Source organism: Spermophilus citellus (assembly GCF_964194105.1).
Source record: "Spermophilus citellus genome assembly, chromosome: 1".
Lineage (NCBI taxonomy): Eukaryota > Metazoa > Chordata > Mammalia > Rodentia > Sciuridae > Spermophilus > Spermophilus citellus.
The window spans coordinates 188,940,538-189,011,103 of record NC_138182.1 but is presented as its reverse complement, the minus strand read 5'-3'; the positions used below and the strand labels follow the sequence as shown (position 1 = coordinate 189,011,103).

At 51.9% G+C, this 70,566-nt stretch overlaps 1 protein-coding gene across 2 annotated transcripts; it reads right to left on the bottom strand.

Moving 5' to 3' along the window:
- Positions 1-44,108: 44,108 nt before the first annotated feature.
- Positions 44,109-69,510, bottom strand: PCDH1 (protocadherin 1). 2 transcript variants are annotated; one of them, XM_081296790.1, is made up of 6 exons: positions 69,271-69,456; positions 60,277-61,139; positions 55,146-57,341; positions 49,741-49,960; positions 48,731-48,769; positions 47,380-47,515 (listed from the first exon to the last, which is right to left on the bottom strand). In XM_081296790.1, exons 1-5 carry the CDS (start codon positions 69,308-69,310, stop codon positions 48,744-48,746), a joined length of 3,345 nt encoding a protein of 1,114 aa, XP_081152916.1. In that variant the 5' UTR covers positions 69,311-69,456; the 3' UTR covers positions 47,380-47,515; positions 48,731-48,743. The 2 variants fall into 2 exon arrangements, with proteins under 2 accessions (XP_081152917.1, XP_081152916.1); XM_081296791.1 differs by lacking the exon at positions 48,731-48,769 and having other exon boundaries at positions 44,109-47,515; positions 69,271-69,510.
- Between the last annotated feature and the right edge of the window lie 1,056 nt (positions 69,511-70,566).

Sequence of the window (70,566 nt, the reverse complement as noted above, 5' to 3'; positions counted from 1 at the left end):
CCGTGGCTGAGGGAGACGCAGCCCTCATGCTGGGAGTCAATGCAGATGAAGGGCACCTCCGGTAAGTCCTGCAGCTGGAGGGGTTCAGTGCACACCAGCAGCACACAGCTTCCCGCTCTGCTCTTCCCACCCGGAGTCTAGTGAAGGGAAGCTGGCCCTGAGCCCAGGGACCCAGGAAGGGTTAGGGAAGAGTGGGGAAGAGTGGATAGGGAGACAGCATGGGAGGGAAGGAGGCCCGGAGAGGGGGAGAGCCTCAGACAGAGAAGGATGGAGACCAAGAAGGAAGTTCATCTGATCTAGAGGAACTGATTAAAATCCTGGAAGAAAATGTGATGGAAAGACTTTCTATCTTTCTATTGAGACATTTAACCTAAAAGAAATGAGTTAAATAATTTATACAGAGAACGAGTGAAATTTGCTTTGATCAAATTAAAAAATATGACTGTGGAAATAAAGTGTCCGCCGCGTCCTTTCCAGGCGGCAGAAGGAGCTGCCGAGAAACAAAATGACAAAGACATAAAAATAACTAACCCTAACCCGGCGAATATTAGTACCATATTTTTTGGGAGATTACAGAGCATCACTGTAGGCCACGCAGAGAAATCCTCTCTAAGCACCAACAGGAGAGGGCTTGCTCATTGCGGAAGCCCCATAAAAGCCAGAAAATGGATAAAATTTTCCTTTGCAAAAGTGATCTGACTTCACTCAGGGGTTGGCCCAGAAGCCACAACGGATCAACTTAATTTCCCACTTGTGCATTCAAAAAGAGAAGAAAACCATCGGCTCCCCACCCCAACTCTGTGTTTCTTGATGATGACTGTTCTTCTCCCAAACATCTCTCTCACACACACACAGGTGTGAACTCATCTGCCCTTAAGTGTCATCACAGATCAGCTCCGAGAGCAAAGGGTAAGCATGAATACCCAGGACTGAACTTCTCTGGGCTTCAGTGTCACTCTCTAAAATGGACTCAGCTGTACTGTGCAGGAGCCTGGCAGGCAGACCTGACTCAGAATTTGGGACCATCTCTTCCTCTTCCACCTGAAGAAATGCCGCAAATGCCCCAGATGCTGGAAATTCCTGCCTCACCTGCACCTCCTCCGGGAAAGTCCAGTCCCTGAGAGAAAGTTGATCTTGAGGGGCACCAGGCCTTCCAACTTTGAGGGTTCAATTAACCAAAACCACACTTAGTTCTGGGAGAACATCCAAGATTAAAAGCATGGGCTCGAGCATCAGTACCAGGCTCAAATTCTGGCTTCCCCATTTTACGTAGCTGTGTGACCATGGCCAAGTTAACTCACTTCCTCTATCTCCTCATCTGCACAATGATAGTAAAACAGATTTGCTGGGATTCAGTGAGATAAGGGATGTAAACGGGGTACCTAGAATGTTGTAAAAAATTCATAAATGACAACAGATTTCACAAAGACCTTGGGAGAGACATTCAAGGTCACAGTAAATTTTCTTTCCAGATCATTAGTTATGGTTTCTTTTCTTTTTTTTTTCTTCTTACTTTTCTTTTTCTTTCTTTCTTTCTTTTTTTTTTTAGTTGTAGATGAACACAATACCTTTATTTTATTTATTTATTTTTATGTGGTGCTGAGGATCGAACCCAGGGCCTCATACATGTTAGGCAAGTGCTCTACCGCTGAGCCACAACCCCAGCCCCATTAGTTGTGGTTTCTGATCCCCAGATGAAGAGGGTCCAGCTGACCTCTGTCCTGGCTGCACTGGAGCCACCTCTAATGGTTCTCCAACACACCCTGGTGGCACAGAGGAACCAGGATGAAGGGGGACACATTGGCATGAGGCCTGGAGAAAGGAGGAATCACAGCTCAGCAAGGGAGACTGGAGGAGTCAGAGAGAAGACCAGCAGCCTCCCCGTTCCTAGGGGACTGTCATTGGCCAGAGGGGGTCTGAAAGTGGAGATGGGCTCCTAGGAGCCTTGGAATACTAGGAGTTTTGCAGCAATGCAGAGGCTGCTTCAGCGAAAGTGAGTTCCTGCCTCTGGGGGGTGCTGTGTGTAATCAGAGCCTTGGGGTAAGTAAGAGGGGCTTGGAGCATCCCCTGAGGGCTCGAGCTCAGAACCTACTCTGCCTGCTTGGTCCTAGGGTCTCTGGCCCCTTCTTTTCTGTGCTCCTTGCTCCTTCTTTTCCTTCTCTATGGGATTCTCTTCCCTTCTCCCCACCCCATTCTTCTGAGGACCCCTGAGAAAAAGCAAAGACCATATGGGGATAGAGTGTGCGCATATCGTGGGTTTGTTTGGCTGAATGGTGTGAAGATAGGAAGGAGCCGCAGGTGATGGAAAAGCAGGTGTGTATGTGTGAGAGAGAGGGAGGGAGGGAGGAAGAGAGGGAGGGAGATGGAAGAAGAGAAAAAAGAAACAGGAAATAGAGGGAGACACACAGAGAGAGAGGGGGAGCAAGAAAGACCACAAAGACCAAATGAGCAAAAAAAGAGGGGAAAAGAAATATCAGAGAAAAATGCTGAGAGGGGAAAAAATCAAAATGGGAGGAAGCTCAGAGAAAAGAAGAGAGAGAGAGAGAGAGAGAGGGAGGGAGGGAGGGGAGGGGCGCCACAGCCTGCACTGTCTAGGGGGCCAGCTGTGGGTGGGCCCAGGGCACACGCGTGTGCTCACAGGCACGGCCACTGAGCCACTGTGTCAGTGAGAGTGTGTCAGCCCCGGGATGGAGATGAGCTGGCTTTTATCTCCTCTGGCTGTGCAGGATTTACAAGCTTTTGAAATGCAGGATTAATAAGAAGAGGCCGGTGTTTTAATCTATAATGGAACAGAAAGTATCATTATTGTTAAATAATGCACAGCCTGTCGTTTATTAAGAATTAATGGTTTATCGAGTACTCAGGTTGCTGCAGCCGCCTGTGCCCTCCCAGGCCTGGGCTCCTAGCTACTGGCCTGGCGGTCCAGCCGTGGCCCCCAGAGCCAGCCTGGCCACAGGCAGGCTGGAAGGGCAGCAGGCAGTCAGCGAGGCTCTGTGCGCCTGCTCAGAGGCTCGGGATTTCTGTGGGCTTCCCTGGCAGGGGCTGGGAGAGGTGATGGGGGTGAGTTCCCTTCATCCCTTCATCCTGGACCTACCTACCCATTCTGGGGGTATTTTTAAAAATGTATCTTCCCCCATGAGGCTTCCCCACAAAACTTCCACCTCTAGCCACCGAGACCTCTGGAAGGAGTGACAATACAGAAGGTCCCCTTCTCCCACCTGGGGCCTAGAGTAAGGGATCCCACTTCCCATGAGAACAACACCTGTGGAGGCCGGCCACCCGACCCTGGAAGAGGGAACCCCTGTCTGAGAGAACTTTCTCTGGGCGGGGTTTCACATGGTCTCCATCACCACCCGACATCGCCTCTGTTTTATAGATGGGGAAACTGAGACCTGGGGAAGTTGTGACATCTGCCGGAGGCCACACCACAGATGGCAGGAACAAGTTATTCTATTTTATTCCAAAGCCCTTCCCACTCCAGGCCTTGTCTCAAAATGAGTGACTTCAAGGACAGCATCTGAGAACTGCTAAAGGGTCTCTGTGTTTGTCACATGGAGCTGTGACTGCCAAGTACCAAGTCACAGCAAGCCAGCATCTTCCCCAGCAGGGGAAACTGCAGCCAGTGGGTGACTTTCCAGGAAGGCAACCGGGGAGTCTGACACCCAGCTCAGCATCCCAGCCAGACTCCATCCTGAGCCCTTATGACACCAATCTACATGGTTTGAGTCTTTGGCCAGAAATACCCAGGTCCAGACACAGAAGCTCACCATATATGCACCATCTGAGGCAGGAATTAGAGCTGAGTGGCCCCTGGGCAGATTACTCAGCCTCTCTGAACTTCCATCATAGTAATAATGCTTGCCTCAAAGGGTTGTTGAAAATACTGAATGAGGTCCTCCATGTCAGAGTGTGGCGTGGACCCCACAGGAAGCACTCATGTTGATCTGGGGGAGAGCAAGTGGCACTGGGGATGGCTGGGGTTACTGATTCCAGCATAAGCACGCTTCCAGCACCACAGCTCACCTTATTCATTTATTCCACAAGGACATGTGAGCACCAGCTTTGTAATAAGCACACATCTCCTGAGCACCTACACTGGCCAGGGTCTGAGTGCTGAGCAAGGCAGAGGCCGTCCCTAGCCCAGAGGCTCCTCTGTCACACTTGTCTTCACTGTTCTTCCCATAGCCTTCTCACCCAGTCCCAGATCCCAGTCCCAATTTCTCACCCCTATCTTCCACCTGCTCTGTCTCTATTCCCTTCCTGGCCGCCTCTCGGTTTTATCTGTTTATTTGCAGTACTGGGGATTGAACCCAGGAGTGCTTTACTACGGAGCAGCATCCCTGGCCTTTTTTTTTTTTTTTTTTTTTTTTGTGGTGGTGCTGGGAATTGAACCCATGGTCTTGTGCATGCAAGGCAAGCACTCTACCAACTGAGCTACATCCCAGTACCTAATCTCCAGCCTTTTTCATTTTTTAATTTAAGGCAAGGTCTTGCTAAATTGCTGAGATTGGCCTGGAATTTATGGTCCTCCTGCTTCAGCCTCCCTAGTCTCTGGGATTACAGTTGTGCGCCACTGTACTCCTGTCCCCCGCCTCATCTCTGTGCCCAAGTCCCCATTACACTCCACCCTCCACTCCCTCCAGCACATTCTCCCTCCTTGGCTTCTGTTTCCGCATTCCCCTCTTTATCCTTTCTCCATCCAAACTCCCCTCATCTCATTCCCATCTCACCTGATCCCCTTCCCAGTTCCAATCTTTCACTACCCTTTCTCCTCAGTTTCTGCCATCTCCATCTCGGTCCTTCCTCATCCCCATCCCCAACTGCAGGGATCCAAGGGAACTGACAGAGAAGGGGACACTGCCCCAGAGGCCACACTGCCCCCAGAGGCCACTGTGGGAAGGCACATTCCAGGGGATGAGCCCCAGATCCCCCAGGGCTAGTGCAGCCACAGCACCTGCAGTAGGTAGAGTCCCCTCCGCTGGCTGGAGCGGGGAGGGCACTGACTGAGCTGCAGACTTGCTTCTCTCTCCCCACCTCCATCGTCCCTCTCTCCTCTGGGCGGGCCACCACGCTGGGACCACGGCCCACAGCCTGGCTCCTCACGCAGCTCCTGTTTTATTAACCTGCCTGTCGCTGCTCTCGCCACTGAATAGGGCCTGTGGGGGGGGGCCGGGAGGGGGGGCCCAGGGCTTTGCCAGGGATCACCATGGAAACAGCAGCCTCGGCCAATCAGTGGGCAGGCAGCTCCGAGTGCAGCGGGCAGCTTGGTCTCCGAAGCCTCGTGCAGCCCGCAGGCTGACTCCTGCCTGACAGGCCCTCCCCAGCCCCTGCCAAGGGAGAGGATAAAAGCGGGGACAAGACCCTAGGGGAGGGGGCAGAGGCAACCGAGCAGCGGGAGTGCAAGGCCAGGGGCGCTAAGCACTGAATTAGGAGATGAGGAGAAATTGGAGGAAGGGGATCAGAGACCCCTGGCATGGAGATCTGGAGGTAGAATATTAGGAGCCCTGGGGTAGGGGGCTGAATTTCTCCCCAGCTGCAGTTCTCTGCCTAACCCAGGGTTCCTTGACCTCGGCACTACTGACATTGGGGACCAGGTAATGCTTTGTCATGGGAGGCTGTAGATTAACTGTATCCCTGGTCTTTGCTCACTAGAAGCTAGTAACACCACCACCCCCATCCCCTAGCTGTGACAACCAAAAATGTCCAGATACTGCCAAATGTCCCCTGGGGTCGAAATCACAGGTTTGAGAGCCACTCTCCCAAGCACTCACAGGCAGTGGTCACTGTTGGTGAAACTTGCTCTCTCTGAGCTGGCTTCTCTGAAGCGAAGGACGAAGAGGGGGAAGGGAAGGGGGAGGAGGGAGCCCAGGGCAGGGTTCCAGGTTGGGGGGATGAGCCTCTGGAAATAGACAGGACCAGGAGCTGCCAATTTGTGCTGCAGAGATTAAATAAAATAAGGTCTCTAAATGCCTTTCTTTGCTGGGTGTGGTGGCACATGCCTGAGGCTGAGGCAGGAGGATCACAAGTTCAAGGCCAGCCTCAGCAATTTAGTGAGGCCCCCAAGCAATTTAGCAAGACCCTGTCTTAAAATTAAAAAATAAGACAGACATGGTGGTACATGCCTGTAATCCCAGTAGCCTAGGAGGCTGAGGCAGGAGGATCAGGAGTTCAAGATCAGCCTCAAAGCAACTCAGCAAGACCCTGTCTCTAAATAAAATACAAAAAAGGGTAGGGGATGTGGCTCGGTGGTTGAGTGCCCCTGGGTTCAACCCCTAATACCAATAAATAGATAAATAAGGCTGAAGTTGTAGTTTACTGGTAAAGCACCCTTGTGTTCAATCCCCAGTATATCTCCCCCCTCCAGAAAGAAAGAAAGAAAGAAAGAAAGAAAGAAAGAAAGAAAGAAAGAAAGAAAGAAAAGGAAGAAAAAGAAAAAACAACAACAAAAAATAACCTTTTCCTCACTGAGGTTTCTGGTTCCTTCTCAGCCTTGCCCAGCTGCCTTCCGTCGAGCTCACATCAGGCACCACATCTAGGAAGCCCTCTCAGATTCTCTCAATCAGGCTAGTTTTTCTTTCTTCAAGACTCCTCATTATGTGGCTTCTACCTCTGTGCCAGAAGTTGGACACTGGTTCACCTCCAACACAGACACCTTTACTGAGGGTTTCTGTGTGCTGGATCCGGACTAAAGGCTCTAAGCATATTTTTTCAATCTTCCTTATGACTCCATGAACTAGGTTCCATTAACATCCCCGTTATACAGATGAGGAAACTGAGGCTCTAGTTAGAAAGTTTGCCCAAATGACTCAAGTTAGGTCCTTCAAACAGTTAGAAATAGCAAAGTGAGGACTCAAACTCAGGAAGTCAGTACACCCGTTTCTAACCTCTGATGTGCACAGAGTGTGCATCCCCACTCCCCGCCCCCCTCCCCCACCGTTGAATTCGCAGCTCCTTGATGTGCTCAGCGTGTCTGGTGAGGGGCAGGTGCTTGAGGGCTGTTCTGAATCTACTGGTGGTTTCTGGAAAGTTCTGAGTGGGCAGCAGGGCATCTAGCCCAGAAGGCGAGGGCCAACCGGCAACTCCAGGGTGCTGTTCCTACTAAGGCCCCAGCTTTGGCTGGGATGTGCTTTAGTTGGGCCAGCCCATGAAAGACAAGTACCATGTAGGCTACACCTCAGTCACACTGCTTCACTGGGTCACCTCTGGTTTCTAGGACAGACTGTCCCTCAATCCCATGGAAGCTGGGCCATGGCCCCCCCTAGTGGCCAGAGGGCCCTGCTGATAGAGGTGACAGTGCCATCCACACCTCACCCACAGCCCCCATGGCTTCTCTCTGAGTCCTATTCCCAGACTCTAAGGAAACCCCAGGGCAGGGGGTTAGAGCCAGAGGGCTCAAGTATATGTCATTGAGGAGCCTGGCCTCAAGCCTATGCCTAGAGGACAAAGCAAACCCCTCTATCTCCCATCACTGCCCCCACCAGGAAGAGCCCATCTTGCTTCTGCCCCATTTGAAATAGTGGGGGCGGTGTTGGCAGAGAACTTCCACCACACCCCCCCACACACCGCCAGGGTAGATTCCACCCCCATCCCTTCCTTACATTCAGCAAGAGAGGGCTTGAGGCTAAGGGGCGTCTGCCAGGAAGCATCGTGTGATGCCACTTCCCGCTCAGGTTAGGGTTTTGATCTGGAATCCAGGAGCTGGAGTCCCAGGGGGCTCACATCAGAACTGCTCCCTGCATATACCACCACCTCCCCCAGGAACCTGCAGCATACCACCTCGGCTTTGAAGGCAGGGCTCCTGACAAGCTGCTGTTCCCATGGCAACCCCATCCCAGGCTGCCCTACCCCGTGCTTTCCTCCACCCCCTTCCTCCACCCTGAACCCTCAGCACCTTCATTCACAGAACAAGAACTGCTTCATGTGGACAGAGTGGACTCCCCTTCCCCCTGCTCTCTCCATCCCCTTCTTTTTCCTTCTTCTCATTCAATGGAGAATGATAAACCAGAGAAATGGATGGAGAGAGTGGGGGTGAGAACAAGGCTGAGCTAGGATGGGTGGAAGGATAGGCTAGAAATGGAAAGGAGCCCACGGCTCAGCACCCCCACCCCCATCATGGCACCCCAAGGTTCAGGTCTCTGTTCATCTTCTTCCCAGCTCTGTGGGTCTGTACCTCTCCTGCTCTCTGTGAAGATCCAAGGCTCAGACAGCCTTCCTTGTTATCCCCAGGCCCCAAGCCCAACAGGGCCAGGTCTGAGTCTCCAGCACCAGCCAAACTGTAACTCAGAGGACAGATGCAAAGGATCAGCCCTGGAGACCCAAGGCTGCTCTGACCCTGGTACCCCTCTTGCATAAGACACAACCTTGCAGAGGTAACTGGGGAGCAAGGGGACTCAGCTTTAGGATGAGATGGTGGGAAAGACTAGAAGGGAGCCTCAGACCCCAACCCTGTTTAAACAGTGCAACTCCCCAGGCTAAAGAAGAAAACTTGATTTGGGGGCTTTGGCAGGTGCTCTTGGAAAGTCAGGAGAGGCCTACTGAGAACAGACACCAGTCCCATCTCTGCAGGAGGGCCCTAAGCAATGGTTAGAAACTCAGCTTCAGAATCCACTAGACTGATATTGAGTTATAATGCCCTCATTTATTTATTGATGCTTATCTACTCTGAGCCTTGATTTTCATACCTGAAAAATGGAGAAACAATTACATACAAGTATGTGACTGACACTCATGAGCCCTCCATCCCTTCCAGACAGGTCTTGAGATACATTATTTCACTTAATCTTTCTGGTAAACCCAGTGAGGTAGATGTTATTTATATGTCTATTACACAGAGAGGAAACTGAGACCCACTGATATTAAAGTTGGAGAGTACAGCTTTCAATTCAGGCAGTATAAGATAAGGTATGCATAGGGTTTTGCAGCTGCTAAATCTCCAAAAACTGGGGATGGTTATTTTTTTTGGGGGGCGTGTACTTGGGATTGAATCCAGGGATGCTTAACCACTGAGCCATATTCTCAGCCCTATTTATTTATTTACTTACTTATTGGTACCGGGAATTAAACTCAGGGGCACAGGACCACAGAGCCATATCCCAGTCCTATTTTGTATTTTATTTAGAGACAGGGTCTCACTGCGCTGCTTAGCACCTAGCTGTTGCTGAGGCTGGCTTTGAACTCACCATCTTCCTGCCTCAGCCTCCCAAGCTGCTGGGATAACAGGCAGGTGCCAGGGCACCAGGTAAATGGGGATCTTCTGATGAGTGGGTTTTATGTCCTAAGCTGGGGCTTTATATCTCACTTCCTTGCTCCACAGATGCGCAGCCTCCACTGGCAGCTTGGATTGTGTTATCACCAGGCAAGGTCAAGGAAGGGGCTCAGACTTGGTGAGACTGGGGATGTAGTACAGGAGGGGAAACTAGATTTGGTCCAAGGAGCACCTGAGCCCACGGGGTTGTGTCTATGCCTAGCCACCTCTTTGACCCTGGACACAGAGCAAGGTGAGCCCCCAAGGAGGAAGTGACTTATCCAACCTTAATCTACAGCTCTACTTGGCCCCCCACCCCATAGTAGGCAGTCTTTGGAAAACAAGTCAAGGTCAAAAGCTTGAGGGGTACAGGCAGAGGTGAAGGGTGCTTAGAATCCCTGAGGAAGGGTGGGGAAAAGCTGGAGGGGGAGTGATGTTTCTATTAGGGGGAGACACCCAGCCTGGAAGTGAAACTTACTGGACCAGACTCCCCTGGGTCCCGCCCAGGCCTCGCTAGGGCGTCCCGCATCCCTGCGCAGCCCCGCCCTCCCAGAGCCTCCACTCGGGCCCCACCGTCTCCCCCACCCCCCACCTCCAGTGAATAAGCCCAACAAACAGCATTGTTCCCCCACACAATGGACACAAAGAACTTGGGAATTCACAGAATGGTCCTGAATTTCAGCTTCCTTCCCCTCCAAGCCCTAGAGAGATCCATTGTCTGTAAACTCCACTTAAAATACGCTCCACTGCTCCAGCTGGGGAGCCACTTAAGACCCGCGGAAGAGCCTCCCCCGCCCTCCCCCGCTCTTCCCCGGGCTCCCTACCCTCAAGGAGCTGGGCCGCGGGGGAGGAGCAGCCTCCGGAGTCCTGGGTCCCGCGGGAGGCCGACCCCCGCCCGCTGCCCCCACCCAGCCAGTAGCCCCCGGCGGCCGCTAACATGGACTAACTGTGGGGTGGAGGGACCCGATCGCTGGCGAAATCCTACTCTGGGGACAGTGGCGTTGAAATGGAGACTGCCAGGGACCCCTCCCTCTATCCTGACGTCTGTGTTCCGACCTCCAAGGACAGGGAACTCACCCCCTCTGCAGACACCAGTGCCACTCCTGAAACTTCTCCCTATTACTAGACCTTCTTTGGGGAGCTCCACCCACTTCATCGGAGGCCCGGTGCTTCTCCTGGGCCCCTAGCGCCACTGCCTTCCTCCAGGATGGGACAGGCTCCTGGAATTTGAAGGCGTTCATGGTACCCCCCTGAAGCTCTCTTTCATCCCAGGCTGAACGACTCTGACGTCTTCCCCTACACCCCATTCATCAGTAGTTTTGAGTTCCTTCCCTATATTATTTCCCCATCTTGGGGACTCAATGGTGCCCAAAGCTGACCCGAGCACCATAATCTTTATTCAACAGATATTTATCAAGTGCCTTCCAGGTACCAGGCACTGTATTTGGAATTAGGGGTCAGACAAGATTCCACTTCGACTGAGGTGGGGAAGTCAGATATTGATATCAGATAAGAGAGAAATTAATGCATAATTACTAAATAAGATAAGGGGTGTGTCTGTAGGAGCTTTGTAACAGGAAAACATCCAACAAAGCAATCTGATTAGTGTGGAAGGGAGAGGGATAGCCTATCTCAGACTAACAGGTCTAAAGAAGGGAAGAACTAACTGCAGAAAGGGGTTGTTACAGCATTCAAGATGGTAGGAATTGACTGCAAAGGCCCTGTGGCAGGAGGAAGCTTGCCTTATTAAAGGAACTGAAGAGGCCAATGGAATTGGAGGGCTAGTGGGCTTGGAGTGGAGTTGTAGCCCTCAATGAGAAGTTTGACATGATTCTTAAAAGCAATGAAAAGATGTATGTATGCAATAAAAGTTGGTTCACTTTTACCTCAAAATGACACAGGTACCTAGAGTCATAGTTTCAAAATATTCCTCCAAGCCTTTGTTCTTGCTGTTTCCTCTGCCTGGGATGCTGTTTCCAGAAAATTTGTTTGTTTTGTACTGTAGATTTAACCCAGGGGTGCTTTAACACTGTGTTACATCCCCAGTCCTTTTTAATTTTTATTTTGAGACAGGGTCTGGCTAAGTTGTTGAGGCTGTCTTGAAACTTGCAATCCTCCTGTCTCAGCCTCCCAAATTGCTGGGATTACAGGCATGTGCCACCATGCAGGGGTGCTGTTTCCAGAATTTTCTGAGGCTGATTTATTCTTATCATTAAGTTCTTTGCTCAAACCACCCAGCTTAAAGGAGCTCCCTCAACACACATTGCCATTCTCTATCCCTTTAGCTAGTTTTATTATTTTTATAGCATTTTACAAGCTGAAATTAAATTATTTATTTCTCTCTCTGTTTACTGTTACTTCCTCTTTTTGCTAGAAAATAAGCTCTGTATGGGTAGGAATTTTGCCTACTTATTAAATTTGTATGTTTCCGAACTGTTGGTTGGGATGAAATGAGTCAGGAGGTAGGGATGCGGATGAGCAAGGAAGCAGATTATCCCAGAGAGTGTTCCGAGTGTGGCCCCATCACCCCTCCTTCATAAAATTCTGTGTGGGAACTAGAGAAAGACATACCCAGGGCAGGAGATCCACCCTTTAGTGACTATTGCATCATAGCCTATGGCATAGTGCTGGCACATAGTAGGGCCTCAATAAATAATCAATGAACAGGGCTGGGGATGTGGCTCAAGCGGTAGCGCGTTTGACTGGCATGCGTGCGGCCCGGGTTCGATCCTCAGCACCACATACAAACAAAGATGTTGTGTCCGCTGAGAACTAAAAAAAAAATAAATATTAAAAATTCTTTCTCTCTCCTCCCTCTCTCTCTCTCTCTCTTTAAAAAAAAATAATCAATGAACAAATTAATATTGCCTGCATTCCAAGATAAAAGGGCCAGTGCTTATCATATAAGTGTATATGCACTTATGGGCAAGTGCATAGTGCCCAGTCACTCAGAGACCTGCCTCACCAACATGAGCCTCTCAAGGAATTTCTTAGACAACATAGAGTCAAGGCCTGTGAAGTTGATCCCCTAGCTAATCAATACTCATCCTGTCTGGCTGGACAAGGAGGAACTAGACAAGCAGACTTGTCTCAGGTCAGCTAGTGATTAATCAAAAATGAAGGTGAATGTTTCTCTATTTTATTTGCAACAGTGAGTATTGAACCCAGAGGTACTCTACCACTGAGCTACCTCCCAGAACTTTTTTTGGTGGGGGGAGGTCTTTCTTTTCTTTCTTTCTTTTTTTTTTTTTTTTTTTCTGTGAAACAGGGTCTCACTAAGTTGCCCAGGCTAGTCTCAAACTTGTGATCCTTCTACCTCAGCTTCCAGAATAGCTGAGATTACAGGCGTGCACCAACATGCCTACGAGAAGATGGAATTGTCGGTGCCCTCAGAGGGGCAGTAGAAAGAGATTGCATAGCCTGGGAGCTGTGAAGCCCTTCCCTGCCCCCTCTGTTTCCCACCTCCCTTCTCCTACCTCCCTCTAGTCCCCAGCCCACCTCTCATTGTTCCCTGTGGCCTACTCTCCTGGGAGTGGTTGAACCAGGCATTGTATGGGAGCTAGAACAGAGAGAATAGAATTTAATGGGATTGTCTAGGATATGGAAATTTGACTAGTTAGGCAACATTTTACTTATTTATTGTTGGTGATAGGGATTGAGCTCAGGGCCTTGAGCTTGCTTAACATGTACTCTACCACTCAGCTACACCTCCAGCCTGGGACAACATTTTTTTTTTTTTTTTGGTACTGGGGTTTGAACCCAAGGGTGCTTTATCACTGAGCCACATCCTCAGCCCTTTTTGATTTTTTAATTTTGAGACAGGTCTTGATAAATTGCTTAGAGCTTCGCTAAATTGTTCAGACTGGCCTCAAACTTGAGATCCTCCTGCCTCATCAGAGTTGTTGGAATGACTATGCCACCAGGCCTGGCCTGGGACAATTTTTTAAGTAAGCATTTGTTGATTGAGTGCCTAATTAGTGCAAAGCATGAGTAGGGACTGCCAGATTCATACACAATAGCTGGTTCAGGACAGACTGTGAAAAATTATTTAGGTGGAAACCTTAGTGGTATGATCTCTTTTTGTACATAGAATAACGGAGTGAACTCAGGGACATTTTACCACTGAGCCAAATCTCCAGCCCTTTTATTTTATTTTATTTTATTTTGAGACAGGGACTCACTAAGTTTCTAAGGTTGTCTCCAATTTACAATCCTTCTGCTTCAGCCTCCTGAGTCACTGGGATTACTGGTGTGTGCAGTCACACCCAGCTTTAAGGTAAAATTTTTATGCACTTATAGTATGTGTTGGGGCAGAGTAAGGTCAATTCCCAGCTCAGAAGCTCTGGGATAGCTTACTGAAGTATTTAAAATAACTAATGACCAAACAGATAAGCACTTACTGCGTGTTAGGCATTTTTTACATGGATTTCTCATTTAATCCTTACTCTAAATGTGTGCGCGCGTGCACGAGCTGTTATGAAATTTACAGATTGGGACTGGCACACCAAAGCTCAGGGAGAGTTAAGTAACTTGCTCAGATTTTCCACAGCTATGACACGCCAGAGTAGATTTTCAAGCTCAAGAGGAGGCCCCAAAACCCAAGCTCTTAACCATGATGGTAGTTTGAAGCAGAGGTGGAACTTGGATGGGCAGATGGGGGTCCATTCTAGGAAGAGGACATAATTTAAATTCGAACACATTAAGCAATGCTGCCTGCTCTGTTTTTAAAAATCTCTGGTAGCCTAAGGTTCTAAGAGATTAAAAAACAACAACAAAACACCAGCTATTGATGACTTTCCCTCTCTCTAGCCTTTAGCATATTAGCTCTCAGGATGGATTCCTTGCCCTGGGTGGATCTTATTCTGGTCCCCAAACAGAATTTTATGAAAGGATGGATGAGGTAGAGAGGTGGAGGAGAGGGGTGAGGAATTGAGGAGGGGCAAAGAGGGTACAGTATTCTTAATGAGTTGGTCTTCTCCCTACCCTGACTGGGGATGGGAGCCACTTGGGGACACTCTCTGGGCCAAGCTAGTCCTCTGCCCATCTGTATCCCTCCCTCTTGACTTATTTCATTCCAACCAATAGATTTGAAGCATGCAAATTTAATGAATAGGCAAAGCAATGATTGGCTCATTTTCCCCTGATGTAATAATGCCACTATTCAAGTAAGTTCTATGTACCCCACCCCCACTGAATTCAAAGCATTTGATCATGTTTCTGGCAAGGATCCCCAACTCTGTTTCCCCGTTCTTTCCCCATTCTGAGTTAGTAAATCACTTCAAAATGCCCAACTCATCTCCCAAGGGATGGGATGTGTGGAGGACCCAGAGCCCATACCCTTAGGCCTAAACCACCATAGCCTTCCTGGGAGGCCTCATGTGCCTCTGCTGGCTTAGAGTAGCATCAAATCCAGGATAACAGAGCCCATTTACTAAGACATTTTGTGAGAATCCATGTCCAAAGGCTTCCTGAAACCAAACCCCAGCATATCGGCTGTTCTTTTCAGCCCCTAATTTAGTAATTCTATTGAGAAAAAGAGATTGTGGGTTTTTTTATTTGGTGTGATTTATTCTTTATCATATAAATAATAATAATTTACACAAAGCTCTTCCCCAAACAGAAGAGAATCTGTACATAAAAATAAACAAAAATTAAACTGAGCTGGGCCTGGTGCCCAGAAAATCAGCCAATTCCAAACACAACCAAGGGAAAAAAAAAAATCCTCCAGGTCCTGGGAGCTCTGGGGCCTTGGCTGGAACTCTGGGTGGAGGCTCTGATCCGGGAAGCCAATGCCCTCTCTTCCTAGTTCCTGTGCAGGATGATGGCACCTCTGGCAGCCAACACACACAAAGAGCCAAGGAGCAAGCTCACTGGGTTGGGAGGTGGGGAGGGTTTGGACTCAAAGGAATAATCAATTCTAAAACTCCTGGGCGGTGTTGCTTGCTGCCGCTGGCTTCCAGAGCCTGCAAGAGCTACTGCGGCTGGGGAAGATGGGGTGTTGGCCAACACCCAGAGTGGGAGGAAGCTGTCTATGGTTCTGTCCTTCCCCTATAGCTCATTAGAGGCCGCATTGGGTAGAGTATCCTCTGGTCTTCTATTCCCTTGGCGCTCTAGCCCCCTCTCTGGAGACTTGTTATTTCTATAGATATTGAAAGATGACAAGCAATCTCCTTGACCATTGATTCATTTCCCTCAGCACACACTCTTTGGCTGTTTGAAACTTCCCCTTTCACCCTTACCCCCACTTTTATTTCCAGAAAATCTCCAAGAGGGAGAATGCCTGTTTTAGTCAGCTTTTTCGCTGCTGTGACTAAATGACTTGACCAGAACAACTGGAGAAGAGAAAAAGTTCATTTGAGGGCTCATGGTTTCAAAGGTCTTAGTCCATAGACAGCCAGCTGCATTCCTTGGGGCTTGAGGTGAGGCAGAACATCATGGCGGAAGAGTGTGGCAGGGAGAAGCAGCTCACATGATGATCAGGAAGCAGAGAGAGATCTCCACTCTCCAGATACAAAATATATACCTCAAAGTGACACCCCAATTCCCACCTCCTCCAACCACACCCTACCACTTCAGTTACCACTCAGTAATTAATCCATATCAGGGAATTAATTCACTGATTGGGTTGAGACTCTCACAACCCAATCATTCTCCTCTGAACCTTCTTGCATTGTCTCACACGTGAGCTTTTGGGTAACACCTCACATCCAAACCATAATAATGCCTTTCCACATTCTGGCTTTGTGCCTTTACAGAGCTTTTTGTACTTATCTGGATTCCACTGTAAGCCCCGCCTCCCATCCCATGGGTGGAGTCAGGTCTGGGTCGTCTATAAGGACAGCCCTTGCAATTAGGGATGTCATATAAGGTGAAGTTGGTGATGATAGTGAACACAATGAGGCTGAAGATGACTGTGAGGAAGAGGAATGGGAAGGCAAGCTGGATGGCCGTGCTGAAGCTGGGATGAGGGTGAATTTGAGGCTTAGTCTGAAGTAAGAATAAGCTGCATTGTGAAGATGGTGGTGATAGCAAGGACAAATGGGAAAGTGAAGGCTAGGGGAAGGGGAAGGGAGGGGACGTGTGTGCAGGTGCAGGTGAAGCTTTTGGAGAAGAAATGAATAGCAGAGTTGTGAAGAGCTCAGAGTCTGAAGCCAGACATTCTGGTTCTAAATTCCAGCTCCAGGATGTGGCTTAGTGGGAAAGTGCCTGTATGGCATGTGGGAGGCTCTGGGTTCAGTTTTCAGCACTGGAAACTAAGGGGAAAAAATCCCCAATTCTAGCTCTACCACTTCCTAGGGAAATTACTTAACCTCTCTGAACCTCAGTCTCCCCACCTATACAATGGGAATCCCAATAGTGCTTGCCCCATATGGTCTCTGGGCATACACAGAAAGTGCCTGGCTTGTGGTAAATGTGGTGGAAGGGTGTGCCACTGAGGTGGGGTTATAGCTGTATCAGAAGCAGGAGCCACAAAGCACAGCAAGCAGTGTGGGAAAGAGTCAGGGGGCCTTGGCCAGGCTCTGTCACGTGGTCTGTGATTCCCACCTCACCCCTGTCTGGGCCTAAGTTGCTTTGTGAATGAGATGAGAGTTGGAGATAATGTTCAAACATCAAAAGTCCCCGTGGGCACTAAAACTCTCTGTGTGTGCCTGATACATGGCCCTGTGGGAACATCCAGGCTCAGACAAGCCCCTGCAGATGTGTAGGTCCAGGTGTAGACTCAGCAGGTATGCCTGTGCCAGGGGTCAAACACAGGGGGATGCTGAGCCGGTTGGACTGGCCTCCTTTTAAGGGGAGTGGAAAGGGGGGAGGTGAGCTCCTGCCTAGGGGAGGAGGCTCCAGCCACCCCTGGCAGCTGTGAAGCCCCAAAGTACAGTCCTGATGGGGTGAGCTGCTGCAGCCCCTGGTTGCACTGTGATCCCGGCCATGTTGGCTTCTATTCCCAAGCTCCAGGAAACGTGGAGTTTTACTAATAAACTCAGCCTTTTCCAGTTCTGCCCCTTGTTTGCATTCTTCACAAGTCTCTTCCTTCTCCCTAGGGTTGGAGGACAGGCATGGGAGGCAAAGGTCACCCATTCACAGTGCCTAATTAAATCTTTATAGACTCCCCTTGTCTAAGAATGTCAGAGCCCTGTAAAGTCTCCAAAACCAACAGGTGCTAGCCCAGGCTGCAAAGTTGCAGGGGAGGAATAGACCACAGAACATTCTCCCTTTATCTTGCCCCAGAGGGAATCCACCTTCCAGCTCACCGGTCCCCCCTGGAAGTCCAAGGTGAGGGAATGGGTTCGGTATCCAGGTGTCTTCATTAGTCTTCCACCTGTCTTCCCAACAGACATTAACCACTCCTTCCCTTGAAGGTTGATCAAAGCCCTGTCATGTCCTGGGTTCCAATCCTGGGAATTGTCCTCACATCATGTTCTCTGGTCTCAGCCTGAATTTCATTCAGAAGCCCAGCCTCCCGCCTGGAGAAGTCTGCCCCCTCTACCACGTGGCTCAGGTCCCAACCCCTGTAGGCAAGGCAGCTTGTGGGCTATGTGGATGTATTTGGTTGGTGCTTAAAAGACATGCAGTCTTCTAAGACTGGGTTGTCGCTCGGTGACAGAGCACTTGCCTAGCGTGCAGGAGAGCAGGAAGCCCTGAGTTCCATTCCCAGCACCAAAAAAGAAAAAAAAAAAGAGAGAAGACCTGCAGTCCCCTTGTTGAGCTCCGACTGTGCCAGGCTCCACGCCATATGTTCCACGTGCATTATTCTGTGGAATCCTCCTTTCCAGGTGAAGAAACAGGGTCAGAGATATTAGGTCACTTGTTCAAGGTCACACAGTTAGAAAGCATCGGAATGTAGAGTCACAGAACTCCCTGAAGCCTGAGCCTGCGCTCTTACCCACCCCACTATCTGTCCAACTGCAGACACAGGAGGCTCCCTCTGTCACTCAGTAACCAGGTGCTCTGAGACAGTGTGGGAAGACAAGATGGCCACCCTCAGGCCCCAGAGCCACCTGTCCACCCAGGATCTTCTGTCTACCTGACACTGCCAGGGAGCCTCCCAGAAAAGCTGGAGCAGAGTCCAGAACTGTCCAGACAGCTCAAGAATGTGTCTAAGTCTCTCTGCTGAATCAGCAAACCCTTATCTACAGATTCCATGAGGGCACTGCTCACCCGACAGCACTCTTCAGCCATGTCCCCTCCACCAAAGTGACCCCCTCCAACCTCTGCCCTCCCGGTTCCCTCTCCTACCTCCAGAACAACGTTGCCTGCAGTACCCCCAAGCCTCCTTCCTCCTGTGGCCCAGACAGTAGGGTTGGGCAGGTCCAGAACTGCAAATCTCTCAGTTGGGCTTCTCTTTGAGGGGGTGGGGGGCACAGCTTCAGATGCTTATCTGCGTCCTGCCTGGATGCCTGGACTTCTAAAAATACAATGAAGACCCGGGTCTCCCAGTTGTTCCTCGATACTCCCCTCCCCCCCCCACAGCCCCTCCCTGCTCCAGCTGCACAATGCAGTGGGAAGGAGGTGGACCAGCTTGTTTCTGAGGCTGGAAAACAGAACTGTAGGAAATTAACAGGCTGAGAAATGTCTGCTCAGCTCCGGGTTTCGTGGGCGCCCTCGGCGTCCCTCTGCAGCTCCCTCCTCCTGCCCCCCCCCCCCCCCCCGCCACCTCCATCCTGGCTCCCTGGCCCCCACCACCACTCCGTGTGGGCGCCTGGGGCTTGGTGATTGTGTGTCTGGGGCTCCGCGACAAGGTGCACTTGGGTGTGTGTGTGTTTAGGGATGGCACAGCTGCCCCTCCTCGGGAAGCAGCTTAGCCAGAAATGCCAGCGGCAGAGACAATTGTACGGGTGGGTGCTGAGCCCAGAGCTGGCGGAGCCCGCAGGCAGGCAGAGAAGCACCACACAAGAAATTGATTCCATTAAAAAGTAATCTTAAATTTAATAAAAGTTATGATTTGATTATAGCCACAGAACCTACAGGCAAGAGGGAAGGGGGTGGTGGATTCTAGTGATGGATAAACAGAAAGAAAAAAAAAGTTGAGAGCAGGGAGGGGGAAGAGAGAGAAAGATGCTTAGGTTTGGATGGATGAGAGGATGGGAAGACCTGGGGGTGGGGAACGAGACCATTTTTTTTCTCCCTCACATGGAAGAAAAAAGCCTGTGGCTGGTTTCCAAAGAGGAAGCCAAGTGAGGAGCGAGTGGGGAGGCTGGAGCAGTTCTCAGGAGATGGAGAAGCTGGAGGAGGCTGGGTGTGGGGCAAGGCCGAGGCTAGGTAGATGCGCAATAGGATGGTCTTGAGCCCCGCGGAGGAACACGCAGCCTCAATTTAGCGGTCAGAAAGGCAGTGCCGGGGGCTGGGATGTGGCTCAATCGGTAGTGCGCTCGCCTTGCATGCGTGCAGCCCGGTTCGATCCTCAGCACCACATACAAACAAAGATGTTGTGTCCGCAGAAAACTAAAATAAATAAATAAATACTTAAAAAAAAAAAAAAAAGAAAGAAAAGAAAGGCAGTGCCGGGCTTCCATTCCAGGGCAACCTCTCTCTAGCAGTGTGACTGAGAACCTCTTAGAACCTCGGTTTCTTCATCTGCTAACTGGAGCGCTGAGGATAGCCCGTACCCGTGAAGGTGGTCACCAGGAAGAAAGGAATTATGCAGGTGCAGTATCTGGCATCTTCTAAGTGTCCCATAAATGGTAACTCCCTTCCTGATTCTCCCCATTGGAAGTCATTACCCCAAGCACTGCTTTCTTCCATTTCTTTGCACATATTGGTTTATTCTACTTTTTCCTTTTATTCTTTTAGCAACGGAGGGGGCACTGAGTGCCTTTCATCCCCAATCTCAACCTGAAGGCTGGTTCTACTAGGTATTCTTGCTCCTTTGTCCATCCCCTGGGGCCATTGGCAAGGCACCGTAGGGCCCACTTCCATTGTGGGTTAAGGGACCATAAAGGGGACACATTCACTGCTCAACTCCTCACTCTCTGACCTGCCTTTTCTCTCTCCGGCTCAGCCCAGGATCATGCTCAGGCACAGAACTGAAGCTGTCCTGACCCTGGAGAGGAAGGCATGGGTGAGATGGCCCAGGTATAGCCTCTCAGCCACTGAAGTCAAGTGGAGCTGGACAGAGCACTGGGCTTTCAGGCACGTCTCCTGTCTGTCCCTTCCCTCCAGCTCAGGCCTTGCTGTGAGGCTGATGGGGAGGGCACTGGGGCCTGCAGGGTGAGCACTACACCCTGTGAGTGGGCCTGGGCAGGAAGCCAGGATGTCACTGTGAGATGCTAAGTGAGGTGATGGCCAGATCTCAGCTTCCCCAGCGCCCAGGAATCGGGAACCAGGAAATACAGTCAAGGGAACACGGGGAATCACTTTAGGGATAACTCAACCAGTCTGGCTCAGTCCTTCCTTCCCCATCTGGACTGTTTTCAGAAAAGTATTTCTACCTGGATTCACTCTTGCCCTTTGGCCTGTGGAGACATCTACTGTCAGAGACACTGAGGAAGGTAGGACTGGGGGTATTGGCTTCTTCCTTTTACTGAGGAAGAAACTGAGCTCAGAAAGGGTGAGCTATGGGCTGGGATGCAGCTCAGCAGTAGAGTGCTTGCTTAGCATGTCTGAGATCCTGAGTTCGGTCCCTAGCACCACAAATACATAAACAAATAGGGCAAGCTACTTCCCTCAGGCCCACAACCTCCCCGAACCATCATAACTACATCTACCAGCTTAGGTATATTTTAGGTATATTTTATATGTACAAATACATTACAAGGCTTATTATTATTATTATTACCTCATCACCTGCTGCTCAGCTCCACTCTTGCCAGGTTGAACAACATCCAGACACCTCACTGCTCTTTCAAGGATCCCCTTTTTTCTCCTGGGCAAGAGTATGAAAGGCAATGGCTGGGGTGGAGAGACCATCTAGAGAAAGGTCCCAGGGGAGGCCTGTCTTCTGCATGTCATTCACTGATAAATCAGTCTCCCAGGACTCTCCTCAGACCTGCTCTTCCATGATGAATGCAGAAGGGGATTCAAGAGGGAAAGAAAGCTAGCATTGGTCAAGAGCCTACTGTGTGCCAGGCCCATCCATGCTGAAGGCTTGGCCCAAAACACCATTAGATCCTTATGATAGCTTTGTGAGGCAGCCGTTATGTGTTCCTTGGCAGTTAAGGAAACAAGCTCAGAGAGGTTAAGAGACTTAACCAAGTTCACACAGAAAGAAAGTGGCAGAGCCAGGATTTGAACCTGAATATGTCTGAATGGACAACCCATGCTCTTTCCACCCTGATTGTCTTTTGTCTCTGGTTCAGCCCGCGGGAGAGAGGGCTCCTTCACAGGGAAAAGTCTTCACTCCAAGTTGGCAATATCTTTCAAAATGAAAAATTCATACACATTTTAAGCCAGGAATCTCTCTTCTAGGAATGAATCCTCAAGAAACACTCATACATGTGCACAGAGTATATTCAGTGCTCTTGTTTACAATGGCGAAAACTCAGAAACAAATTACACGTCCATCAGTAAAAGAATGGATAAATAAACCAAATTAACATATAACTATAAGAAAAGAAGAGTTAGGCCAGGCACAGCGGTGCATAATTATAATCCCAGCTACTGGGGAGGCTGAGGCAGGAGGATCACAAGTTTAAGGCCAGGCTGAGCAACTTTGCCAGACTCTGTCTCAAAATAAAAAAAAAAAAAAAAGGGCTAGGGATGTAGCTCACTGGCAGAGTGTTTGCCTAGCATGTGGGAGGCCCTGGGGTCAGTCTTCACTATTAGGGGAAAAAAAAACGACAGACTGGCCACCGCACCCAGCTTAGGTATATTTTATATGTACAAATACATTAGAAGTCTGCTATTATTATTATTATTATTATTATTATTATTATTACTATTATTATTATTACCACCAAGCATTGAACTAAGGGGCATTCAACCACTGAGCCACATCCCCAGCCCTATTTTGTATTTTATTTCCAGACAGGGTCTTGCTGGGTTGCTTAGCGCCTTGCTGTTGCTGAGGCTGGTTTTGAACTCGTGATCCTCCTGTCTCAGCTTCCCTACCCACTGAGATTACAGGCATGTGCCACCATGCTCAGCTAAGGCTGTATCTTATTTATGCAGTATTTTTTGTTCTATTTTGTTTTTGTTTGTTTGTTTTAAAGACATCAATAGTTGCCCAGTGAAGGAAGTGGGGTAATGAGTCTCCAAGGCACCAGGAACAAGACCTTCTACCCTCTCTGTCTTTCCTTAGGGTTCTGTCCTCCCTTTCACCCCTGAGGATTCCCAGTGCAGACATAACAGTGTGCGTGGGACCAGGGAAGGGAGTTTCTTATCAGTTCTGGACACTGCTTCCTCCCGTGGCCTCCACCCCACCTGGCACCTCCTGCAGCAGCCTTGGTGCGGACCTGTGGTCACCCCCAGGAGCTCCTCTCATTAGGTTTATAACTAAAGAGGGTTCAGCACATCTTGCCACTAGAGGGTGAGGGGCCAGCAGGGCTTGCCCTCTCTGGGCTGCATCTCATAACGTATTGGAGTTGTGCAACCTGAACCACTTAGTTCTGCCATCTGTCTCTCGTGTTTATCCCTGAGATTTACATACTGTACCTCAGATGGAATCTGGGAACATCCAATAAGGAAGGGGTTGAGTTAGGGGAGGAGTTCCAGTACATGCAACAAGAGGGGGAGGTTGAATGTTTTCGCTTGTCTTTAAAGATCTGTCTTGGAATTCAGTTGACATCATAGGATCTATTAGTATAGATGTCTGTTGCAACTGTTCGCTGACCGGATAAACTCCAACTGACTTTGTCTCCCTCTCCACCCCATGTAGACCCACACCCTGCACAGACAAGGGGCTCCTATAGACTACTACTATTATACAGATAACCAAGTGAGCAGCAACAAGGTCTTCCCCATCTCAGATTGGCCTCCTGGAAAAACATTTTTGGCTGTGTTCTTTTCAATAAACTCTGATATTCCTGCTTCACTGCTAAGTGTCGGCTCAGTAGTGATCCTAGCGGACACCTTCTGCCACATACACTCCTGCTTTCCCATCAAACTCAGTCTTTATCCCTGTAGTCGTTTCTCTCTCTGGGTTGCCCTTCTTTCCACTTGTTTCTCTAAAGCTGACTTAGAGTCTCTTGGATGCAAGCAACAGAAAATCAGCTCAAACTGGTTTAAGCTTTTATACTCCCATAATTAAAAAGCTCAGGAATAGACTTCAGGCATAGCTGGATCCAGGCACTCAGATGATGTCATTTGACATCTGCCTCTCTGACTTGGGCCTGCTCTCCTTTGGAGATAGCATTACTCTCTGGTAGCCCCACCCCAAATAATCTAAGCATGGGAGGCTTAAATCTTCCATGTGACAAACTGAACAGAAAGAAACACCCTTTTCCCAGTAGTTCAGCAAAAGATTCAGTGCTGATGTCATTGGATCAATTTCTATTGAATCACAGTGGCCTGGGGATGACAGGCACAAATTGACATACGGTCTCATGTCCACCCTGGGGTTTGAGGTAAGGTCAGGAAGGTCAGCCCTCTGAATAGACACTGGGAAGGGAGTTCCCTAGGGAAGGACTGCTCCCCAGAAGAAGGGAGATGAAAGTGGATGGCAAACTGTCTGAGACACCAGCTCTGGGGAGATCTTCACCTCTCTCTCTCTCTCTCTCTCTCTCTGGTACCAGGGATCAAACCCGGGAGCGTTTAACCACTGAGCCCCATCCCCAGCCCTTTTTATATTTTATTTAGAGACAGGGTCTCTCTGAATTGATCAGGGCCTCCCTAAATTGCTGAGGTTGGCTTTGAATTTGTGATCCTCCTGCCTTAGCCTCCCAAGCTGCTGGGGTGACAGGCGTGTGCCACAATACCCAGCTCAGTTTTCTCTTGTGAAAACTGGGTGTGCAGTGTCCAGATCTGATTCTCTGCTCTTGGGACTCTAGTGGCCTGGCTTCTTCTCACAGCCTTGGGTAGATGGTCTGGATTAAAGCAGCTCCCAGGTATTTCCTGACACCCCCATTCTCACTATTCTGCTCCCAGTGGAGACTCTGTGGTGTGGATGGGTTGAGGAGGGAGAAGAGAGAAAGTAGGAGACAGATGGAGCTGGCACCAGTGCACACCTGCAATCTCAGTGGCATGAGGATTGCAAGTCTGAGAACAGCCTAGGAAACTCAGTCTCTGTCACAAAATAAAAATCAAAAACGGGGCTGGAGATGTGGCTCAGGGGTAGAGGACCCCTAGGTTCAATCTCGAGTATTGAAAGAGAGAAAGAGAGGGAAGGGGAGAGAGAGAGAGGAGAGCAACAGAGACAGAGGGAGGGAGGGAGGCAGGCAGAAGCTCTAGAGCAAACCCCCAGGGCTGCGCTGGTCCCGGCCACCTCAGGCCCACTTCCCCTCCCTGCTCACGTCCCCCAGCCTGTGGGTGGCACCTGATGGCTTAGCTGCGCCATCCCCCTGGCTGGGCTGGGCTCCAGGCCCCTGCTGCCTTGCCAGGGTATCATTATCCCCTTTCTGCAGCTCCTGTCACCTGGAGGTTCTTTCTTCTCTGGGGTCCACACACCAAACCTGCGCACAGGTGCTCCTTGCTCACCTCCTGCCCGGCTTCTGGCTCCTCCTCCTTGCTGCCCTTTTCAGAGCTCTTTCACTGCCACATGGCCAGGGCCTCTGCCCCTGGGGCGCTATGCCACCCTAGCCCCGTTCTCACCTCCTGTTCTTTCCCTCTGACTGGATTCTCTAAAGAGAGCCCAGGCCTCTGCTTCAAGGATCTTCCTTTTTCTCTGTGGTGGACAGAAGTAGAGGAGGTCCAGGGGCTGGGGTTGTGGCTCAGCAGTAGAGCGCTCGCCTAGCTCATGCGAGGCCCTGGGTTCAATCCTCAGCACCACATAAGAATAAATAAATGGAATGAAGGTCCTGTGTCCAACTACAACTAAAAAATAAATATTAAAAAAAAAAAGTAGAGGAGGTCAGAAGAGGTTCAAGAAAGGTGGCAGAGAGCCGGGGTCCAGTGGTCATGCCTGTAATCTAAACAGCTCAGAAGGCTGAGGCAGAAGGATTGTTAAATTGGAGGCCAGCCTCAGCCACTTAGTGAGGATATAAACAACCTAGTGGTTGCTTTTTTTTTTTTTTTAGTTGTAAATGGACACAATATCTTTTTTTAAATGTATTTATTTTTATGTGGTGCTGAGGATTGAACCCAGTGCCTCATACCCATGAGGCAAGCGCTCTACCACAAAGCCCCAGCCCCAGCCCCTAGTGGTTGCTTTTAAAAAGGGCTGAGGATATGGCTTAGTGGTTAAGTGCCCTTGGGTTTAATTCCTAATACCAAAAAAAAAAAAAAAAAAAAAGAGCTGGGGGTGGGGAGGGGAGAGAAAGAGAGGTGGCAGAGATACCCAGGAGGTGTTGGACAAAGTGAGATGCCTGATCCCCCAATAAAAACTGGGCATCCCTCTGGGGTCCAGTCCAATACATCCACGAACTTCCCACAGCTCCAGATTTGCTGTTCCTCTGCAGTTATCCCTTACTCAAGGCTTCTGAACTCCTCATTCTCCCTCAGTCCCTTGTCTAAGTCTAACTGAGAAATGCCACCTGGGTTTTAGGAGACAGCAAGAGGTTTGAGAGCTGCCTGCAGCTCACCTTGGCCAAATACTCCCCCGCCCCCACCCTGGGCTCCTTAGTTGCTCAATAGTGAAGACACTGAAACCAGAGCAAGGATGTAAATCCTAGCACACACCACCATCTCTCACCCAGCGACCACGGCAGACATTGCTAATCAATAATGGCACTCCCTTCTAGGCAGCTCCTACTTATCATTCCACATTAGCCTGTGACTCGAAGCTTCTTTGTCACTCCTGGATTGGCAGATCTGAGAGAGAGAGAGAGAGGGTCCTTTGCATACTCACAGTAAAGAATTCTTGGGGCCTGACTGAATCAATATCGCTTCCTCCATTTCCCACTTCTCCCTCCAGCTCATTTTTTTGATTATCTCCAGCCCTCTCTCTCTCTCTCCCATCTTGCTGTGTTTTCAGGTTTCCACGGCTGAGTCCACGTAAGCCCTAGATGATGTCTGGGTCTCCAATGTTCTGTTTACTGTCACTCAACTTCAGGTTCCTTGAAAATTACATTTTAAAGGCAGTCACACTTACATGTGTTGGGTGGTTCCGTGGCATTGGCTCGGGGGAGGTGGTGAAAGAGAGAGCAGAGATAGTCAGAGGAGGTACAGGAGGGACAAGACCAGAGAAAGGTTGAGATAAGAGAGCGGCAGACAGAGGGGTAGAATTAAATTTATGTATCAAGGTCATCCTGGTAGGAATGGGGAGGAGAAGTTTGAATGGAATTTTTCCTGAAACCCCAAGGTCACAGTGGGAAGGAGGCTCAGGTTGAACCTATAAAGCAAAGGACAGAGAACACATAAAAATTAGTAGCTTAACTGACAAACATGAAAGGAAGAAAGGGCTACTTTGGTAGGGGGAAACTATCAAGAGTTGCCATAATGAGATGGATGGAACAGTGCTTCCTGAGGGTCAAAGCAACCACAAGTGATTGATCAGAGGAGTTTGGTAGGAAAGGTAGGCACTGGCCAGCAGCCAATTAGAGACTTAGCGCAAAGCCTGACCCAGGTTGCAGGACATGGCCTAGCCCATCAGAACTGCCCCGAGCAGTTACAGAATTTCAGGAAATGCTGCCCACTTTATCTGAGGGGCATGTGCACTTGTGGGGCATATACAAAGGCCCATCAGTTAGAAGAGTGACCACAAGCCAGGTATAGTGGCACATGCCTATAATCCCAACAGCTCAGGAGGCTGAGAAAGGGGATCACAAGTTCAAAGCCAGCCTCAGCAACTTAGCCAGGCCCTGAGCAACTTATTGAGACCCTGTCTCTAAATAAAAATAAAGAGCTGAGAGAGGTGGCACACGCCTGTAATCCCAGCAATTTGGGAGGCTGAGAAAGGAAGATCTTGATTCAAAGCTAGCCTCAGCAATGGTGAGGCACTTAGCAACTCAGCAAGACCCTGTCTTTAAATAAAATACAAAATAGGACTGGGGGTGTGGCTCAGTGGTCAAGCACCCCTGGGTTCAATCCTGGTATCAAAAAAAAAAGAAAAAAAAAGAAGTGACTACAAAAAAGCTCCCTAATCTACAAGCCTGGGTTTAAATTCCAGCTCATCCGCTTACTAACTGTAAGACTGTAATCTCAGTTTCTCATCCAAAATCAAAAAGACCCTAAGTCTTTGGGTCATTTTGAAGGTGGTTTGTGTGTGCATGTGTGCACACGTGTGTGTGGTACGAGGGATTGAACCTAGGGGTGCTCTGCCATTGAACTACATTCCCAGCCCTCACTAAATTGCTGAGGCTGACCTCAAACTTGTGATTCTCCTGCCTCATACTCAACAGTAGCTGGGATTATAGGCACACACCACTGCACACAGGCTGAGTTTTTTATTTTTTCCTGGTTCTGAAAATGGAACCCAGGATGTTTTACATGATAGGAAAGTGCTCTACCCCTGAGCTACTCCCCCAGCCCTCATTGTATTAAATAAGAATGCACATGAAGTGCTCAGCAGTGTCACATATATCAACCACATATACATGCATATACAAATATGGTATATATGTGTGTGTATATATACACACACACGGTATATATACATATATATCATATATACATATACGCTGCACACACATCAGGTACTGGTTTATGAGTACATGTTTACCAACTTGAAGGGTGGGATCCTTCAACATCATCTCATTCTGATATGATAGATACATTTTGTCTAAACCAAAAAGGCTTCAATGCAAAATGCCTGCTCTTGGGAATTATTCATGGTATAGGAAGAGCTGAACAGCTTCCTAAGGGCCTAAGAGGATAGGCTTATTTTTCCCTAGGATGTAAAGCCAGATGTGGCAGGAAAACACTGGCTGAAAATGACCCAAATATGGTAAGAAGAGAGAAGGGCAAGTTCTCAAGTCAATCTTTCTTTTCTTTTCTTTTCTTTTTTTTTTTTTTTTTTTTCCTGGAGGTACTGGTAATTGAACCCAGGGTCTATGCATAAGCTAAGCAAGTGCTCTACCACTAAGCTACATCTCTAGCCCCAGTCTTGTCTCCTCTGCAATCGTGCTATGGGAGGGCCCCTTCCAAGCCCACCATCAGGCCCGCCCAGCCCCTAGCCCCCAAAGGAAATGGAAAAGCAAACAGGACTTCTGCTGCTGCCCCTGGGAGACTGCCACAGCAGACAGCCTGTTTGGGGTCAGCAAGGGTCAGCCAGGCCTGCAGGCCGGCAGTCAGGGCAGTCAGGATGCTAGTCATTAGGGACAAGAATCTAGGGATGAGGTTGATGGGCAGCTTCCCAGAGCCCCTGCAGCAGGCCTCTCTGCTGCCACCGGGAGGTTTGAACTGAGGGTGGCCAGGAACAGGAGCCAGAGATGGTCTGACCCCTTGTGTTGTGCCCACTGACTTTGGCACAAGGGCAGAGTACAAGTCCAAATCAGTGCAGGAGGAAACCCAAGTCTCCCAGCAGGTCACTACCCTGGGACATGCGGAGTGTACACTTAAATTTGGGAACACTGTTGCTTTCAAGCTGCCGCCTCAGTGGTGGGCCATACCCTCAGGCCGTTAGCACAGAGGTTAAGAGGAAAAGACTGTGGAATCAGACAGACCTGAATTCCAGTCCCAGCTTTGCCATTTACTACTGGGACCCAGGACCAACTCTATGAGCAATCTGTGCCTCAGTTTCCTTACTTGTAAATTAGGGATGATAAAAATGATTTCCTGACAGGACTGAGAATAATATATATGTATTGTTTAGCCCAGGTTTGGCACCCAGGAAATACTTGAAAAAATGTTAACCAATCTTGTTTTCATTAATTTCTATGGTCCATGAGGCCCCCAGAATGCACTCTGACTGAGCTGTTCCACAATTCCCATCAGAATGCTGTAGGGCCAGGCGCTGTGGCCCACGCCTGTGATCCCCACAACTTGGGAGGCTAAGACAGGAGGATCGCAAGTTCAAAACCAGCCTCAGCAATGGTGAGGCCCTAAGAAACTCAGTGAGACCCTGTTTCTAAATAAAATACAAAATAGGACTGGGGATGTGACTCAGTGGTTGAGTGCCCCTGGGTTCAATCCCCAGGGCCCCTCCTCGGAAAAAAAAAAAAAATAGAAATGCTGTAGGACCCAGTAGGGAAATAAATCTCACTGAAATACAGTATAGTCTGGTCCTTCTGCCACCCTGAGGATGTGGCCCTGGACTGCCACAGATGAGTTAGAGTGTCCTTTTGGGCTACTGTGGAACCCATTTCCCATGGTTACTTGGTTGCACAGCTGGAAACACAAGCAGATCTCAGATGTTCAAACTCCTGGGCCGGCTTTGGCCTCTGTCCTGGCCAGGATCCAGGAGGAGGCAGAGGGTTGGGAACAGATGCTTGATCAGCTTTGCCCAAAATGGCCCTCTTCCCATCCATCCCTGGGAAGCAGAGCAACTGGATACCCACCCTCAGGGGATATGACCCCAACCTGTTGAGGGGTTGGGAGGGTTCCCTAGATTTTAGTCCTGACCCTGGATGGTCAGAACTGGCCTTCTGGGAGGCAGCCCACACTTCTCCAAGCCATTGTCTAGAAAGTGGGAAGACAGCAATCACTCCTGGCGAAAGACCCCGGACCATCTTTGTTAGGGACCTTAGTTCAAGAGCTCCCTGGTAGTGTTCTCCTCCCTCCCACCCGTTCTACCCCCCACCCCTTGCCTTCTTTCTCTTCAGGAACAGACTGGGTTCCTGTGTTTACCTGTGGGTGCAGGGCTGCTGGGTCTGGGCATTTGTTTGTATGTGGGTCCTTCCTTGTCCCCACCCAGAGGATGCCTGAGCCGGATTGTATATTTCCGGAGTTGCCTACTTGAATCACAAGCTTTTATTTTTAGAAGATTACAAATGCAAGGGCTGGGAGGAGAGGACAGGGGGCCCAAAGATGGAGCGGAGGATGAAGTTTAGGGGTCTGGACATGGTGAATGTGGAACAGGAGTGGAGCGAGGCCCAAGGGGAGTAAATGGGATGATGGGAAAAAAAAAACAAGGTGAGGATGTGGGGGTGGTCTCAGCCTCCCAGTGCCCTGAGGGCCCTGAGCCTGGATCAGAGCCTTCACCCGGGCTGGGGAGTCAGTGGAGGGGGCCAGGTCAGGGGTCACCTCTCTGGCATGTAGCTGGATCCCCAGGGAGGCTGAGGAGCCTGGGAAAGAGACTGAGAAAGTCGCTCCCCTCCCCCTTCCCCAGAGGCCTTTGAGACTGGGAGAGTAGCTTCCTGTGTGGACAACTCCTTGGTCCCCTGGGCTGGGGACGTCTTAACCCTTCTGGTGCTGGTATCAGAGAAAACAGAGTACACACATGTTCTTGCAGGCGTTGCCCAAATACTGTGTCCCATGAAAGCAGCAGTCCTCTTACTCTTCCTGCTCCATGGGCTCATCCCACATGCAGAACTCTAAGCCCTAGCTGCAGGGGTTCCACTGATTCTCTCTTCTCAGAGCACAGGAGGGAAATGGGCTTCCTTCATTCTAGGATGGGAGGAGGACACAAACCAGAACTCAGGGCTTGTGGTGTTAGGAAGCCTCCATCCTGCAATGAGTGGAGGGTTCCAGGTTGACAGGAAATGAGCCTTCAAGTCCAGAGGCCTGGTTTGTATTTCTGTCTCTGTGTGTGACCTTGGAGAGTTCCTAAGGTCTCTGGGATTCAGTTGCTGCCTCTGAAAAAACATGACAAAATCAAACAAAAGATAGTCTGGAGCCATAAGGAACAGAGAAAGGATGTCTTTTGGTCCTTCCTTCCCTGAAGTCCCCTGACCAAGACAGCTCCAAGTTCACAGACTTCAGGGCTTTCCTCTCCTTCTGCTGCATGAAGGCAAGAAGCCATTTGCTTCCTCCACCCCGAATAAATATGCCAACCACACACATGGTTTCCAACAAGCTTATGAAAAACAAATAAATAGACAAATGATCCACCTTGACCTCAGGATGCAATATCTTTCTTTTTCCATTGTCTCCTTAAGAGCACTAGACTAAGCCGGGCACAGTGGTACACACCTGTAATCCCAGCAGTTTGGGAGGCTGAGGCAGGAGGATCACAAGTTCAAAGCCAGACTCAGCAAAAAGCAAGGTGTTAAGCAACTCAGGGAGACCCTGTCTCTAAATAAAATACAAAATAGGGCAGGGGATGTGGCTCAGTGGTCGAGTGCCCCCTGAGTTCAATCCCTGGTAGCCACCCCCCTCCAAAAAAAAGAGCACTAGACTACAGGGTTCAAGTTCTGACTGATACTTGCCAGTTGTGAGTCTTGGGAGTCACATTGCCCCTCCAAGCTCCAATTCCTTTTATCTGTAAAACTGAAGTCAGAACTAAAACAACTACCTCATGATAAAACAACTACCTATGGTAAATCCAGAAAGCCTTTGTAAGCTCTCACGTTGAGACAGGGACCAAACAGCTCCCATCTCTAGTATCAAAGTGATATGCAAAAGCAAGTAGTACTGCTGTCAGTGACATTGTTTTCAGTGCTAGACCTAGTCCAGGGGAGTAGATCGTGGGTTTCTGAGGCTAAGGAGGCTTGATAGATGTGTGACCTTAGGCAAGTTTCTTAACCTCTCTAAGCCTCCGTTTTTCTCATCTGCAAATTGAGGCTTCTAATAATACCCACAGCCAAGGGTTGCAGGAGTGTAAATGAGAGAGTACACATAAATGTGAACTCCATAAATAGTGGCTATTGTTATTTCCACATCCCTATGAACTCCTCCAGCAGCGTTCCCCCACCCTCCCACCTGGAGGTAGTGACTGCACCCATTCCTTCCTTGCACATGACAGATATTCCCAGCTTTCTCCTTTGGCCTCATTTGGATGAAGATGTATCTCCCAGAAGCTACCTGCCTCACAGCCCTGAAAAAAAAAAAAAAGAGCAGGAGTGAGTGTTGCTGAGGGGAGGACACAGGCTTAGGGTGTTGTGAAGTGACAGAGGACTCAGAAGTTGACTGCTGGCACCCGCCCCTCAGCCTCTTGGAATCAGGTGGCTCAGCCTGCCAGGCGGGGCACATAGATGTTGGGAGCTGCTTATCAGGTTAGAGCGGAGCTGCTGTCTCTGGCTGTCTCTGCACATTACCCGACCCATCCGTCCCGCTCTCCTGCGCGCCCTGCCTGCCCCCAGCTCTGCCTGCGCTAACTAGTTAATTGGATCTTGGCTAACCTGGTTATGGGCCAAGTCAGCCCGCTCCTCTGCCACCAGAAGCACGGTGGGGGAGGGGCGGGGCGCAGGGCATATGTGTACGTGAGCATGTGTGTTTGTGTGTAAAAGCCTGTCTTTGAGACCCAATTCCAAGCCTCCTGAGATCCTGGGAACCCATAGAGACTGAATCATGGAGCCTGAGGGAAGCCCAGAGCACTCTGCCCCACAGTGAGATTTGGGAGCACTGAATCACATGACCCTTTAAGAAGCCCAATTCTGGGGCGGGGGTGTGGCTCAGTGGTAGAGTGCTTGCCTGGCATGCGTGAGGCACTGGGTTCTTTCCCCTGCACCACATAAAAACAAACAAATAAAAAATAATGGTATGGTGTCCACCTACAACTAAAAACATGTTTAAAAAAAACAAAAAAGCCCAGTTCTGCCGTGACATAGTCTACATGACCTGAACAGGTGGGGTGGGGACTGAGCCTCAGTTTCCGCCTCTGTAAAAATGGGGATTATAAACATCATCACTTCGGGTGGGGCGTGAGGCAGGGAACACCCACGTCAGTGCTTGGCCCTTAGTAGGCGCTCTGTAAATTACAACTGATCGCCATCGTCATTAGTTATGCTGGGCTCCTGCAGCTTCCCGGGATCCTGGGTGGAGGTAGGAGGGACCTCGGGTGGGGGTGGAGAGGCTTTCATTCACAGTTCCTTGCAGGTGTTTCCTCTGAGGCCCGACTCCAATCTCCTCAATTGTTCTTTATGCAAATGTTATGCTAATGATCACGTCAGCGCACCCCTGTGCCCAGCACGAGATGAAGGGTGGACTGAGTCCCCGGGTTTCCCTTTGGCCAAGTCCGTCCTCATCCCCCTGCAAAGAGGAGCCGGTGCTGGTCCTCCTCTGACTACACCAGTCCTCTGGGCAGAGGAGAGACCCCGATGGAGAGAGAAACAAAAAAGTCCCCAGTCTTCGGACAGCCTCGTCATCGCCATAATCATCAACATCAAAAAGGCCTTTGGAAACGTCAGATTTTTCTCCGCCCTGTGCAGGCTACTCTATAATTATAGAGGCCCAGCCCCCGGCCATCCCTCAGGGAGCTGGAGCTGGGTGGAAGGTAGGGAGGAGTCGGAGGAGAGGGAGAGCTAACAGGCTGTTTGCTAACCGGCAAGTGGCCATTCTTCTAGTTCCCGGGCCAGGGCCCCTGCTCAGGCCTCCCCATGGCCCCAGCTCTGGGTGGACCGAGGGCTCACAGTAAAGTGGGGAGACTGCAATTATGAAAGTGATCCCAGCACTGTTTGTCCCCGCCCTGTTTTCACTTTCTTCCCAGCCGGTGACTTTTCACCTCTTTGTCTTGTGTCTTCAACTATAAAATGGGTTTATGATTCCGGCCTCTCCAGGTTACTGTGAGAATTACATTAATCCTCTAAGTTTCATGAAAGTCAATCCTAAATGGTGAATACAACTATAGCAGAGGAAAGGTGTCATGGTGTCTTGGTGTCATGGCCCATATTAGCAGGGTGGTCCAATATAGCCTGTTTCCACTTGGCACCCGGAAACTTGATGTGAGATCAGTTTCCTGAACCAAGGTAAATATAATAAAATCAAATGGTGTGTGTTCTGTGGGTTTGAGACTGGGTCTGCACAGGACGTTGAACTGGCCTTCTGAATTTGTAGAACAAGATTTACAGTTGAACCTTAATCTTATCACTGTCTTCTAGCTGTTTCAAAGTTGGAGATTGTGGGGTGATACTGTAGTCACAAGTGCAGCCACAGGTGAGGGGTACTGATGAGGCCACTGTGGACCAGCGCAGACCCTGCCCTGGAGACATAATAGGCACTCGATAATACAAATGGGATGGACCAGAGAGAAAGCCCTGAGGATACTGCCAAATAACCAATTGTGCAAGCAGCAGTCTGCAGTAATTAGACCAAGAAGGACAGTCAGTTATTAATATCAGACACGTGGCAGGGTTAACGGCCATTGAGGGTGGGGATAATGAAGAGAGTGTTACTTCCCACACCTCCAGGGCTTTTCTCCCTGATGTTAGGGCCTTCTTCTAAAGAGTGCAGGTCAGCATCACATGCCCTCATGGCCTCAGGCTCCTGTTGTCCTAGAGGTGCCCCATAAGATCTCTGCCTTAGTGCCCCATAGTTAGGTCCCTCACCTCTCCCACTCCTCCCTCCCTCCTAGAACCCCCACAATGCTTTATCTGTATATCCCTCACATTTTTTTAAAATATGTATTTATTTATGTATCTTTTAGTTTTTAGGTGGATACATTACTTTGTTTTTATGTGGTGCTGAGGATCGAACCCAGTGCCTCATGCATGCTAGGCGAGCACTCTACCACTGAGCCACCATCCCAGCCCATCCCTCACATTTTGATGACTATCTGTATGGAGCCCAAATTAGAGTTCTTTACACCCAAGTCTTATCTCCCCTGTGGGATTCTAAACTCCTCCAGGATGGGATTTATCCTCCGCCCACTGCTGTATGGCAGAGGTGGCAGCGGAGTCCCATGCTGTAAGGGATATTTAACGTGTTTGTGGAAATGGAGGATTCAAGTGAGGAGGAGAGGGGGAGTGAGAGGAATGGAAAGGAGAGGAAGGAGACAGTGACAGAGAAAGAAAGAAGGCTAACTCAAAGAAGAGAGAGGAGGGAAGGGAAGGGAGGGGAGAGAAGAAGGAAGCAAGAAGAAAGGGAGGAAGAGATAAAGGGCAAACAGGGAGGCAGCCATGCTGTTGTCTGGGTAGGATTATAAGTCAACACTGCCTTAAGAGCTTATAGTCTATTTGGAAAGATAAGGTGGCCACAAACACAGCTCTGTCTTCCTACCCCTTGTTGGCTGAGGCCAGCTGTGTGTCCTTGGCCTTACCTGCTCTCTGTCCTGTGGACCCAAGCCCCCCTCACTTGTTGGCTCCCCTTGGCAACCCGGCCCTGAGGAGGCACTCCTGGGTGCCATCCAGGGGGTGGGGGCTGAGCAGGAGCCATGCCAAGCCAGGGAGCAGAGCCAGGAAGGAGTCGGCAAAGCAGATGCCGTTCCTCTCCTGCTGCCTTGATTAGAGAAATTGAGATGTTAATAATATTCTGAGATGCAAGGTGCTAATTAAAGTTAATTACTGTTTCCTTGTGAAGTAACCTCTCCTCGTGTTTACCAGGAACAAGACTGCCAGCCGCTCCCCTGGCTCGTGCCAATCACGATGCCCAATGTTCAGCGTACCCCACACCCTCACAGGTGCCCTCAGCTGTTCCTGCCCAGACCAAGCAAGATCTGATGTTCCCAGGCCCTGCCCCTTGGCATAGTACCAGACTAATCTTGTCAAAGAGCATGGGGACCCTTGAGCACGAGTGACCTGGAGGGCCTGGGACAGGACTAAGGCCTCAGGGACTGGCAACCTGGGTTATGCCTCTTCCCTTCCTACAGAGTCTTTTCCTGTCTCTTTCCAGCATCTTGACCTGGAATCACGTTATTTAGAATCTCAGTTTTCTCATCTGTAAATGGGGCCCATAATTCCTACCCTGTACTGTTGTAAGAGTCACATGGGACACTACCTGTAAAATGCTTACCATAACCACAAAGCTGGATTTAATAAGTCTTCAATTAAAGTTAACTGTGATTATTGTTGTCTTTGTTAATAAGCATCTCCTCCCAAATCCCTCTCCTGTGTGGTCTGGCTGCAGGACTGGAGTAGGTCAGCTGAGTATAACTGTCCTTCACATATACTGGGACACCACCCCAGTACAATGTGCATATTACCCGCCCTGTCCCCCTTATGAAGGGCATACCCCTCCCTAACACCCTAACACATTTTCTTCATGGCCACCTCCTTGGTCTTAGCCTCACCCAGAGAAGTAGGGAAGAGAAGAGGGAGGAGGCTAGGCTAGCAATCCTCTCCCAGGAGTAGTTTTGCGCGCGCGCGCGCGCGCGCGCGCGCACACACACACACACACACACACACACACGGTCTCCACTCTCCTGTTCCAGGCTTCATAGGGCTTTGGGGGAGAAGCCACCCCCTTGGGATCCAAGTCAGGTTGCCATGACAACCACTGCAGGTGCACACCTCCAATCTCCTCTGCTCCCCTCCCACCCCGGTGCACACAGCCACTCTGGCCAATTCTGGGGAAGACACTATCCCTCTGATAGGAATCTCCCCACCCTCATTCTAGGCTACTTCCCCTGTCCCCTGCTTGCCTTCTCAGGAAGCCCCTTGCCTGGGGAGAGGGCAAAGGGACCAGGCTGAACCCTGTGACCAATTACTCCCTCCAACCCAGTTTCCTCTGGTGGCTTAGTGCTAATGAGTTAATATTGCCGTCACCTTTGATTTGGGAGGATGAAGGTTTCCGGAGGGGCCTCTCTGAATATAGCAGGGTAATCAGAGGGTCAGGTACCCCTGCTGGCAACAGGAGGAAGGGATTTGGAAGATGCAGATGTCCTGGCTCCTGCAGGGCTCCAAAGAAAGGAAAGGAGTCTGGAGTGACCAAGAGAGCTGTCATTTATTGAGCCCTTACAATTTCCTGTTTCTGGGCTTGGAAGGGCTAGAGGAAGGTACTTGGGCTGGGCATCCAGCCCAGATTTGGAGGTGACAATGATTTGGAGGGACACTGATGGAACCAGAGGCTCTGGGAAACCCCTAAGATTCAGTTGCTCCTGGTGGCCCCAGACCCCAATTTCAGGCTTAGCCTTGCTGAGGGCTCCCTATTCCAAGTTCAGCCTCCTTCTTCCCAAAGCCCCTGCATGAATCTTCATCCCTCTCTCCAAAGCCCTCCCATGTCTAACTCTGCCTACTTCCATCTCAGGTCTTCTTTTATTTGGTACCAGGAACTGAACTTAGGGGCACTCAACCACTGAGCCACATCTCTGGCCCTATTTTGTATTTTATTAGAGACAGGGTCTCATTGAGTTGCTTAGGGCCTCAGGGTTTCTGAGGCTGGCTTTGAACTCAAGATCCTCCTATATCAGCCTCCTGAGTAGCTGGGATTACAGAGGTGCGCCACTGGGTCCAGCCCATCCCAGGTCTTCTTCAACCCCATCTCTTCCTGGTGCCCTCCCATCCTCTCCCACCCACACTTCCCTCCTCCCAAACTCCCCTCCTCCTCCCCACCACAGTCCCTGGCACCTACATCCCACTCACCTGGGCCTGTCTTCCCTCTTCCTCCCTTTTCTTGTTCTGGCTGCACAATCCCCAAGCAGATTTTCTTCCTTTCCTTTCCTTTCCTTTCCTTTCCTTTCCTTTCCTTTCCTTTCCTTTCCTTTCCTCTTTCTTTCTTTCTTTCTTTCTTTCTTTCTTTCTTTCTTTCTTTCTTTCTTTCTTTTTCTTGTTCGTGTGTTTGTGTGTGTGTGTGTGTGTGTGTGTGTGTTGCTAGGGAATTGAACCCAGGGCTTTGTGCATACAAGGCAAGCACTCTACCAGCTGAGCTATATCCCTAGCCTCAGATATTCTTTCATTCATTCATTTAGCAAGTATTTAGGTGGTTGTAAATAAATTAAACAAGGTTCTTGAATCCTGTAAGCTTTTATTTTAGTGGGAAGAGACAAAAATTGAACAAGTAAACAAAATAGTGATCTACGGGGGATAAGGTCAGGGAAAAGGACAAAGGGAATCCTGGGATGAAGACTAAAAGGGACACCTTCCTCTCCCCTCTCCCCTACTTCCATATGGAGTTAGATTGGAGTCATGCAGTATCCCTCCTGGAATCAGCTGGAGGGAGGTATAGGTTTGGCAGAGGCAGTCCCCCAGCTCATCTGTGAGTGTAGGCATGGAAGCCACTAGACCCTGTTGCTATCCTCCATTCCCACCTGCTCAGATGGACCACTTCCTCTCAGTCAACATAAAATTAGGGAGACCTTGACCTCCTTCCCACCAGCCCACACATCTACCTCTGCACCCAACTACCAGATTTTCCAACATTTGGATTCCTGATATGCTGAGGGGATGAGTAAGGGTCCTTGGGGAAGCTAAAGAAGGAAACTTCGGCTGGGAGTATATCTCGGTAGTAGAGTGCTTGCCTAGCATGCCTGAGGCCTTGGGTTCAATTCCCAAAATGTTTTTTTTTTTTTTTTTTTTGAAGTAGGAGTATTGAAAACGCAGGCAAAAAGAAATGTCGCCTGGTAAAAACACAGCCCCAGAGCCTAACAGATTCCCACAGTTGTAAGAAAGAAAATATGTATGTACTGGGAGGATTTCAGAAGCATTATGGCTTAGGAAAGGGTACCTGGGGGCAGCTTTCTGAGGGTGCAGGAATTTAAAGGTTGAGCGTGCAGAGGGCACTGGGCAGGTGGAACAGCTCTAAACCACGTGAAGGAGTCACATGCACACTCACAAACACAGCTCAGGGACTTTGCCCTTCGCAGTGCTGCAGCACCATGAAATATTTAGGCTTCTGGACGCTGCTCATCTCTTATTGTCCCCCTTAGCAAGTATGCTTCCCCCTACATCATTTATGGCTGTCCCCTTTCCTCCCCTCAGAGACCCACAGAGCAGGGAAAAACAGACCCTAGGCTATAGCAGTCTGTCCTCCAGATCTTGTAGGCAGGGGCAAGATCCAAGCCTCACCTGCTGAGCATCTATTTCCTCTCCACAGGGACACCCATTGAGTGACCATGGGGGCAAGGCAAGGGGAGGGGTCTAGGAAGAAGTCATTTGGGCACCCAAGAGTAAGGGAAAGTAGCAACAGGAGGAAGGGATTTGGAAGATGCAGATGTCCTGGCTTTTGCAGGGCTCCAAAGAAAGGAAGGGAGTCTGGATTGACCATGAGAGCAGTCATTTATTGAGCCCTTACAATTTCCTTTCCTAAGCAGTTTGTATGCATGATCATCTTAAATCCACAGGACAAATGACAAATTTAGGAGTTATTGTACTCATTTATTTTTCCTTTTTTGGTATTGGTGTTTGAACCCAGGGGCACTTTACCACTGAGCTAAATCCCCAGCTCCTCGAATCACCGCCACCCCCCCACCCCCCCACCCGTTCAAATTTTGAGACAGAGTCTCACCAAGGTTGCTGAGGCTGGCCTCAAACTTGCAAACCTCCTGCCTCAGCCTTCCTTGTAGCAGGGATGACAGGGGTGGCCACCACACTGGCTTTATCTATCTGTTAGACAATCTTTGTGGGTGGCCAGAGGTCAGGAGATTCTGAGGAAGGAGAAAAGGGAAGATGAGTGATTCTCAAAGGAAAGCAGGAGAGAGTGAGAGAGATCTAGAACCTGAGAGACACACACAGAGATAGCATGGGTGGGGACAGGGCAGAGCAGAAAGCAGGTGTGAGAAGGCAGTGACAACTAGAGAGGTCAGTGTTAGAGTGACCCCAACCTGGACAGTTACAACCCACCCCATCTACTGAGGGTGATAGAATAGGAAGAAGGTCGGAGAAGGAACTCCCACCCCTCCCCCACCCAACTCTGTCTTCACCTACCCTTCCCCCTTCACACCCCTGCATCTCCTTCCCCTCCCCCATAGTCTTCTCCGGAACAATTCTAATTAGACTAAGTGACTAAGAGGTGGTTTCAGCCTGAACAGCCAATTAGGCCTGGAATAAGGGAAAGTAGCTCCCCCAAGTCCCCACCCCCCACCCAACCCCTCATATGCCTTTTACACAGACCAAGTATCCTCATCCTGACTCCTCACTGCCATTCAAGCTCCCCTTGCTCCGCTGCCCACTGTGCCCCATTACCTGTGTCCAGACAGCCCCTAGCCCGTCCTTAGTCCCCACCATATCCTCAGGGCCTCCCTTAGTCCACTCATGTCTTCCTGGAAGGGGGTGCCAGGGAAGAATAGGGGCCTCCTCGAAAGGCTACCTTTCTAAGTCTCCTTATTTCTGATGTTACTCTCCTCTTATTCTCTCTCTCTTCCACTCCCTCCCTCCCTCCCTCTCTCTCCTTTTCCTCTGGCACTTATTTCTAACATCCATGGACCAGGCCTCCCGGTTGTCATGGAGACACAGTGTGCAGCTGGATGGTGAGTGTGTGAGAGGAGCTGTGTGTGCGCTCTGCAGCAGGGCGGGTGGCTCTGGGAAATGTATCCATGTGTGGAAAGCATTCTTCAAGGGGACATTGGACAGGGATCCAGGTCCCCACCCTGAAGTGAGACCCAAGCCAAGGGAGAAACTGCACAAGGACTAAACCTTTCAACACTCTGGCTATCTTCCTTGGGGTGTCTTCCTCCCCTCAGCTCCTGCAGGCCAGATGCTAAATTCTGTCCAGCCCAGGTTCTGAATTAGAGATTCTGGAGGAGCCAAATCTGTCCCTCCTGCCTAAGGAGAGGACTAGGAACCCCCAGGGTAGAGGGGGGAACAAGAGTGGACCAGATCAACCAGTCCTGGAGCAGAGTGGGGGTTAGAGGGAGGCAGCTATGGAACAGCTGGAATCAAGATTAAGCTGGGCAGACAGGCTGACTGATGAGGCCAGTAACTCTCCAACACCATCCAGGTGATGGGTGGGGACATGTGGTTCATCGAGTCAGGAACTCTCCTATTCAGTTTACTCAGAACTTACCCAGAAGGTTAGGAAAAGTGAGAAGGTCTCCTAACCTTCTGGGTAAATTCTGAGTAATTCTGGAAGTTTAGCATCTTAATGGACTCAGGCTAAATTCTTTGCCTCTCACTTTTTAGATGCAATTTCTAGTGCCTGGAATATTCTTTTTTGAATTCCAAACCTTCAGGTTTCTTCAGAGCTTCTCTGGCATTGCTGAGGAAAGCAGCCCCTTCCTCTACCCCATCTCCAGTTACCCTCTCTCATGTCCCACTGTTTGTTTCCTTCACAACACTTTAACACAATGTGTAATTATCTCATTTGTTTGTTTGTTTATTGTCTGTCTTCTCCACTGAGAATGTGTTTCAGGAGAGAGAAAGAGTAGGGAACCTGCCTGTCTTATTCAGTGTTCTAACTCCAGCACCTGGCACAATGCCTGCCACATAGTGTCAAATATGTGTTAAACAAGAGTGGACAAATGATTTCATTGAAGCCTCACCATAAACCTCATTATTATCTCCATTTTATAGATGAAGAAATTGATGGTCAGTCACATGCCCAAGGTCACGCTACTAAGGAACCGGTACAGCCAGGTTTCTAATACAGGTTTCTTTGACCTTAGGTATAATGGAAGGAAGTAGAGATCATCTTAACCAACTTTAAGTATACCTGGTTCCTATTGTCTGTCTCTCCACTTCCCATCCAGGCATTCCCAGAGAAACTTGGGGCAGGAACAGGAAGAAGATTGAATCTATAAAGAATGTTTTAAATCTGACCTTTCTTTCAGAGGCTTGGAATCCTTCAACAGCCCTCCCCTTCTCTCAATCCTTAGGTTGACTAGCAGGTCATTCTAGTCTGGCCCTGGTTATTCTCTAACTTCTCTTGCTCTCCTGAGCCACCCCACCTTCTTCTCCACCTCCAGGTCCTTGCACACATATTCCTTCCACCTGAAATGCTGATTCCTTCATTAGTGAGCTTTCTCCCATGTGCCTTTCAAAATGCAATTCTGGCACCACCCCTTCCAGGAAGTCTTCTGGACTCTGGAGGAGGCAACTCCTTTGGTTCTTCAGCTGGAATTTCCGGCTTAAGGCAGGGCTGAACACATGGTGTGGTCATTGTTTACCTGTCTGCCTTTCCCATAGAGATTGTGTGTCATTCTTGGGGTGTCCCAGTACCCTGTGCTGGTCTGGCATGAGGGAAGGGCTCAGGAAATGTTTGTAGAATGAGTAAATGAATCAGGGTCATGATTCTTCTGGTACCCAGTTGACCACACCCCCCCCAACTCTCTTGAACCCTGACATCTTTTTCTAGGCTTAGCACTATTAGGAAGGGCTCCTCACACTCCACTTTCTGATCAAGTCAGGGATGGGGATGATGTGAGCCCTTCCCAGCTGACTGCTTCACTGATTAAGGTTAAGGGTGGGTCACCATGTACACTGGTAGGAGGAGGATTTGTGATTCTGTAGCTGGGGGGTTGGTGGGGGGCACACACAGGGTTGCAGGCTGGGGGGGGGCTAACCTAATCTTTGGGGAATCAGAGGCCGCCAAGGTGGCCTTTGCCTTTCCTTCGTCCTCCCTACCCGTCTCCCTTCCAACACCAAGCTCGGGGTGTGCCTGCTCTCACTGTGTCTTCTTCACCGCCCCTCACGCCACCCCGGCCTGGTCCCTACCCACTGCACACAGAATCACGTCTCTCCAAAAGTAGCTGGGGGGACTCGGTGTGAGCTCCAGGTCCCGAGATGCCTTGCGTCCCGGAATGATGAAGGGGCGCCGGCGACGCCCGCGGTCCCCACAGTAGATCCGGGTTTACACGGAGGCTCATCCGGGATTAGTCCCTGCGCTCGGCTAATCCCAGTGGCTGGAGCGACCCTGGGGTCCGGGAGCTAGGTCCATGCAGCGCGGGCTGGGGGAGAGAGGGCGCCTGCTGGGCGGAAGGGCGCGGGGCGGGAGAAGGAGGCGCGCCCGGGAAGGCGGGGCCGCGAACCTGCTAATCCGGTCTCTGTTCTCCGGCCTCTCCGGAGCCGGTGTTTACCCCGGAGCCGGACCCAGAAGGCCGGAAGAGGGGAGGGGAGCACAGTCAGAGACCCGGGCTGAGACCTTTTCGGTTCGCTTCCCCGAAACCGACTTCCAACCCTCGTTCCTGAGCGTGGGAGGAAGCGACAGACAGACAGATGTCTCCCGCCCCTTCTCCCATACAGTTCCGCAATTCTTACGCGTTGCCAGAGGAGCGGGAAGTGATACACCAGGGAACGACAGAAGGGCCCCAGTCCCCACCAGCATGACCTAGGAGGGCGACCTATGGGAGAAAGCAGCACAGCATAATCCTCCCCAGCGTCCCCACATCCCTGGTCTGCACCTGAGCTCGGTGCGGACGGAGCCCCCGGAGCGGGAGGGGCCCAGCAGATGGGGTAGATGTCACTTTGAGGTACACGAACTAGGTTTGTCCTCAGTCTGCATCCTCTCGCCCCCATGCCCCAGGCACCGATTAACCCCAGCTTGGGTCTGTCCCTTCTCTCCCTCGTGTCCCCCCAGTCCTCTTCAAGGCCCCCAACCCAGACTTAGCTTCATTCTCCCCGGGACGCAGACCCAAGGGCCTGGAAGAAGTGGAGTGGGGTCCGGTTTTCACACTTTTATTGTAAAGCTCGGGAATAATTACACGGGTCTTTCATTGACAGCTCAGCAAACAAACCGGAAACGAACCGAACCGGAGGGGGTAGGGGCGGTGCCTGCGCATGCTCGCGGCGAGGGGGGAGGTCAGAGAAAGAGAAAGACAGAAAGAGACAGAAATCATTACAAATCAACGGGATTGTGCTCGCAGCGCCGGGGATGGGGATGGAGTGGGGGCGGGGCGGAGGCCCTTCCCGGGAGGAGCGAGGCGGTGGGAAGTGGCACGAACCAAGAGAAACACGACCCCAAAGTGGGCACCCGACGCGCCCAAAACCCCCCTCCCCGACCCCCCTCCCCGACACACGAGAGAGACACGGCCCCCCTCCCCACTCAGATAACCCGAGGAGACACAGTCTCCCCCTCCCCATGGGCAGACATACCCGCCCGGAACCCCATGGGCGAGACACAGTCCCCCCTCCCAGAGAAGTCCCGCATGGAGACGCCCCCTAAGAGACCTTCTCACAGCCAACACAAGCCCTCCCAACACCCGGAGACAACCCCTACCCAGGGAAGAAATGGCTCCAGAGGCCCCGCCCTCGGGAGAGAGAGGTATCCCAGAGCCCCTAGGAGAAAAGACAACTCAGAGATGCCCAGCCTCATCCCAAAGTGCTGCAGGGCAAAGACACCCCCCATGGGAGAGATGGGGGGAGGGCCAGAAACATCCCTTTTCGGGCGCATCAGAGATAGCTCCCTTCCCTGGGAAGAGAGTTGGCCCAAGACTGACTTGTCTCAAGTGCTCCCAGGAACCCTGGGAGAAAAACAGGCTCCCCAAGAGCCTGAGTAGGGAGGGAGACATGCTCCCATGGCCCCCAGCAGGAATACAAATCCCCCAGAGACTCCCAAGGGGAGACATAGGGGCTAGGGAGCCCCCAGAGGTCAGGGCTGCCCAGAGACACTCCCTGCCCCATGAGATGCTTCAGGGACTCTAGGAGAGAAATTTGTCCCCATATATTCTTCCTCTACCAAGAGATATGCTCTGAAGTAGGGGGATGGGGACCAACTAGGTCCCCTCTAGGAAGACACTGACTGGGTCAGGCTGGGTTTGAGGGAGGTCTTCTCTGGCCAAATGTCGCCTATTTGTACATAAAACTGTACCGCGACACAAGGCATTGGGGAGGGGCTTCACAGACCTAGGACCAACCTAGTCCCCAGTGCTGTCACCCATCCCCTGCCCACCTTTGGTTTCACCTCTTGAGTGCCCAGGTCGTAACAGACTCAGAACCCTGACCCCAACCAGGGGGCCAGGGCTCTGCCTTGGTCTGTGGGAAGGACTTCTGTGTGCTTCTCAGCCCTCCCAGCCATCTGGGCTACCCCCTTCCTTCTGGCTTCTCCATTGTGCAAAATGCTCCTCTGCCCTTCCACTCAGTGCTCAGGAGTCTCCAAGGCCAGGGCAGGGGACCAGGCCTCAGAGGCTTCCAACAGGAGTCCACTGACCTGAGGAATGCCTCTTGTCTGGACCACCCTCTCCACCAAGCAAACAGGCCTCATACAATCTTTTTGCCTGAATCCAGAATTCCAGGACCCAGGACAGCCCTCGAGGCCTCAGCCCCACCAAATGGGCACCTCATGCTACCAACTCTACCACTATTGCACCTGCCCCGTTTGTGCAGGGGAAAGGGGCTGTCTCTTTAACAAGCCCCCAGCCCACTTTCTGGGCCTCCCCCAGGGAAAGGAGCCTTTGGCCAACCCCTAGACCTGGCTGCTGCCACCCCAGCCCACTCTACCCACTACCCTCCATAGAAGGGCTGTGGAAGCCAGGGCCACCAGCCTAACAATGCTCTCCTTCCCAGCACTGTTACCCCAAACCAAGTGAGGGGTAAGGGGGACAGAGAATAGGGTGATTCTATAGCCCCCTGGCTTTTCTGGGGTGGGGTCTCTGGAGTTACAGGAGTAAAGACCCCAGCAGCACAGCTCCCAAAGGCACCAGACGACCCAGCAGCCTGTACCCTCCCCTCACACACTTGGGCCACCCCTGCCCCAAGCTTAGACTAAGTCAAGCAAGGGCCATACCCCTGAGTCTCCAGCCTCCCAGCCTGGGCCCCTGGGAAGCCGGAGAGGTATGGGCCAAGGCAGTGGGGGTTTCTGGAAGGAAGAGGGGCTGAGGCTTTGAGATGGCCACAGTGGGAGATGGGGGCTCTGCAGGATGCCGCTCACACCCTGGCCCCCTGAGGTGAAGAAAAGAACCCCACCTCATCATGGCTGACTGGGCTTCTCTGCCCCCCAATCTCCCCTCCCCCTCCCTCATGGGACCTCTGACCTTGGTGAAGGGAAGCCCAACTGGAAGAAGGGGGCCTGGAGCCCAGGGTGCCCTGAGGCAGCCCTTCCCACCCCCTGAGATCAAGGCAATGGTGGTTTTACAGGCTGACGGGTCAGTCATGGCAGGGGCTGGGGGTTGAGGGGCAGGGAGGGGGCAGGGTGCAGGCCCCCCCATATTGGAGGCAGCTACCAGCCACCCCCTGAGCAAACCTTCCTGCTCCCAACTCACCCAACCAGGCCAGAGGCACAGTCATCCCACCCCTGTCCAGCTGCCCCCCCACAGCCTCAGGGCCCCTCTGTGATGCTCATCTGGATGTGGGAGGCCAGCCTGAGCGGGGATCCCCCCCCAGGGCACAGCGCAACAGTTCCAAAAAAATAGAGATTTGTATTTTTTAAAAAAAATTAAATAAAAGCCCAGCTCTGCTGATAGGCGAATGTTACCCCCATCCCCACCCCCACCCACCCGTTGTTTCCCTGGCCTGCACCCCATCCCACCATGGCCCAGGGGTATTTACAACATGGAACAATAGAGGCCTGGGGGGGCACTGCGGCAGGGAAGAGGGGCACAGGGCAGGTCCCCCCCCAGAGGGGTCCCCCTAGACAACACAACATCAACGAGAAAAGTTGCAAATCAGGCAGAAATGGGGACATCATTCCAAGGTCCTTATATACAGACACTGCATGACCAGTAGGGAAGTAGGGAGCTCAGATGGGACCAGGCATGGACATGTGGTAGGTAGGTGGGCCAGCCCAGGAGCAGTACTGGAAGACAAGGCCTCCGCCCTACTCCATCCCTCCCCATCCCACCTTTGGTAACAAAAGCCCTTCAGGGAGCCCCTGGTGGTCAAGAGTTTCCTCTGGAAGTTCCAAGGGTGAGGGGCTCCCCAGTTCAGCCCTGTTTCAGGGCTGAAATGGGGCATGCTATCCCCACCCTGGTTGGTCATGTGGGAAACTATGAGTTAAAAGTGTGCTGCCCACCCTTGACTCCACCGTCTGCCCAAAGAGAGGGGGTACTCCCTAGAAGTTGAGAGAAGGGAGCCCAGTTACTGTAGAGGAGCCCTCTTGGGCATTAGCTGGGAGGAGCCCCATAAAGGGGAAGAAGAGGCTCCTGGGAGCTGGGGGATGGAAATGAGGGAGAGGACTTGGACCCTGCATGGGGGAAGGGCCAGTGTGGTCAGGAGGCCAGTACTCCCCCACACTGGGGGGCCCAGGCCGTGGAGTCCACACTGGAGGGGTCAAGAGTGGGGGCCCTGGAATGGGCCCATCTGGGAGCTGGCCGGCGGCTAGGGGAGGAGTAGCGGGCCGGCCAGAAGGGGGCTCACAGGTAGATCTCGCGCTTGGCCGTCTGGGCAGATGCCGGTGTGGCTGCGGGTGGGAAGTCCGAGGTCTGGGTCAGGGGGATTTCCTCCAAGGTGGCCGAGTCCTTGCAGGAATCATGGCTACTGTGGGAGAAGGCACTGTAGGAGGGCAGGAGGCGCACGGGGGCCGTTTTGGTGTTCCGGTCTTCCGGGGGGCTGGGGCTGCCGGCGCCCGCAGGCTCCTGCCCTCCTCGGTCCTGGTAAGGCACGAAGGTGGAGAGTTTGAGGGCGCTGCTCTTGGTCCGGCGGCTGGGAGATGACTGGCCAGGCATCCAGCATGTGTCAGAGTGGCCAAACTCGCTGCACTCCCGGGTACACGTGCCCGTCATGGCAACATCAGGCAGAGGGCGGAGGTCTGCAGGAGAGAGCAGGGAGGACAGTCATCGGGCATGGCGCCTGGAAAAGATCTGCTCCATGGTCTCCCACTGGTATCTACACAGGGATGTGGGACTCTTCCTGCCCACTGAACTCACAGGCACACACCCTTCAAATAGACACACACCCTCCCACTCTCCACCAAAAGCCCACTGTGCACATAGCCCTCTCAGATGCACACATGCACACACACAAAAACCTATCCTTAAATAGACACATTCCTTCAATAGACACGTTTCTTCTAGTCTCACCCACCCTTCTGTGCTTTTCTCACACACCCACCAAATCTGCCCTCAGACAGGTGCACAAACACACAACTCATCTGCACACTTTGTCGTCTGTCTCCAGACAGGTTTAAACATGCAATTCTACCCCTTGGTGTTTGGAGGAAACCCCCATCCTCATTTAAGAACTCACCAGACTCCTCTCATCTCTCTCTCTCTCTCTCTCTCTCTCACACACACACACACACACACACACACACACACAGTCTGATAGGCATGGACACACAAATCTGTTGCACTGGACAACTCTGTCCTCAAACAAAGATGGGCACATACCTTCCTTCTAAGGCTCCTCAGACCTCCTGTGCTCCCACTTATCTTGGAAGCCCTCTCTGCCCAGCACGGGAGGCCTTGCTTTAAAGCCAGGGGGAGGGGATGAGCTTCTATGCAAGATGTTCATACACAAACACACACTCATACACCCACAAGCACACTCATGCAGCCCCTGCCCACCTCACTCCAGCCCCCTTGCCAACCACCACCCCTGGCCTTTCCCCGGCTCCCTGCCCAGAAGAACACCCACGGGAACAGGAGTTGGCCGCCTGACATCAGCAGTAGCCGGTGCGGTTGCTGGGCAGCAGGGATCTCCATGGGAACGGTTGGGCCATGAGCACTTCCTGTCACAGCTGCCCCTATCCCGCCCTCGCTCTGGGATAGAACCAGGCAGTGACCCACCCTTAGGGACCTAACTGAGCAGCACTGCCTGGGGCAGTGCTCCCCTGGCACCACCCACCCTGGCTTGGCCTCTAGCCAGGGCAAGGTGAGGAGGGGACAGCTCTGTTGTTAACCCTCAATGTGCCAATCTTCAGGGCAGAGTTAGGGGACCCAGTGTGGCACGGAGCACTGGTGGGCGGGGCTGGGTGCTGGGCAGAGTCCCACAGACCCCAGACCCCAGAGCAGCTCCCACATACCTGGCACTCTGCCTCAGGGCCTGCTCCGGCCAGCCGGCTCTGCGCGGGCACAAAAAGGACGAGACGGGCATGAGATCACACATGGAGGGGCAGGGGTGGGGCAAAGGGCCCTCTGAGACCTAGGGCCGAGGAGATTTCGACAGGGCCCTCTGACTGAGGGGTGGGGAGTGGAAGTTTTCATCTTTTGGAGAGGGGTGATTTTGGATTGAAGGAGGGGATGAGAACCAAGGTCAACTCCAAGTTAAGAGTCTTGCCACCCCAAGGGCTAGCTTATTCAGGCTCCCCATCTTCACAGCTGCCACGGACGCCTTCATGCACACACAGTCATGCACATACACATGCACAGCGCACACACGTTCTGACAGTACACATCATCCGTCTCCACACTGACCTCTGCTCAGGCCCACACCTCCCTTCCATCACCAAACCCCTCCCAGACAGTCTTTACCCTCCCAGACCTCCCTGCAGCTCTTCCTCAGCCACAGTTTCTCCCACTTCTCTCTCCAGGGGGTCATCCTATAATTTTCTGAGCTCCTTACAGCATTTGGGTTCCACTCTCTATTCTCAAGGCCCTCCCACCTTATTAGGGGGCTACCATTTGCCTTTAAGGTTTCCTCACCGTTACCTGAGCCTTCTGGCCACTGTTCTCAGGGTCCCTGTTCCCAGGGAGTCAGTGAAAGGTAGTGCTGAATGCAAGGGTTCTGGTCTCAGAGAAACCTGAGTGTGTATCCCTCCCAGGTCTGCTGCTTCCTAGATGTATGAATTTGGGCAAGTGACTTAACCTCTCTGAGCCTCAGATTCTTCCACTGTAAAGTGGGCACAATAAAGTTCTCAGATCAGAGAGTGGTTGTGAGGAGTAAACGAATATATACCTGAAAGCACTCAGCACGGTGATTACTATTGAACACACAAGAAGAACTCAATAAATGGAGGATATTTTTAAGGTCTTGTCACCATTCTCAGGCTTCTACTCATTCCTGGGGTGCCTCGACCATGCCGACGCTCCTCACCATTCTCAGGGTGCTCCATCTCTCCTATGCTGCCATCGGGGGTGGTGCGTTCATAGTGATCCTCAGGCAGTGCCAGGGGACCGAGTCGGGGCCCCGAGGATGACTTGCTGGATGGTGTCTCAGATTCCTCCAGGCCACTATCATAGTAACTGTGCTGGGATGGGTCCTGCAGCTCCTGAGCCTGGCTGGTGGCCGAGAAGGTGACACGACGGTGAGGTAACTGCAGGAAGAGAGAGTGTCACTGCTGGCTGCCAGCACCACACCAGGCCCCAGCCCCAGCAAAGCCCCCTCAGGCCTCAGCAGCAACCAAGAAGTCCCAGCCCAGAGCACAGCGTAGACCCCAGAAAGCAGAGGCTCCAGTAGAGGACTGCTCCTCAATTCTAGGACAGCTCCCAGAACAGCCAAGTCCACACAAAGAAAGTCCCACATAGCTCAGGCCTCAGTGTTATTATAGCCCCCAGGCCACTCTAGTCACACTGTCCAGCATGACTACTTGTTACGGCACAGCCCTTCTAGTTCTGGTTTAGCTCCCCGATACAGGCACAGTCTCCCTTTAATTTCAGAACAGTCCCTGATAAGAGTAGAGCCCAACACCAGAACAGCACAACGCCAGCCAATTCCCCAAATGCCAGCATGGCTTCTAAACACCAGCACAACCTCAAGCTTCCAGAACAGCTTCCTAAAAGCAGTACTTCTAACTCCCAAACAGCTCTCCAATGCCGGAATAGTCCCCTAATTTCCCAAGAGCACCTTCCAGACTCCAGCTCCTCACCTGTCTCACTGCTCTGTTACTCCCATGGCCTCCATTCCGAATGAGGTGCCAACTCTTTCTCATCCTGTTCCTCATCCCTGGTTTGAGTCCTGAGGCCACCTCAGGACTCCCTGCTGAGTACCACCCACCACCCCCAGCCTCACCTCATTCCCCTCCAGAGAGACCTGGGAATGGAAAGGGGTGGAAGGGAACTGGAGAGGGAGCCTAAGAACAAGCCAGGGCACCTGGGGTGGGGGAGCAGAACAGTGGAAACTCCCCTGTCCTCCAGATCAGCAAACAGAATACTGACTGTAGAGGGCAGGGCCCTGAAAGGAGACTGGCATGGGGGAGGGAATGGCATCCATCAGAAATTAGGCAAGTTGGCCTCAAAAGGAGACTCCTTCTAGGAAATAGGAAGGAGATCCTAGGAGGGGCCTCTGGCTTGGTGGAGTTAGACTTGGAGCTTAGACTGGGTGCTGGGGTTCAGGAGAGTGGAGCAGTGGCAGGCTGCTTCCAGCCAGCAACCCCCATCTGCCTGCCATGGGTTACTGATCAGCCCAGGAACCTGGCAACCTCAGCCTGGCACTTGGCACAATCAGCCAGCCACCCAAACACCCACCTGGGATTTACCACTGGTTTTCCTGCCAACCAGAAATTAGGAGTGTTGAAGGCACAGACCCAGGTTCCCTGGAGGCCAGGTGGGAGCAGCAGGGCCCAGGCCCTGCCACTGACCCTCCAGGCTCCTTGAATCCTCCCTGCGTTGGCAGCACTTTGTCTTTACTCTCTAGCCCTCAGTGGGAGGTTGTAAGGATAACCAGAGGAAGTGGTCCCAGGTCTGCAGACCTCCCTCCTGATTCCCCCTACCACACACACAGTCTCCATCTGACTGCGGGCAGCTGGGGTGGGGAGGCTATCAGGACAAGGAACTATGGCACCGATGGGAAGGTGGCCCAGAACTGCCCCACCTTGGGAACCTATACTGTGATCCCCAACACTGAAAAATTTGGGCGATGAGAGATGAGGCCTCCAGAATTAACATGCACATTTGGGGTTGGGGTTATAAAGGAGCAAAGTCCTCTTGCTTTGGGGGTGAACAGGCTCCAGGAAAGTTCTGGAAAGCACAGGGCAGCGTGGTTGTGGGTGTTTCCTCTTTTCAGTTTTCTTTTAAGACTTTGATTAGCAGCTCTCCCTCCCTGTAGTGCTCACATCTGGTAATGGAGGGCTTCAGTTCTGCCCACCAGGCAAGTCACCTGAGCTCTTTTCCTATGATGTTTTTCTGTAAAATGGAGGGTTGGGTTGTATTCAACAAAATATTTCCTATAATTCTATGACTATCAAAGCATCAAAGCCTGGAACTGAATCTAACTCCAGTTCTGATGTTTGAGGCACTTGTTGGATCATTCTAATTAGCTGCCCCTTCTGACCCTTCAGATTCAACAGGTCTGAAACCGAATTATTTTTCTTCAATCAGCCTCCACAGAGACAATGATCTCATCACCATTCCATTACCCACACTCAGAAGGCAGACCTCCATCCATCTGGGAATCCTGGCAGCTCCCCACATCCCATATCCATATTGGCCTTGAATCCAGGGGGTCCTTTCTCCCTAAATTCCTCCAAGTCCACCCATCACCCCCATTGCCACCCTCTTAGTTCAAACCTTAGAATTTTGACTTTGGACCTTCACCTCTGCTCCTCTTTAAGTTCCAGTGAATTTTCTAAACTCAGTTCATCTAAAAAATGCCTGAGCTTTCAGGGACCTCCATTTTCTTTGGCAAGGCATCCATGTCCTCCACAACCTACCGTGCTTTCAATCTCATCTCTCAGCTCTCTCCTGCACCCTCCACTCCAGCCCAAACACTCCCCTCCCTGGCCTCTCCCTGCCTCCAGTGTAGTCATGCTCACTCCTGCCTCAGGAGTTTGCTCACACGGTGACCATAGGCAAAGGGATGGGACCCTCTCGCCCAAGTCCTGGCTCATGGTTGACAAGTTGGTTCAGAATTCACAATCTCTTCCCGGAAGCCCATACCATGCTCCTCAAAAAAAGGGAAAGGCACTCTGGTCAGATAAATTCAGGAAACTCAAGAGCTGAGTTTAACCCTTTTTCCCCTTCGTGCATGGTTTTTTGCAGAGCCTTTAATAGGTTAATGATAGTGAATCTCTTACTACCAATCACAAACCCTTTTTAAAATAGCACATGGATAATGGGAAATTCTGGAAATCAGATTTTCTGATGTTTTGTGTGAATTTTGGTCCAACCACTAACTAGTTTTCACTTCTGAAAAATGAAGAATAAGAGGACCTAACTGCTCATATCAGTCATGAGGACTGAATGAACTTAGGTACCTGCACTTAACCTAGTAAGGCCTCAAAAAATGGAAGTGAATAGCAGCAATTGAAGTAGTTTCTTAGAACAAGTTGGGAATAGATTTACTTTGGAACTTCTCACTTGACATGATTCATTTCACTTGTGTCTTGGGCTACAAGTACAACCATTTTTTCATCAGAGTCTGAACACACAGTAGGAGCTCGACCCATGGTGGTTTGTTTTTGTTTTTCTAGTTCTGGGGATTGAACCTGAAGCCTTGCACATGCTTGGCAAGGGCTTTACCACTGAGCTACATCCCCATCCTAGCATATATGTTTTGTTTTGTTTTTTGGTACTGGGGATTGAACCCATATCCTTGTGCATGCAAGGCAAGCACTCTACCAACTGAGCTATATCCCAGCCCCTGGCCTATATTTTGATGATGACAACAGGTAGTATGGTTTGGCTGTGTTGAAATGTTGGAAGAATATATTCGGTGTGGCTCTGTGGATGGATTTGGTTGAGATGGAGCTGATAAGGGAAAAATCCCTCAGACCTGGGAAAGAAATGAAAGAACTAGGGAAATGGGGAAAAGAAGCAGAGGTTACAAGGCCAGAAATGGAAGAGAAAGAATGGGAGTTGCTGGAGGTCATGCTATAAATATTTAATTTGCCCAAAAGAAATATGATCCAATCACATCTCACTTCCCCACTCCTTCAAAGTCCTTAAGAGATTTTTTTATTTTGGAGGTATCCTAGGGCATCAGGGAGTTTGTGGATGGTATCAAGGAGAAAGCAGGCGCCTTGGACCTCCTGGGAGTGTCTTGAGCCTCTTCGGTCACCATGGAGATAGGTTGCCTCTGGCCTCAGAGACTCCCCCAGGACCTGAGGCCCCTCACCCACACTTTAGCCTCCCTTAGGCACAACCAAGGACAGGACAAATCAAGGACAGGGCAGACCTAGGAGAGCAAGAAGTGAGAGATGGAGAGAGAGAGAGTGAGGGCCAGCAGCCCTGCTGGTCAGAGCAAGGAGCTGAAGGAAGCACCCAAGAGTGGAGGGGCAGAGCAGGTCACTGCAAAGACTCAAGAAGTCCCTTGCCTCTCCCTGGGCCCTCCCTCCCTACAGCCCAGGCCCTGATCACAGTGGGGAGACACAGGGCAGGGCTAGCTAATTGCTGGGTGTAGGTGGTGTCATGATGAAGAGGCTGGGAAAGGGACTTGGGGGAAGATCTTGGCCCTGAGGGAGGGTGACTGGGGTAATAACGAGGTTCTCTGGTGTCACCAAAGGCAAGCAGGCTGCTTGCTACACCACAGGTGGTCTGGTCTGAGGTCTGTTGAGCTTCTCAATTGGACAGTCTGGAAAAATTAAGTCTTGGACCATGGAGACAGCGCAAGACTTGCGTGCATCTCTACCCACCCTTATTTGGAGAAGGGTATCATTCTTAGGGAGAAGGTCTGAAGCATGGGGCAAGGGATCAGGCTACCGGATGCCTCCATTTGAAGGCTATTCAGGAGGGAACTTTCCCTAGACATGGATATGGGTGTGGGGTGGGTAGGGAGATGGTATGCTAAGATAGGGTTGCAGTAGAATAGGCAAGTCTAAGCTGTGGGAAGGGGTAAAGAGGAGGGGATGGGGAAATAGAGGCAGGACCTGAGGACCAAGGGCTGCTTCCAGTCTCTCTCGCTTCTTCTCTCAGTTCCAGGAAAATAAGAAACCAAAACTCCAAAAATAGAGAACTTTATTGTCAGGGACAAGTGTATAGGGCTGGGGTAGGGGATATGGGGCCCAGCCCCGGGTGAGGAAGAGGTTAATACATAGTACACAGAGAAGGCACAAGTTGGGAGGACCCCCTCCCTAGCAAATTCCCCATCTGGTTCCCAACCAGGACCCTAGATCTCCCTGTTTCCCCTCTAGAAAAGCACCTATGGCTGGTCTCAGAGACCCAGGTTTGGAATAGACATTTCCCCAATTTTCCTGACCCCCTTTCCAAACCCTTCTGTTCACCTGCCCATCAGCCCCAGCAGCTGGTCCAGCATCCAGGGATCTGACAAGTCACAGGCCTCTCCCCAGTGGGGAGGGGGCAGGGAGGAGACCCTAGAGCATGCCCTCCCTTGGTTTCCACTCAGCCTAACTCCCATGCCTAGGTGAGGCAGCAAGGTCATTAAGGCCCCAGTGTCTCCAGATCTGAGGTCCCACCTCCCACTATGGCTCAGGCTGGCCCCCAGGTGGACTAGTGAATGCGGCAGGAATGCTACACCTGCTGTCATTCCCACACCTCGGTCCAGATGGCCCCGACATAGGGGTGGGGTGGGGGCCGGGGCGTGGTGAGCCGAAAGGGCTGGCCTACCTGCTTGCTGGGGTATTTGGGGGGGTTGGTGCGGTAGCTGTAGTCGGAGTACTGCTCAGAGCCCGTGGACGTGGTGTCCCCGGTGCCCACAAATGTGTTTGCAGGTGGCAGGTCCTGCACCACTTGGTGCTTCTTGGAGGCCGAGGGTGACTGGGGCTGCAGCTGGATGGAAGGCAGTGGGGAGTTGGAACGGTAGTGGCGGCCCAGGTCAGGGCTACCTGGTGGGTAGTTGAGGGGCAGGTGGATGCGGGGACTGTCCCCAGGGGCATCACTCATCAAGTTGAACTTGAGGGACTTCTGCAATCCGGCCTCATCTTCGTCCTCCACTGGCTTCACAGGTTTCGGGGACTTGCTCTTCTTGCCCTTGCTCTTGTTTCCCTTGGAGGCTTTGCCGCTGGGCTTGGGGGCATACAGGTCCTTGGTCTCTTTCTTACCAGCCTGATAGCCACTCTTGGCCTCCCGCTGCCGGCAGTAGCGCACAAGCACTGCCAGGGCTATGAGCAAGGCCACAGCCACGACACCAGCCACCACACCAAAGAGGATATTGCCACGCTGCTTGGAGCGCTCATATTCTGGGTCCCCAGCAATGTCGATATCCAGCGGTGTGTCCAGGCTGTGACCCAGTAGGGTCTCCAGCAGTGTGCGGTTGGCTAAGGTCTCATTGACATAAAGATGGACCAAGGCTGTGCCGTAGCGTGGAGGCTTGCCACGGTCACTGACCTTCACCACAAGGCGGTGCAGCCCGTGGTGGCGCCGCTCAATCTCCTTCTCCAGGGTGATGGCACCTGAATTTGGCCCGATCTGGAAGAGTCCATAAGGGTTGCCACCAGCAATGCTGTAGGTCAGCTCAGCGTTGACACCAGAGTCAATGTCCTCGGCTGTCACCTGGCTGACCGTCTCACCAAGACGTGTCTGGGGGGTGAGCAGCCGGTGGGAAGTGTTGGAGGGGGCAGTAATAAAGGGTGCATTGTCATTCTCATCTAGCACATTGATGGTGACGCCAACGTAAGCTGAGCGAGGTGGGACGCCGCCGTCCACCGCCTTCAGCTGGAAGGTGTAGGTGCTCTGCTGCTCCCGGTCGAAGCTCAGGCTGGACAGGATGGTGCCTGTGCCGTTCTGGATAACAAAGTCACCATTGTCTTGCTCCACTGAGAGCTGCACCCGGGCATTCTCCCCCTTGTCCCCATCGATGACAGTCACCATGCCCACTGGACTCAGCGCTGGCATGTTCTCCATCACTGAGAAGTTGTAGCCACTCAGCATAAATTTGGGGTCATTATCATTGCAGTCCAGCACATTGACGAGGACGGTGGCTGTGCCCTGGAGGCTGGGGCTGCCCCGGTCAGCTGCCACTACTTTCAACTCATAGCTGTCTCTCTGTTCCCGATCAAGGGATGTCTTCACCCGGATTTCTCCATTCTCAGGGGAGATGGTGAAGAGGCCCTGGGCAGCCGGCTCAGGCTCCAGAGAGTAAACCAGCTCTGCATTAGAGCCGGAGTCAGCATCGCTGGCAATGACCTCAGCCACCACTTCACCGGGCTTGTTGTTTTCTGGAAAGGCCACCTCCGTGATGCTCTGGGTGAAGACAGGGGCATTGTCATTGACATCCACCACCTGCACCTTGAGGGAGTTAGTGCTAGAGAGAGGGGGGTTGCCAGAGTCCACAGCAACAATTTCAATGGTGTAGTCTTTGACCTTCTCGTAATCAAGTGGGGTGGTGGTCTGCAGGAAGTACTTCTTCTTGCTGTCACTGCCCGTCTCACTGGCTTGGCGAAGTTGGAAGGGTACGTCACCTGCTACCACACAGGTGACAGCTGCATTCTCTCCCTCATCTCGGTCAGATACCTGTACCAGAGCCACGGCTGTCTCCTCCGCCACATCCTCTGAGATGTTAGCCATCCCATCTTGATGGGTCACCAGTCCTATGCCTCGGATCTCAATGGTGGGAGCATTGTCATTCATGTCCTTCACAGTCACAACCACTTGGGCACGGGCACTCTTGGGGTTGGCGCCTCGGTCCTTGGCAAGCACAGAGAAGCGCAGAGTGCTCAGGTCCTCACGGTCCACGGGGCCCTGAACAGTGATGAGTCCAGTGTTTCTGTCTAGTCGCAGAAGTCGCCTCACAACTTCAGGTGCCTGGTGGAACGTGTAGTCGATCTCTGCATTGGCGCCTTGATCTGAATCATTAGCTTTCACCTGTAGGGTAGGAGCAAAAAACAAGGAGAACAGACTGGGTTAGACCAGGGATAGCAAGTTCAGGGGTACATGTGTGCTGCCAAAGTCCTTTCCAATGATCATGGCAAACACAACAAATCTGACTTAGTGCCCTTTCCAAAAGTGGCATGTGTACAATCTTTTCCCCAGCCCTGGCATTTTGGCAGACATTACTAACCTCTTTTCCTGAAGAGCCCAGATGCAGCCTGCAAATCCTCAATAGTGACGCAAACCGCCAGCAGAGATGGTACATGGCAGAATTAAACTCCTTCTCATTCCTCTACTGGTCCACCCAAATATGGGGGTTAGGATCTAACCAGCAACACTTTCATCCAATTAAAGTGGCTCCTAACCAACTGCTGAAATGGAAAGGTGTGTGGGTAGTAGAGATGGTGTGCATACATGCACAAACACGTGTATGATTGTGAGCTGTGTGTGATTATGTGTAACCATGAGAAGGTGTGTGTGTGTGTGTGTGTGTGTGTGTATATGCAAGAGTGGAGAACCACATGCCCACCTGGAGGCTACAGGTGAGGGAATTTCTTCTGAAAGCAGTCAGGTAGTGATGTGGGTCAGAAGGAGCCTGCCAGGCCAGGCCCAGCCACTGCTCTGTTAAACTGGGGAAACCTGTTTCAGCAGTTCCTTCGACTGCTGGCTGGTGCTGGCAAGGCCCCAATGTGAGGAATCCGGCCTGAGCCTGCGGCCAGGAGGGAGGGGTTGGTGCAGGCCACAGAGCCTGCTGGCAGCGGGCTGGGCTCCCAGCATCAAACAATGAACTGTCTGTCCCTTTGCAGTGGGCACGCCCTCCCATGCCAACGCGCACTGGGTCCAAGTCTATACAAACACGGGCAGGAATGGGACAAAAAGAACCAGGTGGAACTGGCCATGAGGTACCACTTCTCGAGTGAAACATGAGGGTTAGGGTTAGGTCACCGCCAGACCAAAGTGATGGCAGGGCAGGGTGCAGAGGGGGATAGGCATAACTTGGTAGACTCTCTAAAACAGAAGTCTTGGGTTCAAATCCTAGCTTTACCACTTCTCAAATAACTACGTAACCTTGGGCCAATTATTGAACTTCCCCAAACCTTAGTCTACAAATGTGTAAGATGGGGATTAATCATGGAATTGATTTCACTGTGGAATATTAAGTGGGATGATACATGTCAAAATGTCAACACTGTCTGATACATGGAGAGTGCTCCCTAAATATTCTTTTTTATTTTTGTCCATCAGCCTGTCTATCTGTCCGTCTATCCTCCTTTCTGTCTCTGCAAAACCAGTTGCTAATACCATGTGGGGCACTGCAGGTAGTGGGATCTCAAGCCATTGCTTGTCTGGCCTTCTTCCCCTTGGAAAGGACTCATACCAGACCTGCTAGGGCTTTTATTACAGAGGTTCCCAGCTACCCTGCTGCCTGCTCCAATCTCTGAGGGCCCAATCCTACCAGTTTCTCCTACTGCAGACCTCAGTCTTATCTGTCACCAACTATGTGATTATGCGCCCCACTGTCTCCCTGTCTCTAGATTGGTGGCTCAGCTCCTTATCTGTCTCCTGCCATCTGTCTCTGTCTCTGTCTGTGACTCTTGACTTCTGTCTGCCTCCTGTCCCTGCTAAGTTCTGATCCTGCCTCTTTCCCATCACCTGTTCTCTCCCATTCTCTCTTTTTAGCTTGTCCACCTCTCAGCTGACCCTCTGTCCTGCTTTTCTGCTGTATCTTGCTGGGAGGATGTAAAGCTGTTAACACGCATAGGCTATAAAAATCCACAGTGTGGGACATGAGCCATGGTGGGCTCTGAATCTATCAGCTATGACATCAGGCAAGTTTCTTAATCTCTGTGAGCTCAGATTCCCATCTGTAAAATGGGGATATGCTCACTTACCCTGTACTGTAAGAATTAAATTATATAATACACATGGTATGTTTAGAACAGAGCCTGGCACTTAGGCTATTATTATTCACCATTCCCACTGTCTGTCTCCCTTTTCTTTTTCATCCTCCTGTCCAGATTCCAGTCCACCAGTTCTGAAAAAAGATGAAACTCCCACCACCCACTTCAGCACCGGGACCTAGGATGAGGGTCTCCTGGGCTGGGTGATGGGCTCCAGGGCAGCTGAGCCCTCCTCAGCTCCCTCTCATCAAACAGACAGCTTCAGCCCCTGGAGAAGAAAAAAGGAGCTGGGCTGGCAGGAGGCCAGTGCCGAGATGACAGCAGGAGATACGCCCACCTGTCTGCAGGGACGCTTTCTTTGCTCCCTTCCAGGTCCCAGCCCCACCAAGCTGCCCAGCCCCTGGGGCAGTTCCCATGGAGAGGGGTGCTGAGAACTTCCATGAAGGGAACTGACCCCCTGCCTACTGTGCCAAACACCCCACACCCATGGGTGCCCCATGTCCAGGGGCAGAATCGAGTATACAAATACCCCTGTATGACTTTTCAGAACTTGGAGGGAGTATCTGACTTAAATGATCTCATTGAACTCCGTCAGGGAGGGGTGCAGTGAGACTGTATCCCCAGTTTCAGGAAAATCCCATCTGATTAAAGGGCACCTGCTCCTGTTTGGGAAGGTTCTACCTGATAAAAAGCAGCCCTTTTGTTCCACCTTAGCATCCCTTGCAAGGGGAGAAGGCTCTCCTTGACTTGAGGGGGAGTTTCATTTTCCAGAGTTTCTAACTCACATCTGCCTTGGAGAGGGGTAGGCACTGTTCAGATGTGATGTCACTTAACAGCTTGATAGAGAAAAATAAAATCACCAGTTGGGTGATGGGAGGGTCTCACCTGACTAGGGATGGGAGAAGAAATCTAGACACAGCATTCTGACATTTTTATCCCCTAAGTGAAAGGAGTTCTCAGCTGGTTGGGGTGGGCTCCCATTTTTAAAAGTGGGTCACCCTGACAGGAAGATAGAGGGGGTCTCTCACCTGAATGACCGAGTGGCCTATGGGACTATTCTCAGACAGCTCTGCCTCATAGGAGGGTCGCTCGAACTTGGGAGCGTTGTCATTGGTGTCAAGCACAGTGACACGCAGCAGGGCACTGCTGGCACGCGGGGGACTGCCACCATCCTGAACCTTAATGGTGAGGTCGTAGGAATCCCAGCGTTCGCGGTCCAGGTTGCCCATCACGATGAGCTGTGGCTGCTTCTCCTCCTGGTCCTCGGCCACCTGCAGCCCAAACAGCTCCTGGGCCTCAGGCCCAGCCTGAAGCTCATAGGATGCCACGCCATTGGGGCCAGCATCACGGTCTGAAGCCAGTGGAATAGGGAAGAGCGAACCGATGTTGGTATTCTCAGGGATGGCCAGAGTGATGACTGGTGAGGCGAAGTTGGGTGTGTTGTCATTGATGTCCTGTACCTCTATCTGGCCCTCTAGCAGCCGGGGACTGCCATTCTGCACGAGGTCTGTGATAGACACCTCAAACTCCAGGATGCAGGGCTCACCAGGGAGCTGGTTCTGGCATTCACGGAGCCCCTCACGGTCAATGGAGGTCTCGGTGGTGAAAATATCACCCGTCTTGCCATCCACTCGAAGGTATGGGGCACCTACCTCTAGTTTGTACAGGTGGCCCACATCTGGAAAGCCATAGTCGGCTGCGAGGCTCCCAATGAGGGTGTTGGGTGGCTGTTCCTCTGGTACCTTGTATACTACCCGAGTGGCGTGGCCTGTGGATGGAGCCAATAGGAGCAGCAGTGCCAGCAGCAAGGGGGGCAGCAGCAATCGCTGCCCCCCAGGGCCCGGGCTGGGCCTCAGGGACCCCATCCTGGCAGGCTCTAGAATCAGGAGGGCTGCAAGAAAAAGAGGCAAAATGGAAGCTGCTCTAAAGGACTGCCTAGAGCCAGGCCCCCGCTGTCCCCCTTCCACCTACACACTCTTCTCCCACAAGGAGATTCAATCCCAGCCCCAAAACCCAGTTTCCAGAAGCCAGAGTCCAGAACCCTGAGTTCTACCCACAGCTGGGTGTAGCAGCTGTGCCTGGCTCAGCTGGAGGATCCTGTAAGAGGCCTGGCAGGCCTAGAGTAGCTCCCGCCCATGGAACGCCCTTACCTACCTGATGTTCCCTGGGTCCCGGCCCTCCCTCCCTCCCTCCCTCCCTCCCTCCCTCCCTCCTTTCCTCTTTCCCTCCCTGTTCTCTGCTTTGCCCAACACCTCCTTCTCACCAGCATCCTGCCTTAGTCACCCATGGTAATTACTCTGATACTGAGATACCGAGAGAGCAAGTGGTTAGGCTTTGGGCACCCCCAACTGGATCACCCCTTCCCACCTATGTAGTAGGAAAGAGATGCAGGTACTCTCTAGATGACCCAGTTTCTGGGGTCATTTACTGCCCATACTAGAGCTACTCAGGTTGTCTGGAGGGAGAGGGGAACACAACTCATTTCTCTCTTCTGAGATGCCACATCAATAATAAGTATATGAAGTGTGACAGGTCCAATTCCCTTTTCCTGACAATAATCACCCACAGCACCCCCACAAGGGTCCAACTTGAATCAGACACTAACCAAGACTTGTAAAAATGGCTAGGGTGAAGAATAGGTGTTAGCCCTCTCCAACTTCCCCCACAAACATGTGTCTAGGAGCATTTGCATTTGTGTGTGTACACAAACACATATGCATGTGAACAGTTCCTAGGGCTCTCCTTTCTGCCTCTTTCCACGGGCAGGTGCACAAAGAGAATAGAGGTCAAGATTGGGGTCACAGGGCTGAATGGCCCTCAAATTGGCATTGGGAGCTGCCCTGACCTGTCCTTTGCAACTGAAGTCCAGCAGGTCTAACTGGGACAGAGCTTCAATGACACCACCAGACTATCCCTGGCCCCTTCCCACCCCTACTCTGGGTGATCATCTGGCTCCTGTTTGACCCCTATCCCTACACAGGTCCAGCTCTGACTGCACACCCGGCCTCTCCTCCTCCTCCTCTCTAACTGGTCCAGCCCCACCTCACACCTTCTTCTCTCTGCCCACCCCAGCTAGCCAATCACAAGCTGCATCCCCATCACCACTATCACCCTCTTCTTTCACCCATCTCTCCACCCCCTCCACTTCAAGGCTGTCCATTTGCTGACCCCAGTCAGACCTGTCAGCTGCTGGCTGGGTTGTGACTGCGCTCCTCTGCAACAAAATCATGGTGAGCCTCTCCTCTACTCAAATCCAAAGTCTCTAACAGCATTTCTGTGGAGGGTTCAGGCTCAGTCTCCTTTCCCCACTTCCCCTCAGCATACCTGGAAGACCCGCTCTACTTCTGGAATTCCCACCCCAGGCCTATTGATGACCACACCCACCCCACTGAAGGCAGGTTCTGGCCCCCCTAGGAAGCCTTCCCAGGCCTTTCCAACCCACAGTGACCTCTCCTTCCTCCAACTCACAGCCACTTATTGTCTGCTCCAGTCCTAAAGCAATGAATCATAGGCTGCCTTGGACACCGCCCGCCTGTGTTGTTCTCTCTCCTGGCAGACACCAAGCATCCTGAAGGAAGGGGTAGAACTTTGTATACTCACTCCCTCAACCCCCACCCATGCGGCTTTTCGAAGCCAGGCCCAGAATAGGTGCTCATTCATGCATTCAACGAATGCTTATTGGGCACTTATAATGTGTCAGCCTCTATCCTCGGCACAACAGTAAAGACTGGCCCAGTCTACCATAACAATGGTTCTAGCAAGAACTACCTGTCAATTTTGTTGGGCTGCCTCTCTGTACCCATTTGGCATATGTTAGACAGCAGTGGGGAGAATAGTTGTTATCCGAAGGCAAACCTCACTTCCTTTTTTTGTTGTTGTTGTTGGTGGTGGTACCAGGGATTGAACCCAGGGACACTCAACTGCTGAGCCACATCACCATCTCTTTTTAAAATTTTGAGACAGGGTCTCGCTAAATTGCTGAGGCTGGTTTTGAACCAGCAATCCTCCTAAGTCACTGAGATTACAGGCATGCATCACTGTGATGCCAGGCTGCCCACTTCCTGTTTATGTGACCTGGAACAAATTATTTAGAGCCTCAGTTTTCTTATCTGAAAATAGTAAAGATACTGCCTATTTCCTGGAAGGGGGGCAGTTTGAGAAAATATAGACTGACTACCTAACCCAATGTAAGTACTTAATAAATGGTCTCTGGAAGTACTCAGCACAATTGTAGTTATGTCCTTCTTTGAAAAACTTGCTAACCTCTGTCACAAGACAGTAAGCAGAGTGGGAGAGTCTCTACTTTGCTTACTTCAACATCTTCAGCGCAGTCATAACCGGGCCAGCAGCTGACAGGTCTGACTGGCACACAGTAGGCTCTCAATAAATAGCTTTCCAGGGATTGGTTATTTTTACTCAATGACTATCTGCTAATCCTGGAGCACTTGCTGCGTGATCACTGGTTGTTTAGTTGCCAACTTGCCTATGATTCCCCGATTCCCCTTCTCCACCTAGGGGGCAGAGGAGACTCTCAGCAAATGCTCCTTGAATGCATGGTTCCTTACACATTTCAAACACTTCACCTCTTCTGGGGAGACTTCCCTAAACACAAGCCCCTCCTCAGTAGCTCCTCAGCATTAAAGTACTCAATGTGTGTGAGGTCATTATCAAATTAGTGTCTATGTTTATTCTCTGCTACAATCTTAATCTCTTTAAAGGAAGGAGGAGTTTATCTGATGCTCCATTTGGATCTGCCCTCCAGCCACATCCCCTTCATCTGCATGGACCTTGGCAAAGAGTTCATCTTATCATTTCAAGTCCCAACCCAAATCCATCCCCAAGGGACTGTCTCCTAAGAACCCCATTTTCTTTTGCGTGCCTTCACCTGGCCACCACCCTCCTCCACAGAAACAACATGGGATAACTGTGCAACCCTATTTTCTGTGTAAGCATTGGCAGATTAGGGGTTAGATGGGATGCCCACGGGAATGACCCTGAACCTTGCAGAAAAGAGAAATTTAACAGTAACTGCTTGCCTGTACTCCCCCTCTCCAGATCAAGGTTACTTAACCATTCAGGCAAACCTCAGTCTTCAACTTGGGACTTCCTCCCCACCTCAGGGTCAAATACCTGAGACCTCTTAGGTAGTCCCCCCTCCCCCGCCACCCCAGTATTTCTCTCACCCTTAGAGGATCCCTTACTTCCAGTTGGCGGAGATAGAGTCCAGAAGGATTACAGTATTCGGCTTCCAAGTTAGAACCAGGAGAACCACAGGGTAAAATGCAAGACAGGGAAAGCTTGGGGTCAATGTACAGGGGTGTTCCTGAGATTCAGGAAGAGTAGGGGAATAAGGGCCTGGAGTGAGTCTTCCCCAGATTGGACGCAAGAGTTGGGAGTGGTGAATTCTGGGAGAGAAGCAGAACCTCTCAAGGTTGAAGCACCTGGAGAGTTCTTTCAAAATAAGTATTATCTGGCCCCCCCCTTAGGAATTTTGATTGGAAGGTGGGACCGGGAGAAACCCCCAAGGCAATTGTGATGCAAAGGTCCCAGACAATCTGGGAACAACTCTGGGATACAATAGATCCACTGAGTTAAGAAACAGAACACGGGGGTGTCTGTAGCTCAGTGGTCAAGGGCTTGCCTGGCCCGCACCAGGTCCTGGGTTCCATCCCCAGCATCAAAAAAGAAAGAAAAAGCCTGAGGCCACACAAACTCTCTCATCACCACACCACCATCATTGCGCACCACGATTACTACCCCAGCAGGCAAGGTTTCACTAAGGCACGGATAAGCATTCACACACAGGATCTCATTTAATCCCCCCACCCTCTGAAACAGATAATATTCATTATTACAGCCCTGTCCCCGTATTACAAGTCAAATTGAGACTCAAAAATACATTAATCGTCTTAGGCCAGAGAAACAGTATGAGGAAGAGCTCGGATGTGAGAAACAGGGCTTCTTCAAATACCAGAGTCTGGAGGAAAGGCTGGATTCAGGAAGGGAATCAACAGTAATCCCTAAGGCTGGAAAGGGATGTTTGTTGTGTTACCCCCACCTCCACCCCAGAACACAGGAACCTCAGCCCTGTTGCCAACACTGCCCACCATCAGGACAGAAAGGGAAGAGGAGGCTAGCCTTCTAGGATTGAACCCAGGCCTCCCAGGCTGTTGTGGCTCATTCAAAGGTCCATCAGGATATAGAAAGCCATGTGACTTTCCCTTCCTGGGAAGGGCAGGAACAGCAGTTAAGTGGCCCTTACTCATCCCTGCCCCCACCACTTCTGAACTTTGTCCTCTGCAGTTGGTATGGGGAGTCATTAGTCTCAGCGGTGGCCTTTGAAGCCACTGGTGCCTTATCTGCCCTTCCCCAGGCTCTGGCTGCCTTCCTGGGCAGGGGTGCTTTGCATTCACCCAGTGGCATGGGTGTCCAGGGGACTGAGAAGCCAGAGCTTAAGCAGGGACAGACACAGGGACCCATCTCCCTCAGGAGCACAAGAAACATCAGGGGTATAGGAGCGACGGATCAGGGGACAAGAGTCCAAGGAAAGTCAAGGGGACCTCATCTGTATCCATACCTGGGAAGGGTTGATGACAGAGGTTCACCTGAAACCTTCATTTCCAGAGTTTTTGCTGCATGCTATGACCAGAGAGCTATGCCAGGTCAGGCTTTGACACCTTGGATGCTCCCTGTCCCCTGCCCCTAGCACTATTAGACAATAACCACTGCTTCCTCAGGCAAACACCAAAGGAAGAGAGTGAAGGGTAAGCAAGTGAAGCTGCATGGGGTGGAGCTGTTCAGAGGCCACCCACAGCAAGCAAGGGCAGGGCCCTCAGCTCTTTCCCCTCTTCCATCACCCTCCATTAGCTTCTGCAGACTTCCAGGCATCTGTTGTTTGGGGCCAGATTGTTTGAACCCTCACTTCACACTTCCTAGCTGTGAATTGTCTTTTCCGAACCAGTTTCTATACAATGAAATGGAAATTGGGAGTTATTTGGGAGGATTAAAGGAGATCTGGTGCATCTGAAGTCTATTATAATTGTAAAGGTCAGACATAAAACAGTCTCCCAACTCCAGAATAGAGCAGTTTATTTCCAGCATCGGGCACATAGTAGGTTCTTGTTTGCTCAACGAACAGTTGGCAAATCCTATAAAGGTAAATAAATATAATACATATCTTACTACTGCATCCTTTCCACTTGCCACCGGCCCTGGCAGATAGAAGATGCTTAATCTGTTGAACAGAATTGCTCTCTGCAGCACCAACTATCTATCCTTGCTCAGGGCAGGAGCAGCCCTCACCCCATCAGAAGGGCCTCCTCCTTCACTACCTCCCCCTATTCAACCTTCATTCCCTTTTAGGTCTTCCCCACCTTTGTAGGCCCCCTTCCTGGCCTTTCCACCCCATTCTTCCTAGTAATATTCAATGTCTTTTGGCCAGCTTCTCTGCAGAAGTCACCACAGTAGCAAGGGCTCTGGTAGGAGGACACCAGACCAGCCAGACACCCTTTTCCAGCCAAAGTGCCTTCAGTAATTGGGAACTGGGGATGGAAGGGGGAAGGGGAAAAATAAATGCGGCCAGACCAGAACTGAACCTAGGCCTGCCCTCTACCACCCTGCCTCTGGCCATCTCTGGAGGCCTCTCTTCTCACGCCTCTTTTCTGGATTCCAGCCCATGCCCTAGTCTAGTTATTACAGGTTTCAATCCCCTCAGACTCCCACGTCAAGAACGAAGGTAACACCCACTCATCCCCACACACACCCAGACCTCAGGGTTCTCACAAACACCTTCTGGCAGCTCCCTAGGACTGACCCAGAGCAGGTGCTGGAAGGCGCCCCGCGTCTTCCGGCACGAAGTCCTGGCCTCTGCTTGCTCGGGCGGCCGGGTCCGCACCGCTAGGGTCAGCGGGCGCTCCCAGAACACACCCAGCGTACGGAGTGTCTCCTCCCAGAGGCAGCTGAGCCAGTGTAGGGGGGGACCGCGGCGGCTCCTAGGGTTCGAGTGGCCCCGCCCCCACCCCCGCGGCGCCGGCCTCCTGAAGCCTAAGGCGAGGCCAGGCGAGCGCGCAGCGTAGTGAGAAAGCGCCTAGGCCAGCCGGTCACTTGCGTCCCCCGCCCCCCGGGCGGCCGCGGGGAATCCCTGCTCCTTGGCATCTCCGGCCTCGGCCTAGGGTCCCCCGCAAGCCGGCGCCGCGGCGAGTCGCGCAGCGGGCGCCGGGAGGGGGGCGGGGAGGAAGCCGGCGCCGGAATCACAAAGCCGCGAACCCAGCCGGGCGGGGACACTCTCGTAAAACCGATGCTCTCGCGGCCGGCGGAAAAGGGGCTCTTGCCCTACAGTCAATTCCCAGTGGCCTCAGCATCACCCCCAATCTTTCCTGCCGGAACGAATCGTTGCCCACCACTGCTAGGGAAACTGAGGCCAGAAGTCTGAGCTAGGGTAGCTGGGGGAGGGGGGAACGGGTGCGAGTCCATTTCACCCACCAGTTCTACTCCCGCGCCTGCCACCGTCTCTCTTCTGGCCCCCAGGCCTTTCCCCGACACACGACTGGCCCGCAGCCGGGACCGGGAAGAGGGGGCGCCCTGGTGTGAGACTGACCCAGGTGTGCGGGACCCAGGTGAGCCAGAGACCCAGGTGCCTCGCAGAACTCAGCTAAGTGGTCCGGAAAGGGTCGCAAACAGCGCCTCAGGCTTGCACCTTTTGCAAAAGAATCAAGGGCCTCGGAGCCCGGGGAGGCGTTATGGCGCGGCCAGCCAGGTCCAGCTTGTTCCCGGAACACTCGGCCGGTACGGCCCGGGAGTGGGGGTGGGGGGAGGCGCCCGCCGGGAAGCCGGTCAGTCCGGCCACAGGGCTCCCGCTGTACAGATATTTACAATAACAATGTCGCTATTAAGGTGACAGGGCGCTTGGGTCGGTTTTTCCCCACGGAATCTGGCCTCCGAGGGAGAGGGGCAGAGCTTGTCTGTGTATGCCCCGCAGGGTGTAATGTGACAGTGTTGGTGTAAGGTGTGTGTGACACCCAGTGTTAAGATGTGTGAAGCAGTAGGTTCCGTGTTTGTGACCGTGAGGCGCTGCTGTAGGTGCTTCTTACTGTGTTAGGGTGTGTGCCATCAAGGCGTGTGCTGAGACATTGGGTTGTGTTTGTGTGGGTTCAGGCGGTGGGAGCAAGTGAGACCTGTGCTCTGTGTACCTGTGCTCTGGCCAAGGAGTAGGGAACATAATTTATGTTAGGGTGTGTTCCTTAAAGAAATACGAGGATGGGGGATTAGGTTTTGAGTGTTCATGTTGAGAACTATGGCACTCGTACACGACGGCATGGGTTTGTGTCTGTGTGTCTATGTTGCCCAGTGTCACACCCGGTTGTGTTGTTGCTGTCTACGGACACAGGTTGTGTGTCCCTGCTGCTGATCGTGCAGACGCCGAAGCAGATTCTAAGCTGGTGACGGTGCCCCATTGGGCGCTGGTGTGCGGGAGGTATGTCTGTGTTCACATATGTTCGGATGTATGTATGCGTGTGTATGTCTGGTACGGTCCTCCAGGTGCCCGCGGAGAGCTGGAAGCGCCTGAGTGAGCTGAGCTAGTCGCCCAACAAGTGTGTGTGTGTGTGTGTGTGTGTGTGTGTGTGTGTGTGTGTTGGGGGTAAGGTTTCTTGCTAGCTTCATCCTCGGGGAGCCCCCCACCAAACTGAGGGCTGCGCGCTTCCCCAAAACCATTTCCATCTCGCGCGCTCCTGGAGTCTCATCCCAGCCGCTCCAAGGCGCGCCCGAGTGCGCGATACCGGGGTTGGGGTCCGGCTCGGTACCCCCTCCCCTCTCTCGGTTTCTTGTAGTGGACCTTGAGGCCAGGGTGCCCGGCTGCAACCCCCACTTGGTGTTCCAGCAGCCCCCACCTCGGCCCCCGCGCGCTGGGCACGGACTGGATCCCCCCGGCCTCGCTCCGCTGAGCGCCCCTCCCTCAGCTCCCGCCGGCCATGGCCGCTCCGGGCCCCAAGCCTCTGCCGCCTCCACCGCCTCCGGATCCTTACCCGCCTCGGGGCAGCACCGGCCGCCCGCCCTGCTGTCCATGAGCCGCTGCCGGCCCCGGCCCGGGCTGCGGCTCCGCACGGCTGGGGCTGGCGCTGCGGTTCGGGTTCCGGCTCCGGCTGACTCTGGGCACAGCAGCCCGGCGGCTTCGCGTCCGCGCCGCGCTCCCGCTCCCGGAGTGTGTGAGGCGGCAGCGGCGGCGGCGGCGGCGGTGGCGGAGCCAGCAGCGAGCGGAGCGCACAGCCCGGCCCGCCCCCTCCCTCCCCCTCCCTCCTGGCCCGCCCGCCCGCCTCCCGCCCGCCTCTCCGCACCCCCTCCGGCCGGGAGGTGGAGCTCGGGACTGCTCTGGTCCCGCTGGGAGGGGACCCTGAGCGCCGTTCCCTAAAGCCGGGACCCTCTCCCCATTGCCATCTCCCCATTGCCGGAGGCCTGAGTATATAGGTTTACTCCTCCGCTCTTCGCCTAACACTTATCCCACCCAAGCCTGCATCTAGGACCCCCTCCCGAATTCCCCTCCTTGCCTCACTCAAACACCTGTCCCCCACTCTGCATCCCTGGAAGTCGAGGCCGAGGAAGTGTCTCCCCTAGCGCCTTCTTCCCTGGGCACTTCCCCTTCAGATCCACGGTCTTCCCGCCCAGACCCCCGAATCTCCCCTTTTGGCCCTCCCTTTCCACTGCGCTCCGGGGAAGTCCACCCCTCCCCCCTCCTACCGAAGCCGCAGAGCGGTCAGCCTCGGTGGCCGCAGCAAGCCATGGGGGTGGGGCTATAGAGGGGACCGTGGGAGGCGGAAAGTGATGGGACCTGGGGGCTCTAGGTTGAGGATGAGGAAGATATACAAGTATGAGGATGAAGTGGCGTGCCGGAGGAGCTCAGGCTATTCGAGGGTCGCCTGATCACTTGCCCCCTGGGGTTGTGTAGAGCTATGGCCACACACATTTTACCGGTGACACACACACATTCACATCAAGTAATACGGGTCCCTACCCCGCGAGGCCGCATAGTGTCATGGCCTGTGTCACACGCTCTCACAGTGCCACACGCTGTCTGTCACACTCACACTCAACGAGTCACACACGTTGTCACACGCAGTGTCTCACACACTCCAATACTCGGTTTCTCCCTCTCAGTTCTGGCTCTCTGGCGCCATCTAGGGGTCCCTGAGCAGCTTGGGAAATACCTCCGGCGCTCCGGGTTTGGCACCCTAGGCTGCCAAGTGCCCCAATTCAATAGGACCTCCTGCCTGCCTCCTCTTAATAGGCCCAGGAAGGGTGTTCTAGGTCATAAGAATGAGGAAGGC

Coding starts and splice junctions, on each gene's coding strand:
- PCDH1 (XM_081296791.1), bottom strand. CDS start 69,310: ATGGACAGCAGGGCGGGCGGCCGGTGCTGCCCCGAGGCGG. Junction 61,140..69,270: donor CCGGTGCTGCCCCGAGGCGG/GTAAGGATCCGG, acceptor TTTTTCTTGCAG/CCCTCCTGATTCTAGAGCCT. Junction 57,342..60,276: donor TAGGCCACTCGGTCATTCAG/GTGAGAGACCCC, acceptor CCTACCCTACAG/GTGAAAGCTAATGATTCAGA.